The following is a 72,089-nucleotide window of genomic DNA, read 5'->3' on the forward strand; positions in this document are numbered from 1 at the left end:
AACTCTTAGGATCTTGTTAAATATGTCTGATTGTTTTGTTTCCATTTTTCAAATTTAAACAAATAATATTTTGTTGTATTTATAAGTACTTATAGTTTATTCACACTCACCAGTCAATCATGTTGCTTAAAGTGTTGTTAACAAACTTCAAGGAAACAAAAAAAAATTAGTAAGAATTATTGGCCATATAAAATTTCAAAAATCAGAACTTTCACTAGAAAAATTGTTTTAGAGGTCATTCCATTTCTTACTGACTGTATTTATATTGACTATCTTTAAGAAAAGTGACATATATGCTTAGTATTATTAGTATTGTTTCATATCAGTTAGCTCTGCAAAAAATTCCACCAATTAGGAAATGTCATCCTACACATACTCATAGTTGGCTATTCCTCATGTTAGAGAGCTTGTTTTAGATGTCTTTAACACACACTATAAGAAAAATAAAATAAAATATTTCCTTTGAAAACAAAGGGTCGTTGAGAGAAATATTTCTTTTTCAAATACAGAGTTCAGGAGGAACACAGGTAAAATCATTCTAAGGAGATAAAATTATATATTTTATAGTAGATTTATTATTTCATCATCATGGATATTATACTTACTCAAGTAGAACATTGTTATTTAAATTGTTTTGTGAATTATTTTTGTGAGAAAGCATAACTTCCAGAAATATTTGTACAATGCACAATGTTAGACTATAAAACTCTAAATTTAATTCCTACATTTATAATTTATATCTTTCACAGCAGCACTAGCATTTAAGTGAATTTCCATAAGCATCTATTTCTATAAAAGTAAAGTGTGAAATTATATATGGAGCCTCTTTCCTGACCAAGTCACTGAAGTAAGACAGATCTGTATAGAAGCAGTGTTCATAAAAGATTGTAAGTGTAATGAAATAATGTAGGCAACATAAGATTTATTTAGTTATTAAAACATTAATTTAGTTATTAAAACTACTTAGTTATTAAAACATTTTTATTACTAAAAGAAATCAGAATAGTTTGCAAAATTCAGATGTGCCATACATTATGTATAATTTATGGTAGCCTTCTACAGTGAAGGACAATTTCCAAATGCAGTTTAAAAATGTTATTTGGCTAATTGGTGGGAGGATTTCCTTCTTGGATTTTTATTAAAATAAAATATCATAATTCACATCTACATGTCCTCATGTATTCTTAAATATTAGTTGTGTAACTGTATACTAAATGGACTGGAAAAATGAGAAAGCTGATTGCAAAATACACCATGTTTGTTTGTGGGCATAAAAGACCATTTAGTTTACGCTAATTTAATTAATGCTCAACTAAAGAATACACAGTGATCTGATACTTAATGTACTGGAAAAAATATAAACAATATTGTACCCCTGTGAAAGAACATTGTACTTTGACATTGTATTAATAAGTCACTTAGACAGCTTCCAACAGGGATAAAAAATCAGTATTTCTAGCTCCATTTGAAAATGATAATTATTTCCCAGAGTAGATGAACTCTTTATGATTTTAATTTTCCATTATGGTATTCTATGATACCACTTATGGATGATAATTTGTATTTTAAGTATTTAGTATAATAATGAGGAGAATCAGAAATACTTATTAGAAATAAAATATTGAAATTACAGTGAGTAGTTTGCTGTCAATTTCACTTGTGCTTTGTAATTATATAATTTCTTCAGTTATATTTTTATGAATTTGATAGATTTCAAATTGTTTCCCTTTGCTCAGAAGACAGAAAAACTAATTGCTTTGCATTCATGATCTTTACTGAAAGGTGAAAACCTAAAACCAAATTACCCAATAATTGCTTCATTTGTGAAAAACTGCATCAATTATCAATGTGTTTTACAGTATGTGGTCTCTGGGGCAGGCTTATGTCTGATTTTTAGGTTGAGATGGTTTATAATGCAGTCCTCTGACTCTTCTATTTTGTCTTGCAATTACAAGGTCCTTTATTCCATTGTGAACATTCCTCTGAAGTAAGATTAGTTTAACAGAGCTTCCTTTGAAAACCTGCCTACCCATCAAATAATGTCAGGCTAATGCATTCAGCAGCCACAGAAAATCAATGAACAGCACACTTCTCTGCATCTTGCAATGATCAATAGGTTTCACATAATGAGTGGAAAAAATTTTAATCACGACAACTCAGATTCTTCTTGGCTCCAGTCCCCTGTGCATTATAACCTCTCCACTTCCCATTTCTCAAGTTTACAGACACTCAGTAGGATCTGTGCAGAGGCTATAGAATGAAAAGTAATGCAGTCAGAAGTTCACACTTTTATCATAATGACTTTAGAACCCAGAGGACTATTTTCTGGACAATGTGATGTTTTCTAAATTTTGTATTTAAGATCCACAAATTGTGATATTGTGTGAGAATATGAGAGCCTATTTAAATGTAAGTTAATGCAAATATGCATTGAGTGGGAAGCAAAGGTTGACATATTATTTTACCTCTTCTTCATACTTGTTAACTTTTAGATCTTCTTCATACTCACTAAATTTAAATTTTAAAGGTTTTTAATAGTATACATATTAGACATGAAAATCTAAAGAACATTCTAGTTGTAAAGCTCAGCAGTGAGGTTGCAAACACAAAGCTCCACAAATGAGCAAAGGGAAACATTTGGTCAGAATTTAGCTTTTCTCACTTTCATATTTACTTTTTTTATGTTGTAAATGATTTGGGAACTTCATGTATACTAAAAAGTCTGTGCTCTCCCATAGAGATATAGCATCCACTCTTCAGTGTTGGCCATTTTTTAGTAAATGTGGTCATCCCTAATCAGCAGTCCAATTCTTTATGCATGGCATATCCTTAGTGAGGGATGAGTGGCTAGACACTTAGAGGAGGATTAGAATCTTTGACCAAATAATGGTTCAGGGACAGACTGGGATTTTCACTTTAGTGAGTCATCCTAAGTGTTTGTGATGTGTGTGTGTGTGTGTGTGTGTGTGTGTGTGTGTGTAGTCTCACTAAAATGTGAGTTCAAATATATTTGATATTATATTTTAAGAGAATTAAAATACAAGATTAAATAGTACAGAGAAATTATGCTTTTACAAAAAACAATAACAACAAACAACAAAAAATTAATATATGGGCTCTTTTAGAAAACCAAAGCATTCTGAGCTATTTCCTTGTATTTTATAAGAAACCACTCTTCTCCAGGTTCATAACAAATATTTTGTAATAAGTTATTATAAAGATATATTATACAAGTTGGACGTGGTGATATATGCCTTTAATACCAGCACTCTAGCACTCTGGAGGCAGAGGAGGAGGATGGTGAGTTTGAGGCCACCCTAAGACTACATAGTGAATCCCAGGTCTGCCCGAGTTAGAGTGAAACCCTACCTTGAAAGACAAAGGGGGAAATAAAGAAAAGATATATTATACTTATGTAAATATATCATAAGTAATACAAGAACAATAGTTAACATGTATAATACCCAGTAGAAGATATTTGAACTTGGTATTTAGGTGTTGGAGATATGGCTTAGCATTTAAGGCACTTGCCTATGACTAAGGGCCCAGGTTTAATTCCTCAGTAACCACGTAAGCCAGATGCACAAAGTGATGCATGTGTTGGGAATTCATATGCAGAGGCTGAAGGCCCTGTTGTGCCCATTCTCACCACCCCTCTCTATCATTGTTTGCCCCCCACCTCTAATAAATAAATTAAATTTAGTATTTAATATTTTTATGAAAATAAGTGATATGTTTTAGTACATATTTGATATTAATGTCTATATTGATACTATATAAACATATATATATATATATAGTCTTTGTATTATTCCATATATGGGATGTGAGTGTGAGTGTGTATGCATGTCTGTCTCTGTGTGAGCAGGAGTCCAAGCATGGTGACATTAGACCTTAATTCTGGTGTTTCCATGTGTTACTCTCCACATTTCTCCTTAAGACAGGCTCTCTCATTGAACCTAGAGGTCACTGATACAGCTACACTAGACAGTCATGAGCTTCAGGGATTTCCTCTCTGTTCCTCCCCAGATCTGGGATTACAGGTGAGCATCACTTATCCAGCACTTTATGTCAGTGATGAAGCCAAACTCGAGCCCTCCAGCTTGAGCAGCATGCATTTGAGCCACTGACCCATCTCTTTAGCCTTTGTTTCTTTGTACCTATTATATGTGACATATGAAAATCCCCTTTTCCTTTCCATTGCTAGAAAGATAGCTACAGTAGCAGACACTACATGTTAGATTGCTGGTATCTTGAATGTATTGAATTATTTTTTCATTTTTTTCAAAGGTCATTTATTTATTTGAGAGAAGGGGGTGAAATGAGTGTTCCCTGCCCTCTTGCTAGTGCAAATGAAATTAAGATGCTTGTGCCACTTTATGCATTTGGCTTGACATGGACACTGGGATTGGAATTGGGCCAGCAGGTTCTGCAAGCAACACCTTGGACCTCTGAGTTGTTTCCCCAGCCCTTCACTGAATTACTATTGTATAAATTTATACTTGCCTCAATGTAAAACTATGTGTGGTATGTATATTTATGCATGTTCATATGTGTGGGTGCATACAGATGTAGTTTGTATGTTTATACATGTTTAAATATGTGTACGTGAACATATGGGCACATGATATGAAGGCCAAAGGTCAATGTCAATTTGCTTTCAACCTTACTTTTTGCTATTAATTATTTAATCTGGAGTTAACCCATTTGGCTCAACTAGCTAGCCAGTAAGCACCAGTGACCTCCCAGCTCTGCCTCCTGAATCCTGAGATTATATCTGGCTTTTATTTGGTTGTTCTCAGCACTTAAAATGTATAAAAATGTCAGCCAGGAATGATGGGACATGCCTTTAATCCTAGAACTTGGGGGAGGCAGAGACAGGAGGAACACCCTTGAGTTCAAGATCACCCTGAGATGACATAGTGAGTTCCAAGTCAGCCTATGCTAGAGTGAGACTCTACCTCTAAAAACCAAACCAAAACAACAACAAAAAAGTCACAGAAACTCTGTCAATTTCATCAGTTTAACACACTATTGATATTTCTTTTCTTTCTTTTTTACTATTGTGAAGATGTTAGATCAAAAGTTGACAAATATGCCATAAAAGATTTTTTTTAAATTTTATTAAGTACATAATTTTTATGGATATATTGTGTGTTGATATCATCATTTCCTTCCTCCATGCTCCTATTCTAAGGGACCTCCTCAGTAGGACTGCCAATATTCCACATGGGGTTGTGGGTTATGAGTTTTGAGAGCAACATCAATCATGCATTGTGGAGGGAAGGGCAATGCCTCTGGGGATGCTGCCCCTACCTCTAGCTCTTACAATCTTTCTACCCCTTCTTCCCCAAAATTCTCTGAGCTGTGGATGTTGGAGTTGATAAGCAAATGAGATCGAAAGACAGTCAGTAATCAAGTTTCCAGAGGTAAGAAGAGGAGTGTCTTTCTGTCCAATTACCAACAAGGCACCCTCACTCCTGTTTTCCTTGGAGCTGCTTTCACTTAGATGTCACTTACAGAACTGCCTTCATTTTACCACACCCTCTGCTCTAACCTGTGAAGCCAAACAGGGAGGCTTATACTATGAAGCCCTGTGTAATTATTATTAAAATATTTGTACCACATTTACTGTGAAAATGGAAAGACATATTTTATATATTTACTAATAAAATGTGCACTAAAAATCCCTTATCACTGTTCAACATAGTCCATACCTGTCATTAAGACATTGCATATTTTGCACTTTCAATGAGTCATAAAACCATTTTAATTCACTTTGGCCTTTTATTCTATTGCATCTAGTTCTCCAGTTATTCAGTTCCCTACTCATTTTATGGTCTGTCTAACCTGTGGGAATAGAATGAATTGACAACAAATCCAAATTTGGAAAACTAAAAGGTCAAAGATGTAAAATCAACAACAACAAAACACTCCTCCATTTTAAAGAATACTCTAGGTATTAAATTCTGTTACTACTGACTATTGAAATATTAAATATAATAAAAGTAGCTTATGCTAATAATTCAAGTGGTAAGTAATCAATGGGTATCTTACTCTCTAAATTTTCAAATTTTAACTAAATTATAAAAATTAATTATCTGTAGAAATACCTATTTCTATTCTAACATATTTCTATTATCATATAATTGAATGAATAACAATTCTGAAAATGTTTTTTATCTATACTTTTTAATTTGAGAAGATTATAACATTTCTTAGAAGTATTTAACCTTGGCCACATTCCTCAATTTCTGATAACCTCAGTATATTATTCTACAAAATTAACAAGTTAAAGCAAATTATCTCTAATGCTCTTTCCACTATGAAATTTTTAAAGTCTTATTTTCTTACACAACATCTACAGTGTCCCTGAAACAAATCACTGAGATGACAGATTGGAAGTTTATACAGCCTCCACTTTTGGTGCCTTTCCATTTATCCATTACCCATTCCATTTCAAAGTTTCACAAATTCTGCATGCAATCTTTTAATCTGATAATTTTGACTTGCCCTCACCATCACTAGATGATAAGTTCTGTTATTGTCCATGTCCCAATCCTGTGGAACTATAATATTTTAACATTTTTCTTAGGAGTATATTTCTTGATTTTTTAAAAAGATATATCTCAAATGATAACAACAGAATAGAAGATAGACTGGCTGAAAAGAAGAAGGGATCCAGTGGGGGGAGGATTTGGGAGAGCAAAAAGAGGGCAGAGGCAGGGAATAATGATCATGGTTTATGGTCTATATTTATGGAGGCTGTCTATAAAAAGTTAAAAAGAATAAAAAGTTATATCTCTAATCTCATAAATTATATATTATATTAATGAACATAAGGTAGATTACTGGTGAGATTCATCTATATAATGACTTATTAGGCAAAATAATTTTACTTTTTATTTTTCATTGGCAATTAGCTATAGTATTGATTAGGTATAAGGACATATATTTGTTAGATATGAGGAATTTAATAAATGCCACCACATTGTTGCTATTCTCTCCAATCAATTGGGTTTTATGCCTGTTCTTAATATGTGTCATTTTCATTTTCATTATTAAATGTACCCTTGCTTAAAAGATATATATATATATATCCACACATGCACACACACACATATATATCTTCCATCCTGTCAGGCAGACTAAATTATAAAATTAATTTCTCAATGAGGTAAATAAAAATGTTACATTTGCTTTTGCATTTCATCAAAATAATCATAAAATTTTGTGAAGTAATTCAACTTTCTTGTATTTCATATTTATCAACTAATATATAGTGTTGTGTTACTTGTCTTGGTGAAAAAAATAATTTAGCTGTAATGACTGACATGCAAATATAACTATTTTACTTTATGCATGATAGAAAAATAATGGATGACAGAATCTTTCTTATTGGGGTCCTGTGTGAAGAACAGCACATGGTTTTCACTGGATACTCTGTTAAAAGCTTATATTTGGGGCTGGAGAGATGGCTTAGCAGTTAAGCACTTGCCTGTGAAGCCTAAGGACCCCAGTTCGAGGCTCGGTTCCCCAGGTCCCACCTTACCCAGATGCACAAGGGGACGCACGCGTCTGGAGTTCGTTTGCAGAGGCTGGAAGCCCTGGCGCACCCATTCTCTCTCTCCCTCTATCTGTCTTTCTCTCTGTGTCTGTCACTCTCAAATAAATAAATAATTTTTTTAAATAGCTTATATTTGTTCCAAATTATCTAGTATGTCCATTCTAGTCAGGTTCTGTGTGCTATCATACCATAGTTCAACTGCCTGAAAGCCACTGATATTTTCTGCCTCCACACAATATTCTGATAAATATATACAAATACCAGTGCTTACAATGAAATATATTATGTATGTATTCTTGAGTACTTTGTGTAAACAATGGTCAATGAAATATAATAATCAGTTTTCTCTGTGAATGTAATTTCAACAGTTTTGATTCCTTCTGTTGAGGGAGTTGTTATTTGAGTTGAATGAAACATATCTTCCCACACACTTTTACCACATTTAGTTTCATAGTAATAGAGGATGTGTATGCTTCATGTTGGTTCATCTGAAAGATGCTAATCCAATGAGGAACACAATTTCCTTACTTACATATTTGTTTCTTAATGGACAATCATCTGTACAGTGACATGGTAGCCAGTCACTTAAACCATTCCATAAAGATTCAGAATTTTGTCAAGGCAGACTTTGAAAAAGATTATAATGTTCTCACTATGTTAAATTATCTTCCCAGTTTTGTTAGACATATGTTAATTGGTGTTTTCAAGGCTAGTATTTCTAGAGTAGCTTTCTACATTTCCCTCCTGGGAACTGACACTTATTATAAAATAAATACATCCTGGGAAACACTAGAAGGCAGAAACACAAAACAGTACTTTGCAAACTACTGTACCTGTTTTGTTTTTATGTAATTTCAGATGCTAGGCTAAATGAAATAATTATGATGTTACATAGCTGGGAAAGGAATGAAAATAAAAATGCTGCCTTTCAAAACTCCTCACATGCAGCTCCTAGCTGAATATGGAACTGTGAACAAGGACACAGCACGAATCATCTGAGGACTCTTCTCTCACAGAACAGCACAGACTCAGCAGCAGCACAAATAACCTGGTAGCAGTGCAGTGAACGTTTCACTCTCACACATTTTACCTCTTGACTTTCTTCTGTGTTGACATCCTATTCCAAATTATGTGTACCAGAGTTAGTGTAAAGGGGAAGCATTTGTGAAAGTGCTAGAAGAAGGAAAATAGAAATGTCTAGTCTATACTTCTTATTACAAGCTACTAAACCTATGTCCACATTTGTTGTTTTATTGAAAACTTGATTTTTTTTTCCAGAATACTCTATGACACTTATATAGCATAGACTTGGATTGTCCTTTCTCTTATTTGTCAACACGAAGCCACATAGTTTCAAGTTACTCAGTCCTTGGGCATGGCAGATGGGGCTTAAGTCCATTCTCCCTGCAACAGAGAAAGAAGTACTTCAACTTGTGCCAACCTTCTAACCCTGCTTGTGTAGTCATTCCAGGCTCAGACGTAAACATGCTCATTCTAGAAGTCTGACTAAATAATAATTTATTTTGAAACAATTGATTATATAATTATCAATTATACACTTTATATGAATTAGTTCTTTTGGAATTCCTAAGAAAATGAGCTGGTTATATATATATATATATATATATATATATATATATATATTTTTTTTTGTCTTCTGGTCTTTATCCCCAGGTATCTCTCTGAAACATTGCTATGAACTGTACCTGTGCTCTGCTAATACTTCCAGGACTTGCTTGAGTATTTACCATCTCTGTGTCTTGACAGACAGCCCACTGCTTAGTTGTGTTGCCCCTCACTACTCCCCTTCCAAGGACCCTCGTTTACGTTGTCTGATGCCTTTGATGTTTTTGCTTCACTTGTGCCCAAGTTATTCTATCCAAGGCAGTCACTCTCTGCAGAGATCTGATCAGGGAATTCGTAGATCATTGGCTATAGCAGTCCAAAGATTCAGAAAGAGATAGTTTTCCTTTCGTTCATATCATTTAGTACAACCATTTCTACATGCAGCAGGCAATGGAGTCAGAAAACTCCAAATAGGTAAACTGACTCATTTTATACAATAGACTCCTGGAAAAACAAGAGGGCTGTCACTGAGGTCACAATTCTGTATTATTGACAAACATTAGTACCCAAAATATACTTTGTGAGTTAAAAGTATAATTGGAATGTCACAAAATGCCATAAGTCCTTTATATCTTACTTTCCTAACAGTATTCTTAAAAAGATTCACAAAAAATTTTAAAGTTATGATTATAGTATACCACTCCACACATGTAAAAATTATCAGCACAAAACATGGTGTTTCAAGTGAATTGTTTTTGTCTTGAACACATGTAGAGTCTCCTGTGTAGTTTTGGAATTTTTTTTTAAATGAACACATGTTTTTCTAATATCTATTTGTCAGGAAACCCAGTCTAGCAGGATGCAGGATTTCTTAAACAAATTCACTGTGGACTTAAAGATGGAATCAACTCCTACCTGGAAGTTTCCAATCTATTTTCCTGACAACTGACACAGAAATTTCTAGTTTTTCTACCCAGCCCTAGTCATGCAAAGTAATTCTCTGCAGTGTCTGTCTCAGCTTCCTCAGCCCCATGTTTAATATTGCATATAGCTGGGCGTGGTGGTGCACGCTTTTAATCCCAACACTCGGGAGGCAGAGGTAGGAGGATTGCTGTGAGTTTGAGGCCACCCTGAGACTCCATAGTGAATTCCAAGTCAGCCTGGGCAAGAGTGAGATGTGAGACTCTACCTCAAAAAGCCAAAAAAAAAAAAAAAAAAAAAAAGATACTGCATATAATTTGACACATACTTATGTCCTTTACATCATCTATACATACACATTTTTATATAGGACACATTTTTATGATACATATGTATTATAGACATGTATGTTTCTTTTTTGCTTCCATAAGACTACTTGAAATATTATATTTATAATGATATATCTATCTATCTATATACATATATATATACACACATATATATATACAAATATATAAAGTAGGAAATGAGAAAGTATTCAAACATATGTGTTCATCAAACTTAATAGTAAAAACTTGAAATTTATAAATACTCTTTACAATAATATTTTTAAGGAAATTTTTCATCATTCAAATGATGTTAACATTATCCTATTAAAAGTTATAAAATTATGTTGATTTTTCTTTAAATTTAGACTTAGCATTTTTTAAATGAAATGGATTTTCAGGGGAAATTTTTCAAACAATTGCAGCTAATGGTCAATATTACATAAAATGATTAAAAATGTACCAGATACATGTCATTTATAAATGTGCATTGCCAGTAACAATTGTAATTGGACAACATTATATATATATATATATATATATATATATATATATATATATATATATATATATATATATATATATATAATCTTTTTATAAGTTAAATCATTTCTGTGTGGAAGAGCACAGATAGTTGGCTAATTTAGAGTAATTGCCACAAATAATCATTAGACCAAGTAGGTGGTGCTGAAAGTCAAGTCAGTCAGTAAGCCTGACAACATGAAAGGATTAGGTCATCAGTGCACTTTGTTACTGGTGCCAGAGGACACACAGTCTTCCCATCAAAGGACACATAAAAATTCTCATTAGCAACTATCTTTCCAAGTTGCAAAGTAAGATATAAAATACAGTGCTGTGATTATTTTCCTGGTTATGAATGGTTTTCTGGTAATAAATTAAAAATACAAATATTTCCTGTAAAAATTTGCAACCATCAATACTATTTAGAAAAAATGAAAAAGCAGAGGGGAATAAACCAGGGTATATGGCCTTCTTTAGATGACTACCTTCTCTCTCTCATGTTACCACAGCTAAGCCTTCACTCTGGCATTGCTCTGTCTGTATTGTAGTGTTAAGCTCAGCAAAATACAAGCTACCATCTCATGAATTTATGGAGCAAAGAAACTATATTTTCCAATAGAGTTGAGTTACTCTGACCCAGCAGCAATCACCTGATAGTCTCAGTGAAACGTCCTTTGTGAAACACTTTCTTCCAGAAACTGATGAGCATGGAACACATATTTAGTAGATTCTTTTTCAGCCTGCGGAATAACTAATTCTTCCTAAAGTGTAAAATGCTACTGAAAATTCATTAATTTATATTAATTAAAATTTATGAATTTATTATTCATATTCACTTACTTTTTATATTTATAAATTCTATATTTTGATTAGAAAACCTGAAGATATTCAAGACCTAATGTTATGAAGCAATAAATGTGAACATTTGAATAAGGAGAAACTAGAAGTTAATATAAATAAAAGTAAGGCCAAAGGATGATGATTGGGCTAGAGAGATGGACTACTAGTTAAAGCACTTGCCTGCAAAACCAAAGGTCCCAGGTTCAATTCTCCAGGACCCATGTAAGCCAGTTGAACAAGGTGACATATGTTTCTGGAGTTCCTTTGCAGTGGCTGGAGGTCATGGCATGCATATACTTTCTCTCTCTCTCTCTCTCTCTCTCTCTCTCTCTCTCTCTCTCTCTCTCTCTGCTTCTCTCTGTCTCTCAAATAAATTAGTAAAATAATTTTTCAAATAATGATGATTTCCTCTCTTCTTCCTTATCTCATCCACTTAATAAAACCTGAATCTTCAGTCTTTTGATGCAGCTAAGGAATTGTGAACCATAACCACAAGCTTGATGATCCATTTTAAAAAGACTGGATGAATATCTCATAGGAAATAGCAATAAGGTATCATTATCTCCATGCTTCTATTTTGGGACACTCTTCATAAGTTTTGCTTTTTGTCCCTGTGCCAACTGTGACTCATAGTTTCTTCTCCTTCTTCCTAGCTAGTGGTTTTAGAGGTTGACTGATATTTCTTTCTTCCTATGTTCATTCTGATCTTTGTGGTCATGCTGAAAGTGGGTGCTTGGGAGGAGGGCACATTTAAATGTGAGCTTCCAGGTTCCATATAATAACAAATAGTGATATACCTTACCTATTATTTGTGTGAACTTCTTTTAAGCATCTTCCATGCATTATCTCATTTTTACTATTGATCATCAGAGTCTTACACTTGTAATAAAATAGATGAAAACTAAATGACAGACCTAACAGTATATTCCTGGCTAAATAGACAGACAGTGAAAGTTTTATTAAAATAAGAGGAGTTTAAGACAGAAACTACTGTACTTCCCCCCTGAAATCTATACCATGGAGGCAAAGGACTGGCTATAGTCACTGGCAGGTGATGCACTCACAGAAGAGCTGCCTTGGCTTGGCTTTCCTTAGTGCATTGTAGAGACAAAGCTGGCTCCCTGGTGACTATTGGGGACATAAATAAACACGAAAAGACAAAACCCTGGAGAATGTGATAATGTGCTGAGCTTGCAGCAGGAGCTTATCTTTGCTAACAGGCAGGTGCACTGTGCATGTTGTTACTCCTGACCCCTTTGTTTAGACATAGCACACTCTCTTTTAGTCTAATGCAAGTATGACTTATTTTTGTATAGAGAATAATCAACCTGCATGGATGAGACTATAAAAGGAGGAAAGACTAGGGAAGCAATATTATAATTGGAACTAAAACTACTAGTGGGAAGGTGTAAGCAGATCAGGTTGCTATAGGGGAAATATGTACATAGTTTGTCACAGGAAATATCAATTTCTGTGCCATTTATATGACATAATCAAGGTCCATGTGAACAGTCAACTTTGAGTATGGATAAACTGTCATGAAGCACAAGGGAGGAATTAGAGAAATTCATTAGTAAACAACGAGTATTTAAAAGAGGGGAGAATTTAAGCTATTGGAAGGTGGAAAAACTACTACTAAACATGAATTAATTAAAAATATGGGACTGATTTAAATACGAACTTAAAGAATGTCTCTAGGTGAGGGAGGTACTCTACTGAAAAGATAATAACACATAAAATTCACTTTAAGTACAATTTTAGCTCAGTGAGCCCTATTCATGAAAAACTAAAAACTAAATATGATCATCCCCTAAAGAAATAAGTATGAATGTTCATAAATACATGTAAAATATTATTTTTATGGTATTAAATCAAAATGACATCTCAAATCCTCATTGACTAATATATTCAGTAAAAACACATAAAACATACAAAAACAAATGGTGGTGGTAAAGATACCTTAGGGATTTGTGACCCTCACATTAAAGAACAAAATCCAGTGTTATGTTGGTGTATATATGATGAAATGAAAATAATTAATGGAATTTTCAAAAGAATTTACCACATTTAATTCATTATTAAAATAATCATGCTAAGGTTTCTATTATTTCACCCAGAAAGGATATAATGAATTCACTACCACCTCAACTTATTAATATGAGCAAGTTTTGAAAAAGAAACTAAGTATATTTGATTAGTTAAGATGAGATTGTTCATACTGGAGTAGGTTTGGCTTAGCTTTCATCCAAGATGATTACTGTACTTACAAGAGTGAAACACGGGCTGGAGAGATAGCTTAGTAGTTATGGTGCTTGCCTGGGAAGCCTAAGAATGCATATTTGAATCTCCAGGTCCCATGTGGCTAGATGCAAAAATGACACAAGTGTGCAATGTTACACATGTGCACAAGGGGGCTCACACATCTGGAGTTTGTTTACAGTGGCTGAAAGTCCTGGTGTGCCTGTTTCTGCTCTCTCTTTCTCTCTCTCTTCCTCTTTCTCTCTCTGTCTCTCTTACACAAAGTTAAAAAAAAAAAAAATGAGACAGGCAGAGAGCACCCAGTGACAAAAGAGGCAGAGACCACACTAAAGTTTCTATATATCAGGGAATGTGAAAAAATGAAATGACTCTCAACAGCTCCCCTCTGATAGAAAAGTGAAGGAAAGTTTCCTCCCTACAGGACAGAGAGCAGCAGGGCCCTGCTTGCCAGATCAACAATTTCCTAAGTTGTTAAAACTTCCACTCTTGGACTATACTTTTAATCAATTTTTCTGACACCTGACAACTACATTCTCTTTCTTACAGCTCAACTGGAATCCTTATAATAGTTACATAAGTACAGAGCTTGACAAATTATTTACATATTGTTTACAATTGCTAAAGAGGTTCATCAGAGATGATTTTGTATGGTTTTAGTAGCTGGTGGGCTTTAGGATATGTAACTTATATTACACAGAGGTCCCTGACAGCTATAGGGTAAAGACTTATTTCTAGTTTCCTGTGAAGTAGTTGAGCTACTCTGGGGAAGTTTCTTTCCTCTTCCATGTATGGTAAGTCTTCTAGTTCATACAGTGAGGCCAGGTATAGGAAATGAATGTGAGAGACTTCAGATACATGGGTATTGGCACAAAGATAAGGCACAGAAAAAATACCGACTAAAGTCAGCAATCTTGAAGAAGTCTATAATGAGTGTATAAAAACTTTCCTGAATTCAAAGAACTAGCTAGTTGTTGCTTGTTACTCTAAAATATATGATTATGTGCAAACAAGTTCAACTTAAAGTTTTAGAAAGTTTTTGATTGACTGAAGGCCTCTAAGCTACTAGCTGAAAATATCTTCCTACACCTATTATACTTAAGCACTTCCTAGACTGTGGTTTGGTTAGGAACAGACAGTGTGTATGGCCTTGAATCAATCACTTACAGCAAAAGCCAAGAACATATTTGTTAGATTATTTCTAAAACAATACTTAATTTTCATAGTAAAAGGCAGTAATCACGGCTTGGACTTCCCTTCTCTTGATGTAAAGGTGAGTCTCCATCTCTTTAATGCCACACCTCCTCAACCCTATCATTGGGAAATTTATCTATATATAAATCATATATATATGATGGCTGGAGAGATGGGTTAGCAGTTATTATATATATAATATATGTTATATTATATATATGATCATATATTACATATATACTGATATGATTATTATATATTATATATAATAATATAATTATTATATATAATATATAATTATATTATTAAAATATATTATATATGTATATAAATAAATGAAGGCTGAAGAGATGGCTTAGCAGTTAAATGCTTGCCTGTGAAGCCTAAGGAACCTGGTTCAAGGCTTGATTCCTCAGGACCCACGTTAGCCAGATGCACAAGGAAAGGGGTGTATGTGTCTGGAGTTCATTTGCAGTCCCTGGTGCACCCATTCTCTCTCTCTCTCTCTTTGCCTCTTTCTCTGTCTGCGTCTCTTAAATAAATAAAAACAAATAAAAAATTTAAAAAAAGAAAAGAAAAAGAAATAATGTGCTTTTTGGTTTATTTTTAACATTTCATTGTTAAGATTTTCATTATGAAAATTCATCATTAGATTTTTTTCAAATTATTTATTTATTTATTTGAGAGCAACAGACACAGAGAGAAAGACAGATAGAGGGAGAGAGAGAGAATGGGCGCGCCAGGGCTTCCAGCCTCTGGAAATGAACTCCAGACGCCTGCGCCCCCTTGTGTATCTGGCTAACGTGGGACCTGGGGAACCGAGCCTCAAACCGGGGTCCTTAGGCTTCACAGGCAAGCACTTAACCGCTAAGCCATCTCTCCAGCCCCATCATTAGATATTTTACAAAGAGTCACACTTAATGATATGTTCTCTCATTAGACAAGTCCATCACTCCTTAGTATGTCTTCTTTTCTCTGAGTCATGTTCTTCAGCTATATTTTCAAGCCATGAACACAAATGCCTTTTATTACTATATTACATGCAGCAAAGCAGTGCATTGTTAAATTCCCTTCTTTCAAAGTAATTCAAATCCCTCCTTGAGGTCAGCCACTCCTAACTTCAGAGTGCTTTTTGCGATAGTAGGTTTTGAATTACTACCTGCCAGTAACACAGGCATTGGATGAAATGGTTACTCAGCTATTTTCAAAAATGGCATATTGGTTTAGTTGACTGTTCACTGTCAGGTTTAAATTGTAACAATTGCCCCTTCACAACATCTTCAGGACTCATTCCTGGATTGGCACCCACAGAGTAAGCCCTGCTAGTGAGTTTTCCCCTCCTAGCCATTTTATACCATCAGGGCCAATCACGATTAAGGAAGGTCTTCTTCACATGTTAGTTAATCCTCTCTGGAAATACCTTGACAGATATATCCAGAGTCTGCCTTTACTGAATGTCCATGCTCTCTAAATCCAGTCAAGTTCTGATGAGGAATAGAAAACTCAAAGATGGGCAACATCATCAAAATATTATTTCAGTGGGGGAAGCTATATTTGTCACTAGTTGTGAAACCACCACATGATTTCTCTATTTACCAGTTGAGAATTTTAAATTTATTTCATATTTCTGGTGCTTATAAAAACTTAGTTCATTATTTGTGTATGGGGGTGTGACTCTACAGGAAAGAAAACTGAGCAACAGTATATGTGAAATATATACAAGAAATAATATTAAATAGAATAAATATTTAGAGTACAGATGGTGTAATGAAGCCAACACAATGTGTTTAATGTCCAAAATAGCCACAGAGACCTTCTTCCAAGTGCTATGTGTTCTGTATCACAGACTCTCATCCTTCAGGCATAATGCTTCTTTCTCTTTTATAAGCATTCTATAACCATTTTCTAAGCACTTTGTAACCATAGCCAGTGATATGAAGGAATTTCGGCAAAGGTTATCCAATTATAATGTAGTCTTACCTTTTTGCCTGGTAAATTACAAGGTATTATGCTCTTTAAAAAAAAAAATCTCTTCAGAGAAGATGTCTCTCAAAGACAATGACATGCCCATTTTCTTAATATGCCATTAGTTTCCCATCTTTCCTGAGCATCTGTCATTTTGACTTTGGTTTTACATAGACTCAAAGACAGAAATATATATTTTTCTCCCCATTCAAACAAAGGTCAGATAATAGACTACATATGACATGTTTTTGTCTCTGTAATACCAGGTACCAGCACAAGGGTGAAGGAGATCAACACAGAGAAAAATCAACTCCTACGAAAACAGAGAGCTAGAGACCCAGAGGCCCCCAACACCTCATCACTGAAAGCTCAGGGAAATTTTGCGGAAGAGGGGGCAGAAAGCATGTCAGAGCCACATGTTGGGTCATGATATGCAGAGACATTTATCCTACCCATAACTGTGGGCTAACTCCACAATGCATGACCTATATACCTCAACAAGAGGGGCCAAGGGGAGGAGGTAAGTCACAGATGAGCCTAATAATGGTACCAAACTGACTGTATTTGCTGAATACAAAACTAATTAATAAAAAAGGAAAAAAAAAGTAATAATGTGTCTTCATGTTCTATAAACTGTACATATTTCAAACATTTTTGTTTGTTTCTTTTGTTTTGTTTGACAAGCTCTCACTTTGTAGCTGAAACTCATAACAATCCTCATGCCCTAGCTTTTCAAGTGATTGGACTGCAAATATATGCCATCTTACTCTTCTTTCTGAAACATGTATTCTGACTTGAAAATAACAGAACATTGCCAAAAGTTTATCAATTATGGAATTCATAATCTTTGAATAGTAGGCCTTTTGTAACTAGCTATTACATTCAAAATATAATTGAGGCTGTGGAGATGGCTCATTGGCTAAGGCATTTGCCTGCAAAATATAATGACTAAGGTTTGATTCCTCAGTACCCATGTAAAGCCAGATGTACAAAGTGGTATATGCAACTGGAATTCATTTGCAGTGACTGTAGATTCTGGCACATCCATTCCCTCCGTTTATCTCTCCTCTCCTCTGTTTATCTCTCCTCTCTCTATCTCAATCTACTTGAAAACAAAATATATCCATATCCATTAAAAATAAAATAAATAGAAATTTATTCTATGTTGAATAATTAAAGATGTGCTATAAAACACAAACATTGTATTTGAAGGATGGAAGAAAATTTGTACAAATAAAATATCATAATTTGTATTCATTTAAAATATGTTATAATTATAAATTGCATTATTATTTACAATTTTTCCCAAAACTTTCAGAGTCACAACCTCAGAGTTTGATTTCAGTTTATTATATTGGGATTCTGTGACGCTTTACATCAATTAAACATTAAATTAAATGAAAATCCATACAAAAATGTTGAAATGGTGGGGGAATTGGCTCAGTGGATCAAGCACTTACTGCACAAGCAGGAGTACCTGATTTTGGACCTAGAATCTTAGGAAATGGCAGGTGGGTATGGTAGACCATCTATAAATGCAGCACTTATACCAGAGACAGGGGATCCCCAAGGTGAACTGGCTGGCAACAAAAGCTGAATTGCTGAGCTCTGAGATCAACTGTCAGATCTGGCTTCAGGAAATCAAGTGGAGATCAGATGAGGAAGATATCAAAAATTAACCTCAAAACTGGGCGTGGTGGCACATGCCTTTAATCCCAGCACTCAGAAGGTAGAGGTAGGGAGGACTGCCATGATTTCAAGGCCACCCTAAGAGTACATAGCATATTTCAGGTCAGTCTGGACTAGAACAAGAACCTGCCTTGAAAAATAAACAGACAAAAAAAAAAAAAATCAACCTCAGGCCTTTACAATCACTCAGACATATGTGGGGAGCATACTCTCACACTATACACAAATGCACAAAACAAAAATGAAGAAGTGTTGTTATATTGGTGATGAAAAGTTGCTCAAAAAATGTTAGGCACACAGAGTAAGTTGATTCAAAGCAACTACAATAAGCAGGAGAGATCAAATTTAGTTCCATTGTCGCAAAAGATAGGAGAGATTTTAAGTGTTGGGATCTTTAAGTACTAGTGGAAAAATACTGGAAGATGCAAAGGGTGAGAATCTTCAAGGTGAATAGTCCATCCATATTTTCTAGTTGCTGTTTATTGAAGTGAGGCACAGACTGTTAAATAGAAATTGAGAAAAGTCAGAAAATTTAAAATAGAACTACCACTATCATGGGATCACATTATACCTTTTCTGGAAATACTCCCAAAGGTAATCTAAGTCAGTGTACCATAAAGATATCTGCATCTGCAAGTTTGCTGCTGCTCTGTCCACAACAGAAAAGTGATAGAACCAGCCCAAGTATCTATCAACAAAATAATGAATAGAGAATGTGGTATAGACATACAACGGAGTTTTATTAAGCCACAGTGAGAAACCAAATTATGTTGTTTGCTGGATAAGGGCTATTAATATTAACAAAAAATGCTAGGTTCAGATTGAAAATGTTGCATATTTTCCTTCCTATACTAGTTTAATAATTTCCTTCTTGTTTCTGAGGCAAAACATGTGACCACAAGTAGGTGATGGAAGGAAGGCTTTCTTTTGGTTTATATTTTCAAAGGGAGGTCTTCTCATGGCCAGAAAAGCATGGCAGAGCAAGCAACTGGGGTGGCACATCTCCATCTGAAGTGGGAAATAAGTATTCTATATGTTGGGCTTGGACTGGTTTATGCTATTCCAAAGCCCAGCCAGCCCCATAAATACACCCTCCCCAGCAATCACTTTCACAAATTATCATGAGCAGGTGACCAATTATTCAAAACATAGAAGCTACTAGAGACATATTACTGAAACCACCAGAAGGAGCTATATATCTTAATGCTAATTCAAATAGGGGGCTCAAAATGCCTCTGGAAAGATTTTGTAAAAAAAATATAGAGACAGATTTTAAAATGATAAAGACAAGATTTATAGCTGGAAGATGTCTAGTATAAATGGTGTAAGAAAGTAGGCACCAGAGGCCAGACGGTTATTGTCATGAAGGAACTTGCCTAAAGTTAGTCATTTGAAGGGAACATTTAGGTTATCTTGGTTAGTCAAAATGAATATAAACTTGCAATGCCTATAAATTCACATTAATGACTATTGGGGATTTTTGACCTTAAGCAATATATTTATCATTAGATATATTATTATTTATTTGTTTGCAAGCAGAGAGAGGACGAGAACACCAGAGCCTCTGCAAATGAACTCCAGATGCATGTGCCACTTTGTGCTTCTGACTTTACCTGGGTACTAGGGGATTGAACTCGAATCATTAAGCTCTATAGGAAAGCACCTTAACCACTAAGCCATATTTCCCCAGCCCCTCAAAAATGTATCTGACAGTACATTCATCAAATCAGGAATTTAAATCTTTGCATTTTATTAGATTGGTAGGGGCTGGAGGGATGGCTTAGCAGTTAAGGTACTTGCCTGTGAAGCCAAAGGACTCAGGTTCGATTTCCCAGGACTCACGTAAGCTAGATGCATAAGGTGGCACATGCATTTGGAGTTCCTTTGCAGTAGTTGAAGGTCCTGACACACCCACACTCTCTCTTTCTCTCCCTCTCTCTCTCTCCCTGTCTGTCTTTCTATCTGCCTTTCTCTCTCTCTCTCTCAAACAAATAAACTTTTTAAGAAATATTGGTAGCATTATTTTACTAAAATGTCATGTATTTAAAAAAATAGCCAGAGATTTCCAACTCATTGTCCAGTGTAGAGCATGCCTGAAGATAAATCTTTTTTATTCATTCCAGACTAATTCCATTGTGATGCAAGATGACCTATAACTAGTGCTTTACCAGGGTTACCGTCACCTTTATATTTTGTAAGTGGCAGAATGACAATAGCCACATTCAAACACTCTGACAGCAAATTTTGAAGGTATTATTAGAGAGTTTTGGCAGATCTGTTAGCTCATTATGCCTCAATAAGATGTTTTGTAGGCAAATGAAAGTAATTCAATTTAAAAGCTCTTGAGCAAAATATGTTCCTTTGGCTCAATTGGCTAATTATCTATGAGCATGCAGAGATCTGGACAATCTTCTAAATAAGACAAGATTTCACATCATTTCAACATCAGTTCATTATGGAGTAAGACAGGAATACTGACTCTCAATGGATCTGAGAATTCATTATCTCTAAATGATTTCACACAAGTATATGCATCACTTTTGTTGTCATATTAACACCCATTTGGAAATCTATTTTCCTGATGAAAAAATTCTAAAGCACATTTTAAAATTGTGTCAATGGCATAATAAATACACTTAAAATGATAGCTAGCACCTCTTGCAATTTCTATATTCAATATAATAAATGCATTATAGACAAATGATAAAAAGATAGATTAATATGTATTACTTATTATAGATATATATTATAAATGTTTAAGCTATAACAGAAATTGGATCTCATACATTAATCAACTTCCCCAAGATCACATGACAAGCATTTAGGCCATGATATACTGAGTCTAGGTCAAGCTGTACTCTGTGTATTTTAAAATTCAGAATTGCTGCTGTGATGGCATATAACTTTAATCAGCACTCATGAAGCAGTGGTAGGAGGATGGGAGCATGGTAAATTCTAGGCTAGCCTGGAAATAGGGTAAACTTCAGCTCAGAGTGAATTCAGGCCTGAGCTATGGCAAGACTCTACCTCAAAAAAAAAAAAAAAGTAAAAAATACAGATTTATTCAAGTTTAAAGCCAGAATCTGTTTAATATTATGATATAATGTTACAATATTTAGGAAGCTTTGTAGGTTAAAACCTAGCATAATAAAAATAATTCATAAGAGAAATGGAAGAGATGCATATATTTTTTCTCACTTTATCTCTCCTTCTTTGAATTTTATTCATGGACAGTAAGCATATTGATTGTATTTGGGGAAATTTCAAAAGAGAATACCTTTTAAATATCATTTTCACCTCAGTTTTATTCTAAAAGGTTAATAAACTTCAAAAACAATCCATAAAAACTATACATAATGTTTTGAGGTCCACATCTTTTAAGCTTACCATTTAAGCAAATAGCTTATTGGCCACTTTATTCAAAACTGTTTTAACAATTTCTATAAATATTCATGGGATAAGCATTGCATATATTCTAACATATAATTTCTGTAACAATTTAGGTTATTATAGTTCCCACTCTATGTGAAATGTTTTCAGGCTATTATTGCAGTCAAATGTGCACACATGTGCACACAAATGCTGTATGTTACACTTCTTTTTTTGTTTTTCTTGAACACAGCCTTCCTATATACCATAGACTGGTTGTGGTCACTTGAGCTTAAATTATCTTCCCACTTTAGCTTCTCAAGTTCCGGAATAACAAGTTTACAATCTCAGACTCCAGCTCTTCACAACATTCTTCCACTTGGGGCCACCAATCTCCTATACTCTTACAGCTGGATGATGGCTGATCATTTTTAGATAGACATATATAGTCAGAAGTGTACATGAACTGATATGTTTGGTTTGAGATGCTTCTAAAAGTTCTTAAAAGTTATTTATTGTTTCACATTTATGTATTATTTTCAGAGGGAATAAGTTGCAATAAATTAAAAATTAAAGATAAATTTATGGGCTACTCAAGACTTAAACACATCACATTAGTAAAATCACAGTGTGTATTTTCTAATCCATAGATTAGACTGCATAGCCTAACCTAGAAGTAGTCATTAGAAAGCACCTTTCAGATTTTTTCACAGCAATAAAATACACTTTATCCATTTTTCCATTTTTTCTCTTATTGAGAGCTTAGTACTGAATCCACTAAATACATAATTAATTTTACATGTTCTTCATTAAAGTTTAAGTACATTCAAGGACTAAGACATATTGTTCTATTTTTCAGATGACCAAATCAAAAATTAACTACATTAATTTTTTTTCAGTAGACTTTCTTAGTTCAGATCTGTACACTTTATACTATGGATCTTATATATATTTTTCAACAAATTTAAGGTATTAACTAGAAAAAATAATGTTAAATTTTTCTTTTTTGTTTTGATTTGTTTTGGAGGTAGGGTCTCACTCTTGCACAGACTGGAATTCACTATGTAGTCTCAGGGTGGCCTCCTACTCACTGGGATCCTCCTACCTCTGCCTCCCTAATGCTGGGATTAAAGGTATATGCCACCACACACAGCTCCATGTTCAATTATTCTATCAATAAGTGATAATAGCTAAATAATAAGTGATTGCCATTTCATTTAGAATAGCATATGGTATTTATACCTGATTTTGTATTAAATGTGTGTGTGTGTATATATATATGTATATATATATATATATATATATATATATATGTGTGTGTGTGTGTGTGTATATATATATATATAAAATAAATGTATATATATGATGAAGATTAATCTATTTAAGAGTATATAAAATAATTTATTGCCTATTGATAATCTTTGCAGAACTATTAGAATAAATATTCATATTCTTCTTAAAGTAAATGTTTAAGGTCAATGCTATGACTAGTCAAGCATAGCATATGAATATGGATATACAAAGTAAGAAAGCTTACTTTCATACTTAATCGATTGCTTATATTTGTTCATAATTGCTCCAAAGTTTCAAAAGGCTTGAAAGTATTTGAGAAAATCTAAGCAAAAGTAATCCAAAAGCTATTTTATGCCATTTCCATGGATCTTTCTCTATTATTTGAAATATAGTTATTTTTCTCAAATTCAGACCTGAAATTTCTTACAATATAAATGAAACATCTTTATTTCAGTGACAGACTAAAGTATCATTGAGTAGCTGATAATATAAAGTGTCTTTTTTTCTCCCAAGCTTTTTGCCTCTTAAAACTTCTTTGAAAAGCATCTTTAAAAGCAGACCTTTGAAATAGCTTAAAATATAGTAGGCAAAATTTTATTGTGTGTGACTGTAGACTGTGTAAGAACTATTAAGTGAAAAGATGCTGTTTCTATGATGAAAACCAGGGTTTTCTTAAGTGTTTGTTTATGGGAAGAGAGCATCTTAGGATGAAGAGTCCATTTAAAACATATATATATATATATATGCTCCTCAAGCAGAATAGAAAACTTGATTTGTTTTAGAAGTGAGTGGAAGGAGGGACATACTTAGTGCTTAGTAGTGATTATTCTTGAGCCCATAGATGATTATGGATGGAAATGGATAGGAAACTGCATTTTTTTATAAGGACATCATAAAATTATATTTAACTAAAAAGGATGAATCTTGTCATTTATGTGTTGTTTTTATACTGTTGTAACCTTTGATTTAGAAAACAGTTTTGTATACTTGTCTTTCAAGTTAAAGCATTCCTTTCTGCAGACCTAAGGTCAGCTCATAAGAATCAGAAAGTTAATGAAACTTTCATGGCTCAGGATGCTCAAGAAGTTATGAGATTCACTTGGCCAAGTCTGTAAAGGGGTAAACAAGTGAGGAAAGGCAACTTGCCTGTGCAGCAGATGGGAAGATGGATAGGGAGCTCCAGGGGTGCAGCTTTTCTATGATGTCACCCATGCTGGGGAGGGATTTATGTTGAAGCAGCTGCCTGGAGGCACAGTGCTCCTGTAAGTAAACCTTTACCCATGCTCCTATAAGAAACCCCAGTGAACTCATTGTACTCGTCAATCTTGGATTGAGTAGAATGATTTGTTTGGTCTGTCACTGGTGCCTTATCTGGAATGAGTAAACATTTGTTAACCTTCCTAGGAAAAGTCACACAACAAGGAGGAACAACAAAATTGGAGGAAAGTAAGCTATTTTGTTTTTCTAAATAAAGAACAATGATAGATTAGATGGGGGTGGTGGAATGGTATATGAGAATAGGAGAAAATACTGATTCTGCTGTTCCTCCAAGAGAAAGTTAGAAGTGAGGATCTGAGTACCAAACACAAGCAAAGCAGCATGCGTGACTCCATCTTTCTTAGTATGAGCTCATAGGTGAGAATCTAGGTGACTGACATGAGAAAAAGTGGAGAAGTAATCAATTTAAAGATGAAATGGAGTTTCTAACACTGTTCAATAAATATAATGAGTTACTCATACTAAACAATATTTATTAAAAATTAAAATGAGTATAATTACAACCTTAAATATGTGTTTTTAAAAGTCATGCCCAACTAGAGAGTTGGCTTAGTAGTTAATACGCTTTCCTGTGAAGCCTAAGAACTTATGTTCAGCTGTCCAGATCCCATGTAATCATACACAGAAGGTGACACAGGCATACAAGTTCACACATAAACTCAAAATGACATATGCATCTGGAGTTCTAGTGCAATTACAAGAGGCCCTAGTTTGCTAATTCTCTATCTTTGTCATTAAAAATAAAAAAAAAAAGATGCCTTCATACTGAATTAGTAAGACATCCTTTTGTTGGGAAAAAGATGATGACAATTTTCTATCACTCTAAGAGAGTCAAACGTAGAAAGTATGAACAATGTTTTTGTTTTCCACACTGAGAATTTCCAACTTATTACATGAGGAGAATAAAGATTATACAATAGTGGTGTTCAATATTTGTTGATTGCTGATTAAAATCTATATCTACCTTCTATAATCTGTTTCAATAACCTATAATAGTAAATATTCCCAAGAAACTCAGCTCACCATATGCTTTCCTGGACTAAATAATGTGAATATAAACATCCCAGTTGTCTTGGCATTTTGTTTTTATCTCTTACCTCCTGAGCTCACTAGGAGAATGAAGAAAAGTGAATAAAAAGATGATTGGGGTGATGAAGGGATTGCTAAGTGGCTAAGGTCTGCAAAGCCAAATGACCTGGGTTCAACTTCCCAGTACTCATGTAAAGCCAGATGCACAAAGTGGTACCTGTATATGAGGTTTGTTTGTAGTTGCTAGAAGCCCTAGTGTGCCTATTCACTCTCTTTCATTGTCTGTCTGTCTGTCTGTCTCTCTCTGTCTGTATATGCTTAAAAATAAGTAAAGAAAAATATTTTTAAAAGATTATGGGAGGGCTGGAGAGATATCTCAGTAGTTAAGGTACTTGCCTACAAAGCCTAATGACCCAGGATCAATGCCCAGTTCCCAATTAAAGCCAGATACATACAGAGGCATATGTATTGGAGTTTGTTTGGAAAGGCTGAAGGCCCTGGCACACACATTTTCTCCTCCCCATCTCTCTCTCTCTTTCCAAATAAAAAATAAAAATATATTTTAAAAAAAGATGGGGATAATGGTTATCAATAGCATGAAGAATAAGGGTCATCTTCAAGCTACAAAATTAACCAGCCTGCCACAATGTACATACCTGTGCCATAATAGCACCCAGGATATAGGGATAATCAACTGCTGTCTGATTAGATAGATATGAGGCCTGCTCAATGGGAGACAATTCATGACTAGTACTGAGAACGAAGAGAGAAGCCCCTGTCTTGGAAAGTACTGACTCTATAGGGAAATTCCTACTTTTTTTTTTTTTTTTTTTTTTGGTTGAGAGGGTATGCCTATCAAAAAGTATTCTAAATTTCCATGATTATTATTTTTGGCCTGTGCTGCTTACACGCTTTTATTTTTCTTTTTTCGTTTACATACATGATATTCACTCATATTAGTTCATTAATACTAAGCACAGTATTTGAAGAGGTGGATTTTTGTTTCTTTCTGTTTTTTTGTGTGTGTCTTTTTTCTTTTTTTATTAACAACTTCCATGATTGTAAACAATATCCCATAGCAATGCCTTCCCTTCTCCCACTTTCCCATTTGAATTCTATTATCCATCATATACCCTCCCCCTCTCAATCAGTCTCTTTCATTTTAATGTCATGATTTTTTCCTTCTATTATGATGGTCTTGTGTAGGTGTGTCAGGCACTGTGAGGTCATGGATATCCAGGCCATTTTGTGTCTGGGGAGAGCACATTGTAAGGAGTCCTACCCTTCCTTTGGTTCTTATATTCTTTCTGCCACCTCTACAGCAATAGACACTGAGCCTTGGAAGGTGTGATAGAGATATTGCAGTGCTGAGCACTCCTGTCACTTCTTTCCAGCACTACAATGCCTTCTGAGTTATCCCAAGGTCACTGCCATCTGAAAATAGAATGTTCTCTAACCAAAAGTGAGAGTAGAATTAATATATGGGTATGGACATTAAGAGAAGTGCTTACTGGGCAGTTTGATAAGCATAGTATATACATTCAGCCAGACAGCAGCAGACATTACACTCTTAGGGCTCATGACTACCTATGATTTAACTTTTCAGTATCAGAGAGGCCCCCATGGAGTGGGCCTCCAGTCCAATCAGAGGGCAGTTGGTTTCCATCATGGCAGACATTCCACTTTTGCATCCATTGGCTCATATGGCCTGGCTAGCAAAATTTAAGACTTGCTGTGTCCACTATGGAGTATATTCACTGGTGGTTTCTCTCTCTCCCCCATTGAACTGCATGTAGAATGGCTTGTTCCAGCTTTCTGTCAGCTGGTCTACATGGAGTAGGTTATCAGCTCTGTTCCAGCAGGGTTTCTCAGTGGCCTTGCAGCCCAAGTATGTGGAGTCTTCAGCAATAGGGTCTTACCATCTATTCCTGATGGGAAACCAAGGGCCTCATCAATGACCTATACTGTTTTGGGAGCATCAGGGACCTCCCTGGCCAACAACTCACTGGAAGGTATCCTGTCCCTGGCACTGAAAATTTTCTAGAACTAATCTATGGCTCCTGAGTGTTCCATTGTCCAAAAAAGTAGGTTTCATTATGATTTATTTATATCCTCTTAGGTATTGATTAGCCCTCCCTCCACCTTTCCTTTACTTAATCTCTTCCCTTGAACTCACTTGGGCCTTTTCACCCCCATTGAAATATTCTCCTGCTTACACATATACAATACCATCCTATTAAGTACCTACTCCCTTCCTTTCTCTTCCCTTTATATCTCTGTTCTAGCTTACTGGCCTTTGCTACTGAGTTTTTTCCTACTCACACAAAAGTCCAGTCATCTGTAGCTAGGATCCACATGTGAGAGAGAACATGTGACTCTTGACTTTCTGGGCTTGGGCTACCTCACTTAGTATAATCCCTTCCCAATCCACCCATTTTCCTGCAAATTTTATAACTTCATTTTTCATTACCATTGAGTAGAACTCCATTGTATAGATGTCCCATATCTTCATTATCTACTCATCAGTTGAAGGATATCTAGGCTGGTTCCATTTCCCAGATATCATGAACTGAGTAGCAATAAACATGGCAGATCAAGTATCTCTAAGGTAACGAGATGAGTCCTTAGGATATGTTCTTAGGAGTGTTATACCTGGGTATTATGGCAGATCTACTTTTAGCTGTCTTAGGAACCTACACATTGATTTCCACAATGGCTGGATCAGATTGCATTCCCACCAACAGTGTAGAAGGGTTCCTCTTTTTCCACATCCTTGCCAGCATTTATGACCATTTGTTTTTTTTTTGATGGCAGCCAATCTGACAGGAGTGAGATAGAATCTCAATATAGTTTTAGTCTGCATTTCCCTGATGTCTAGGGATGTAGATCATTTTTAGATGCTTATATGTCATGTGTACTTCTTTTGCAAACTCTCAATTTAGTTCCATAGCCCATTTAAAAATTTTTTTTTATTTATTTGAGAGTGACAGAGAGAGAGAGAAATGGAGAGAGAAAGAGAATGGGCACACCAGGGCCTCCATCCACTGCAGATGAACTCCAGATGCATGCAGCCCCTTGTGCATCTGGCTAACGTGGGTACTGGGAAATCAAGCCTCAAACCAGGGTCCTTAGGCTTCACAGGCAAGCACTTAACTGCTAAGCCATCTCTCCTGACCCCATAGCCCATTATTAATTGGCTTGTTTGATTTCCTATTATTTAATTTTTGAGTTCTTTGTATATCCTGGATATTAATCCTCTATCAGATATATAGCTGGCAAAGATTTTTTTTTTTTCCCATTCTGTAGGTTGCCTCTTAGCTTTATTCACAAGATCCTTTGCAGTACAAAATTGTTTTAATTTCATTAGGTTCCAGTGGTTATTCTGTGGTTTTATTGCCTGAGCAATTAGGTCTGTATTCAGAAAGTCTTTGCTAAGACCAATATGTTGAAGGGTTTCCCCTACTTTTTGCTCTATCAGTTTCAGAGTTTCAGGTCTGATGTTAAGGTCTTTAGTACATTTGAACTTAATTCTTGTGCATGGAGAATGAGAACAATCTTTTCATCCTCCTACAGATACATACCCAGTTTTTCCAGCACCATTGGCTTAAGGAGCTATCTTTTCTCACTCTTGGTTAGAGAATCTGCTTCTTTTTTTTAAATTGTTTATTAATTTTTTAAATTGTTTTTTAATAGATGGCAGTGAATACTGCAGAGCCTCAAGATTCATCTGTACAACATGAAAAGAAAGCCAACCTCATAGTATGAGAATAGTCATCTCTATCACATCTGCCAGGGCCCAGAAGCAATTACAGTGGGAGTGGTGGATTAACTATTAGTGTTGCTCTCACTGCTAGCCTGGGAAACTCCACCAGGGAGATGCAGTGGACACTGAGTAGACTCAAAATATATAATCAGGAAATCAGAGGCTGCTGAGAGTTCAACACTAAATTTAGGTGACTTCTAACATGACCCTCAGGGCTCAAGGAATATTGCAGAATAGGGACTATAAAGACTATAAGAGCTATAGAGTGAGAAGGAGTTTGCTCAAGCATTGTCCCTCCAACAGAGACTAACTGTTGCATTCATGACTCAACAGTAGCTACCAATAACCACACTGGAGAGGACCCTCATTGGAATTTGCCTGGGAAAAGAGAATATAACAAAATTTGCAATGGAACCAATATGCAATATGTTTAAAATTAATTAATTGAAGTGAATGAACAAAGAAATAAGATGATTTCCCAAATACATTTGAATTTAGGTTTAAAAAATTCACAGACCAACTGTATTTTTTATAATATTTTATTTATGTCAGAAAGAGAGAAGCAGATAGGGTGTGCCAAACTTTCTTAAGGGTAAGTTAGTTTAATTACAATGTAAGAGGATTCTGTCTATAAATTATAAAGACTTTCATGGGAAAACAGATGATATCTGAACATAGGCCAGAGTCAATACTATTATGTTACTTATTCATTATATAATTCATCTCATAATACACTGGTTACTCTGGAGCATGAAAATATGTAAGTAGACCTTTCCTAACACTCTTGCAATATGCCTTAAAATGTATCTATTTTTACATTTTTTTTTAATGTAGAGTCTCGCTTTAGCTCAGGCTGACATGGAATTCATTATGTACTCTCAGACTGGCCTCAAACTCACAGCAATCCTCCTGCTTCAGCCTCCTGAGTGCTGGGATTAAATGCATATACTACTACACCCAGCTTCAATGCATTTTAAATTAAAGGAAATCCCAATGGACATGAACCTAATTTAAAAAAAAAAGAAAATTAAAAATGAGCTTGCAATGTTGTACCAACGTACAAATAGCCTACATATATGTTGAAATACATAGTGGTAAGTAAAGGAAGCCCAAATAAAAGCCTTATAATACATAGGGCAGAAAAATGATGAAAATGATAAAGGGAGTCCAGTGATCCCATTATACACAACATTGTATTAGAAAATGTGTCATTCTATTTATGTGCCTCAATGTATGCATATTATGATAGTTGACTATTAAATATTTGTTAATATTGCTCATTAATGATAATAAATTCATGATATCAAGTAAGGATATTAATAACAATGGCATCCAGAGTAAAGAAATAATATAAAATTATTTTTCCATGTATTCATTCTATAAATGTAACATTGACCAATAAATAATAGTAGTAAATAAATGTAAAATGTCTGCCAAACCCTGCATTTTACAATAGCACTGTATTCTACATATTTATGGAATTAATTCATAAAGTGTAGTCTTAGAAAATAGAGCATTCTAGTCTTAGTTCACATTTTCAATGCAACAGTATGAAAATTTCTCCTCATCAGTGGGTTTTTCTGGTGTGGTGAACTTCCCTCTTCCCTCATTTTGAACTAGTGGAGCTATTTCTAGAGCATAGCTGAGACTATGTGCTCTTTAGACTGTAGCAAAAACAAGTATTACTGGACAAACACTTTAATCGGATTAATTAAGATGATTATTCCCTGAGTTGTTTGTTTTCCTTTCCTTTGACTTTGATATCTGATAATGTTAAATATATAATCTGAAATTATTGAGTGCCAGAGGAAGTTTTTAATAAAGATTATTTAATTTCCTATTTTCATGATTATCAGAAATAAAATAAAGCTCAGTTGACAGACACATTTTCAATTTTAGTATAAAGAAGAAACCTTTAAAACTTTACTTTTAAATTATTCTTAATAGTGGAATATATATACATTTCATATTCTAAAAATTAATCCCAGGCATTATTTTATAAATATTTTCCACAATTATAGAAGATGAGTTTCAGAAATAAAAAACTAAACCCCTTTGTGTTGTGACGAAATTATTTAAATGGTGGCTTATATGTTTACTATAGCTCCAAATAATTAACATGTTCTAGTAACTTTTTCTGAGAAGATGAAAATATGCTTCATGCACTAGTCAGGACAGTATTTACTTGATATGCTACTGTTGTGCACATTAATGGTGACAAGAATGACTGACTTAGAAACAAAATTTTTAATTGAATTAAAACAGCTAACATTTAAGTGGGCAGAATAGGTAAAAACATTAAGACATCGATAATTTTGTGTTTCTATGAACCATGTCATTATATAAGCATCACACACACACACACATACACACACACACACATTCCCTGGGTAAATTATGTTCTTTAGTATTGTAAGAAGTATAGGATCAAGGTGTCACCATGTTTAAATTCCTCCAGGTTTTGCTGGTGTCTGTTGCCCTGTTGCTGTATCATTGCAAGATAATCTTACATATCACCTGGTATCGCTAATCTTCTTTTCTAAAAATGGACTAGGTCCCACTATAAGTGTGCTATTTCAACTTACTTATAAAATCCCTATCTTCAAAAACATTAAAGTACTTCGGGTTAGGATAGAAGTTTTGTGTGGCTACTATTCAGCCCAGAGCATTCAAATAAAATTAACTCTAGTATTGTTTTCAATATATATTAAAACACTAGTATAATTTTCATTATAAAATTTTAAATAGTCTTTAACATTATGAAATATTTCAATGACATAATGGAAACAACATTCAGAGTAATGTCAATGTAAGTATTACTTTAAATTAATATAATATCATGTTTGCCTGAATTGATCAAATGAATAAATCTTAGAATTGCTGACTTGAGATCATTTGATAACAAAATTCTTTAAAGAAATAAAACATGTTTGAAAAACATGAAATAAGCTTCTCCTTGTTAAGATGCTACATGACCTATTTAATAGAATATTTAGAATAAGGAATTTCCCTTTTTAATCATACTTTTCATATTTCACTAAATACAAGTTAAAAGCCACAGACTTGAAGCCAGGCATAGTGGCACATACCTTTAATCCCTGCACTTGTAAGGCATAGGTAGGAGGATTGCCACAAGTTCGAGGCCACCCTGAGACTACATATTGAATTCCAAGTCGACCTGAACTAGAGTGAGAACCTACCTCGAAAAAAAAAAAAAAAAAAAAAAAAAAGAAAAAAGAAAGAAAAGGAAAGAAAAAAATAATCCACAAACTTGATTCTGCAACACCTGACTGTGACCAATTCTCTGATCTCCCTGAGTAAGCTTGCTCCCCAAGCAGTGACAGCAACTTGGCTTCAAAGATCTTCTTGGGTACTTGGGTTCAGCATGGTTTCCATGTGTACTTGTTGATAAGCATATTTCCTCTGACCTTGATCTACTCCATAAACTCTAGGTATGTGGAGTAGGTGGTCAAAGCTCCCAAGAATGTTGCACTTTCACTGCCTTGGTGGCATTTCCACGTGGGGGTCCACACCATTAGTTTCACGAACAGGATTCATAAAGTGAGTGCCATAAATACCTCCTATCAAAGTTGTCTGAATCATATTTCCTAGACACCCAAAATGCTTCAAAGCAATTTTATCCATTAGATACTTGAAAAAAATGATAACTAACCTTAATATATAAGAAAAGCAGCTTTGAAGAGAGTTTGGAGTAGCTGAATGTTACAGACTCTGAAGTCAGTGCAAAAAAATTAATATGACCTCATGGGACCTAACACAAATGAGCAGTTCATAAGAACAGAAAGAATATGTGGGAAGCACTAATTGAACACCAAGAATCACCAGTGAGTGTTGGTGCCCTGACACTGTGAAGAACTGGAGTCACTCTGGAAGGTGAGGCTTGGAAGGTGACATGAGGCTGGGCTGGTACCTTTAAGAAAATTCACAGGTCTGGACACAGGAAGAAAATGGGAAGTAACTCAATTTATTTTCTTAAAGCATGAGCTATGCTATTCATTACTGACAATATTATTTCCGGGAAAATCAAGTTTAAAGAATATTTTTAAAATATTTTTGTTTGTATGTGAGAAAGAGGCAGACAGAGATAAAGAGAATTGTGCACCAGGGTCTCTAGACCCTGCAAACGAACTCCAGACATACATGCACCACCTTGTGCATCTGGCATACATGGGTACTGAGGAATCACACCTAGGTCCTTAGGCATCAGAGGCAGGTGCCTCAACTGCTAAACCATATTTCCAGCCATAGAGATTATTTTTATTTATCACTGAGAGCTTCAAAAATATAACACAAAATTTATTCAAGAGCATGAAACACATTTGTATGCATCTATTTTTACGTAAGACCTGAAAACATAAAAGATACATAACATTTACTCCTTAAAATTGTTCAGTTATAAATAAGAACAGGAAGTCAATGTTTTATTTGATACTTAAATAAGAATCATGTAATAATGTTTATAACATAATATGTTGATTAAAGTGTATGGATTTTTTTTTTCTGCTAAAGCAAATAGATAGTACTACTTTTTTCTAGAACTATTTATATCTAGCATTAGACAAAGCAGCACAATTCAATCAGAACCAAACAAATGATTTAGGCTCAGGTTGGCAAATAAAATTTAGGACTATATAAAGGAAATTCTATGATAAATTAAGATTTAATCACATAAAATTATTTTGTTTTTTTTGTATTAAGAAAAACTGATAAAATTTTCTCATTTGTATTTCAAATTAACTCTTAGAATTTTTCATTAAAATTATTCACAAAATATTGCAGGAAATGCTTTGTCAAAATTATGATTTCTAGGTCAATACCTTCATATTGTTTTTGATGTTTCACTTGTTTGAGCTACATATGGCAAGTGTGAAATATGCATAATTATCAAATCTTTTGTTCACTTACTATCAGACTTGGAACATGCACATTAATTTTTAATGAAACCTGTTTAGCATTTACCCCACTCCAGGATTTTCAATAAATAAGACTTAATTTTTTCTATCTGGATCTATGACAGAAGGTGGTAGATAAAATAATGATGTAAATCATGTTTGGTAAAGATGAGAGGAAAGGGGAACGATTCCATATTCATTCAATTTCTTGGGAAATAAGAAATCTTGTGCATCAAATCTGGCACTTCTCTTGGCATAGAAAGTTCATTTCAGTCAAGGAGAACAAGAAGTGCATGGACTGGTAAATAATGAGGAGGTACATGAGTATCTAAAAGCAAACAAAACCTTTCAAGTTTCAAATTTTGGTTGGGTGAAGGTATTAAAAGAATAAGATAAAATGAGTAAGATAGATGATGATATAGGGAAAAGACACTGAATTCGTTTATGATACTTCTGAGTTAAATAATATGTTTTCAGCTTTTTCTTAATTCACAAATTTTGAATTTATGAACTTTGAAAGTAAATTTGTATTGGGTACTCTTCAGCTGACAAGAGCTACTTAAGGAAGGAAGGAAGGAAAGGTTTGTTTGGGGTTACAGATAAGGTTATAATGGATTAGTACAAGGAAGGACGTTATTAATTAGGTATATAGTGGCTGGCAAGATGGCTTAGTGGATAAAACACCTGCCTAGCAAGTACTAATTTCTGTAACCTCAGCACACCTATGGTAGAAAGAAGGTTGAGTCAAGAATAATATGGCAGAAGCTCACAAATGCAGGAGTGAACAAGATGAATTTTTTTCCTTAAAAGCAGAGTAAGACGAGGAGATTGCCCTATCACCTCCACAACACACCGCAGCACATGTGCACACATGCATGAACACACCAAAAAGAAGAAAGAGACACAGTAGAACTGACAGAAGTATTTCTTGTCATGAGAGTTTTCTGTGTTGTTTTGGCACACTGTCACCACAAAGGACATCGCTAGTTGTTCCTAACGGTTTAACAAGAAACATGTTCTAAAATAAACTTCTTTTTAACATTAATTATCCAGCTGTAAAAAGATAAATGTAATTGTACAGAGCTTGATTAAATATGGGAACTGTATTGAAGAAATAATATTAAGCAAGTCATACACATCAATACAGGCCCATGTACTCCCTTTTTCGTTTGTGATATTTATTAGTGTTTTCACTTTTACCTACTTAAGCTTTGCAGCAAGACCTATTTTCCAAATTCAAGATCTGCACATGCTAAGGACGAAAGGTCAGAATAGCTAACATTACAGCCAAAGGCCTCTTTGTTGCCCATTCCAGATACACCTGTTATCATCACTCTCTTTACACTCCAGGTTCTTGCAGTGATGTACTCACACCTCCGTTTTGGAAGAGGATTCTCTCTGCCTAAATAAACATTCTCATTCCTCTGTCAAGCAAATACAATTTTGCTACTAACTCTGATATACCCATTCTACTCATGGTAGAAGGGTATTTAAAGGAAAATCCTCCTCCTTACATAAGATGATACAGTAAAAAGAATCTTCCTTGGTTTCCTTCTGCCATCCAAGTGCGCTCTTATTCAACTTATTTTAACATAATTAATACTTGTAAGACTCTGATTCTCATAACACTGTGAACTTTCAAAACCAACTGCCATGATTTATCCATCTCTGTCACCAGAGTCATGGTGAGTAAATTACATGTACTGGGTGCCCATTATTTGTTTCTGAAAGTAAGTTATAGATGTGAACACTTAAATGTACATTATCTGTTAGCAAATTTGCTGAGGTAAATGTGTTGTTCCTGAGGTTAATATTTTTCCTTGTTAGTGAATTCTGAGTATACAATCAATGATTCTTCTTGTTTCATATTCTAATTCTTCAGTTCTTTCTCCACATGATTAAATTATCAAGTCCTATTTAAAAAATTAAACACACCACACACACACACATAACATTTGTAACTTGTACATGTAGGTATGGGAGAGAGAGATGATGGCTTTATTAAAAAGTTATTATTTTGTAAGTAAAGACTAATTTTTGTTACATTAAAATATTTTTAAAATAATAATTTAAAATTACAAATAATGAACAACAAATAATGAAAGTTTTATGTTCAATTAAAGATTTAAGCTTTCTTCCTATGCTGCATTAGTGTTTTATTTGTTTAGACTAGATTCATAATTTCTTTTATCTTTATTAAATAATGATATGTTTATAAAATTTGACTGTAACTCCTCATGAAACATCTTCAGTTGTTGCTTTTGAGAAGAAAACTAACGATGCATTAAGCACCTGCCCAGGATGGACTGAATTAGAACGATAAAAAAGTTGGTAATCAACAGCATGACAATGAAGTATTGTTCCATTTATTCAATATTTAAGGTGTTTAGTGGTTTTCATAAAATAAAAAAGAAAGAAAATTGAATTTTGACATGGAATGTATTTCACTTCTCTTTTCTATATATACAATGGCAGGTGTTATTATCCCTGAGTCGCATTCTAATATTATTTTTAGCAAGAGAAGTACAATTCTGACCTCTAAAATGCCATGTTTTAAGGTTAGAATACCATTCACAATATGGTTTAATAAAAATGATTCACCTTGGAAAAGGCAAGCATATGTCAAATGTCTGATCATGTGAAAACTGATCAGAGTCTTGGAAATGTGTGACAATGCAATTGAAGAGACTGAAGGAGAATCTGATGAAAATAAAGTTTCCTTCATATTACCCTTACCATTCATGAATCAAGTGGAAGTCAAGTTACCTTCACGTTGATTCTCCAAATATCTTGTGCCTACATACCACTGTTCAACTTTATATTAAATTGTCCTTGATTTCCCAGTGGCATATAAACCAGGAGACATTAGTAATTTTTATCAAATATTTATCTTATAACTATAGAGGTAATGCATTTCTCCTTCTATATAAAGCTTACCCTAATTCTAATAACCAGGGAGGGTTTTGAGTGCTTTTTTTTTCTTTTTTCCTATGGAAACTATACTAACCACTTCATATGTAATAGAAAACTCAATGAATACCTCATACAACTTTATTTCTCTCTTACCTACTCAGAGTAGAAAAAAGCATGCCTACTTTATTAGGATTGTTGTGAAGTTATACAAAGAGATTTAGAAAAGTGAAAATCTATAGTTCTGAGTGTAAAATTTTATTTATAAAGTTCCACTAATCTCGCAATGTATGCAATGCTACAGTTCTTAACTAGCAAGAAATTCCATAAGTATTTAATCATTCTCATGAAATTCTTTCCAGATATTATAAGTAGATTTTCAAGTAAGATATGATAAAATTCACAATCCCAGTAGCTTCAATTATTCTCATTTAATCACATGCTTTATTTGTAATAAGGCAAGGAGAATATGAAAATCAAAATACAATTTCTAGGATCATGATACCAAAGTCATTGTTATCTCCTGGAAATTCAGTATCAAATATTCCTCTCTGTTCTCTATGTATTGGATTAACTGAATTGGCATGGAATATTTTTGCTTTCATTTATTTTTTCCTTTCTACTAGCATCCTCACCTACAATAATGCATTGAACATAGATTTATTACTTTTATAATAAGTTGGGGACACATAATTAACTGATAAGCACAATGGAAAGCTAAACCATTATTCCAACACAAAGTACGGGATGGAAACAGGTAAATAATCTCATATATATATATATATATATATATATATATATATATATATATATATATATGGAGAGAGAGAGCATATATATATATTATATATATATTAAGAGCATATATATATATATATTAATAGCAGATATTTTACAATGTCCATTGTCAATGGTTATGGTAAAACCCAGGCACAAAACATAATAAATTCTATGTGAAAAACAAAATGAAGATAAGTACTGTTTAGCTTTCCCACTTTTCAATGTTACCAAAGTCATTTTTATCTCCTGGAAATTCTGTATCAAAAATTTCTCTCTGTTTCTTTCTGTCTCTTTTTCTCCCTCCTTTGCTGTTTTCCACTCCTTCATTTCCCTTGTAATCTTTGTTTTTCCTTCTCTCTGTTGAGCTTCAGAGGTAAGATCTTTTTTTTTTTTTTTTTTTGGTTTTTCAAGGTAGGGTCTCACTCTGGCTCAGGCTGACCTGGAATTCACTATGTAGTCTCAGGGTGGCCTCGAACTCTCGGCGATCCTCCTACCTCTGCCTCCCGAGTGCTGGGATTAAAGGCATGCACCACCACGCCCGGCCAGAGATAAGATCTTGATATACTTCACACTAGCCTCAAATTTATGACCGTTTTATCTTCAGCATCCAAGCACTAGGATTACAGGTGTCTGCCACCATGTCCAGCTACTTCCTCTTGAATGACCAGATGCTGCCATTTGATAAAGTTCACAAAATTGAGACTACTTGACTAGCTTATTTGTATATAGATTCACATATTTTCTGTATAGGGAAAAGTAAAAGAAAGAAAAACAAACAAAAAACCAATTCAATAACCTCCCACAAATGACTGTACAAGCAATCCTAAATAAATCAGTGGATTAAAAAAAAAAAAGCAAGAGATGGAAGTAGTATTGTGATATAATGAGACAAAGGGTTTTAGTGTGAAGGGAAAGGGCAAGAACAGAATAAGCACAGGAATCAAAATACATTGTATGCATGCATATAATTTTCAAAAATAAAAATATAAAAATTAAGGGGATAAAGAATTCATAAAATATATATCCAAAAGAAATCAAATGAAATAATGAATTATACAGAGGTGTCAAGTGTCTAGAGTTTAATTATTGAGGTCAATTATGTACTTGTGAATTGCTGGGTATGTCCAAATATTTTACACTTATGAACACCTTAATGTGATGTTTTTTTTTTTTCATTTTTTTGTTATGCTTTTGAAATAGTTGATGACTTTAGTTAACTTTATGGTGTTGAACTGATTTTTATTTCTGTGGTAAAACTGACTTGAACATAACAGAATATTTATTATCATACCCAGCCAAAAGCTAGTGCAAATATCATGCTTAAACTAACTAAACTGTCAAAATCAAAATATACTTTAACATGTATTTAACATTTTTTGCATTCCTAATCAATTGTTTAATCAAGGTTTGCATATGTTATCAGTTTCTTTTTGCCCACAGAAATTTGTCAACTTTTTTTAAACTTTGGAACTGTTGATGAGATAGTTTCTCCCTTTTTAAACATAATATAATATTCATCTCACCTTTATTTTTAAGGGAACTATGGAGATATATTCATTTCCCTTTAATTTTAAATGATAGTCTGTAGGCACGGCATTATATGTTGAGTGTTTCTAAAATTATGAAAAAATTCTACTTCAACTGGGCATTAGGGCTTGACACATAATATAGTTATTTTTATTCCTTGTGACAGTTATGAGTCTTTGCTAACATTCAACTTTTGTCTCTTATATGGGTAATGACAATCTGATCATACATTTTTGTTTTGTTTTGTTTTGTTTTGTTTTTTCGAGGTAGGGGTTCACTCTAGCTAAGGCTGACTTGGAATACACTCTGTAATCTCAGGCTGGCCTTGAACTCACAACAATTCTCCTACCTCTGCCTCCTGAGTGCTAGGATTAAAGGCATTTGCCACCACACCCAGCTTGATTATACTTCTAAATGTATTTTACTTCTACTTCTCTCTCTTTTTTAAAAATTTATGAGCAAGAGATAAAGAGAGAGAGAGAGAGAGAGAGACAGAGAAAAAGTGGGCACACAAGGGCCTCTAGCCAGTGCAGAAAAACTCCAGATTCATGTACCACCATGTGCATCTGGCTTATGTGGGTACTGAGAAATTGAACCTGGGTCCTTAGGCTTCACAGGCAAGTGTGCCTTAACCACTAAGCCACCTACCCAACTCTCTGGTTGGTTTTTAATGAAAGTTGTGATTACAGTGGTTTATGTATTTCATTGAACATGCCTAGAATTTATGCTATTTCTCAAATTTGCTTTTTAAAACTTCTTTTCCTTTTTATTTTACAGATTAAGGATAATCCACATTTTCTTTCTAACTTTTTGAATTTGTATAATTTTGATGGCTGTGTCTTCTATATTACTTATCCACTGTGCATTTTACCCAGTCATCATATTATTGCCCATCCCTTCAAATTTGTCTAAGATCTTATAAACAATTTCTCCCATTTTTTTAAATTCAAGATATTCCATGAACTACTTTAATACTTAGCATTCATATATAATAATGTGTTCTATCGTTTCCTTTAAATGTGAGCATAATCACATTGCTGTTGTACATTTTAATACAGTAATTCAGCCATCCATACAATTCCTGGGTCTATTGGCTTTCAACTTCAATCCAACTATTGAGCTAATATTTCTTCTTCTTCCTATGTCTAGTAAATTTGATTGTCCTTTGCCACTGAAATTTTTTTCAGAAGGAATTTAGGTCAGCTTTACATGAGCTTTGGATTAACCATTAAATATGATTATTTTCCAATTACTCCCCCTCATTGATGCTACTAAATGTCAGACAAGTTCTGCAACACTCTATTCAGCATGGCCAGAAAACAAATAACTCCTACCTGTATGATCTTCAGCTAAAAGCAGCGTTTCTTCCTGCATGGTAGTACAGAGTGCATATATTCTCTTTTTCTTGAGTCTTTAGAACATGAGCATATTGCTTTTAGTTCTCCTTTCCCTTACATCTGTTCCACTGATAGCCACAGGAGTGGGGGGTGGGGCAAATTACTCCACAGCATACCTTCCCACCCTGTGGCTCTTACATTCGTTTACCCCTATTTCTCAGTTTTCTGAACCTCAGAGGACATGTTTTGTGTCTCCTTTTGCACTGAGCTCTAGGCAGCCACAAGTTTTCTATTCTGATGAGTCTCTAGTCTCCTCAATCTCTACTGTCAACTCGCTGGAGGAGGTTCTCTGAATAGTGTATTTAATCTTCCACTTCCTCTCTAATGCCTCCTGGGTGCTTGCAGAAGTGACAGAAATGACTCATCTTAGGGTGGGTAGTCAGCTTTCCATACTAGTCTTTCTGGTGCATCTTTGATCCCTGTGTTACTCTTTGCTGTTTTACAAAACAGATTGTCTATGCAATAGTGGGAGTAGCAAAGGGGATAAACACATATTTAGAAGACTTTATAGTTTTTGATTTTACAGTTTATTTATATATTTATTTTGTTAGTTAGTTTTGTACTCAGTGAATACAGTTAATTTGGTACCATTGTTAGGCTCATCCATGTCCTACCCCCTCCCCCTGGCCGCTCCATGTAGGTATATGGGTCATGCATTGTGGAGTTAGCCCACAATTATGGGTAGAAGAAATGTCTCTGCATATCATGACCCACCATGTGGCTCTGACATTCTTTCCCCACCTCTTCTGCAAAATTTTCCTGAGCCATGTTGGGTTCACTATTGGTTTGCTTCAGTGATGAGGTGTTAAGGGCCTCTGGATCTCTGGATATCTGATGTGGTAGGAGTTGATTTTTCTCTGTGTTGATGTTGATCTCCTTCACCCTTGTACTGATACCCCATTCACCAAGAAAACAGCACCCTTGCTTGTTTGATCAGTTGTTCTTAGTTTCAGCCAGGGCCCTTTTGAGGTATGATTTTTTTTTTTCCCATGGCCATCCACTTTCCTGAACATTTCATAAATTTACTTTTCTATTCATCAGTTGATAGACTCCTAGACTGATTCCATTTACTAGCAATTGTGAATGGAGCAACAGCAAAACCACTCCATGCCATGGCATTCTCCCCATGTCTGGTCAGGGCATGGAATAAGATGGGGGAGATATTTCATTATTCAGGTTATTTTTCTATAAAATGAAAATACTTCATGAAAAAAAAAATGTATATAACTATCTCCCACCACCCTATTCCATTCCGCTCCACTGAACACTCATTTTTCCCTACTAGCCTCCCCCTTCTATATTGATGTATTTATGTATGTATTATTTATTCTTTTTTTGTAGTTTAGAAAGATTTTATTATGATCCGAATAAAAGAACACAGAGCTCCTGTATAGCAGAAGGTTTTGCAATTCCTTCTATCATTTTCCAGCTCTTTTCTTTATATTCAGTTTTAGCTATGGTTCTATCCACATGTTCCCCATTCTATGTGCACATTTATAGATATTACAAGCTAAGTGCTGCATGTCATTGAGAGCATGAGGTCTTTATGAGATTCAGTGACTTCATTTAGTTTGATTCTTTCCAGATCCATCCATTTTCTTGTGAATTTCATATCATTTTCTGTACAGCTGAACAGAATTCCATTGTGTATGGTACTGTATCTTTATCATTCATTTATCAGTTGATAGCCATCTGGACTAATTCCATTCACTAACTATTGTGAATAGAGCAGCAATAATCATCTTGATGTATCTATATTAATATATAGTCTCTAGAGTATACGTGCTGGAATAATATAGCCAGTTCATAAGGTATATCTCTTTCTAGGTGTCTAATAAACCTCCACACTGTTTTTCCACAATGGCTGTACATATTTATATAGCCAACAGCAATGAAGATTTCCTCTTTGTCCATAATCCACCAGTTTTTGTAGTCATAAGAATTCTTGATAATAGCCATTTTAACTGGACTAAAATGCAATCTCAAAGTGATTTTAACTTGAATTGTCCTTGTGGCTCAGGATGTTGTTGTTTTTTTTTTTTTTTTAATGCTTACTAGCCATTTGTCTTTCTCTTTTTGAAAATTCTCTATTTAGGTCTATAGTACATTATTGATTGTGTTGCTTGATTTCTTCTTGTTAGTTTTAAAGAATTTATTTGTATATACTTGATATTAAACTTCGGTAAATTCCATAGCTTATAAAGATTTTCTCCAATTCTGTACGCTGCTTCTTTGCTGTTTAAAAATATTTCAATTTCAAGAGGCCCTACTTGTTTAGTGTTCTAATTTCCTGAGCTACTGGAGTTATACTCAGAACATTCTTGCCTCTGCATATGTTTAAGTATTTCCCCAACTTTTCCCTTTAGCAGTCTCAAAATTTCAGGTCTATTATTAAGGTCTTTGATTCAACTGGAGTTGGTTGTTTTATATGGAGAGATATGAGGATATAGTTTCATGTATGTATGTATGTGTGTGTGTATATATATATATATATATATAGATAGATAGATAGATAGATAGATAGATAGATATATATGTATGTATGTATGTATTCTGTTTTCACAGAACTACTTGTTAAAGAGGATGTCTTTTCCAGTGAATATTTTTGGCATTTTTATCAAAAATCAAATGGCTAGGTGCTGGAGAGATGGCTTAGTGGTTAAGCACTTGCTTGTGAAGACTAAGGTCCCCGGTGTGAGGTTCATTTCCCCAGTACCCATGTAAGTCAGATGCTAGGTGGCCCATGTATCTGAAGTTCATTTGCAGTGGCTGGAGGACATGATTTGCCCATTCCTTCTCTCTCCCTCTCTCTCTCTCCCTCTTTTCTCCCTCTCTCTCTGTTGTTATCAAATAAATAAATAAATAACAAAAAAATATCAAATGGCTGTAGCTGTCTGGATTTGTAGCTGGATCTTCAATTCTATCAATCTACATGTCTGTTTTGTGCCAATATCATGCTGTTTTTTCTTACTATGGATGCGGAATAAACCTTCAAATCAGGTATGGTGAACCTTCAGCCTTATGTTTCTTAACATATCATCAGGCTCACATGTCTCCACATGAGGACTGAGCACATTTTCCATTTACCTCTGAGTTTTCTGAGTACCTGTTGGGTAAATTCAAAATGTTTCATCTCTCCTAGAATTCTATCTTTCCAATTCAGTGAGACATTTGTGATCATTAAAAAAAAATTATTCTATCTATAGTGTAGAAGGTAATAGTCTGAATTTGACCAGAACTTTCTGAGAAAAAGAACATATGGGTTATAGGCTGATTGAATGTTACAAGCTTCTTAGAAGTGCATATTATTATCTCAAGAGATTTTCATTCTTTCCTCAGATGAAACCATCTACTTAGATGCTGCAGATAAAGAACCATGGTGGTGCATGTGAGTGTTATATGGTGATGACAGAAAGCTAGAAACTTTCCCTTCTTTCCACAGAGATCAATTGTTTATGTTTAACAACAAGTTTATTTTTTCTTGCACTATCTCAAATAAACATAGAAAGACAGATATGCCAACATCTTGGGTATGTACACAAGGCTTTATGATGTCTGGGATTCTGTTCTGTGAAACAAACACATGAGGTGATGGCTATTTCCTATCATGTCACTTAAGACAGAATTAGAGTATGGAGAGATAGGCAAAATATTCTGTGTATATATAAAATAAACATTAATGTTAAATAGAGCAAATATAAATAATATATGAAACTATATGAATCAAAGGCCTCTATACACAAATAAATTATGTAAAGCTAAAAAGCTTTAAAATAGCATAGGAAATAATTAAGAAGATGAGACAATGTATAGGTGGGAGATAATGTTTAAAAGCTATTAACCAGAAAAGGTAAATATCTAACATAGATAGAGAATGCAATGGTTATAGCAAATCCAATAATCTAGTTAATAGATCACAAAGTAATCTGTATAGACATGATTTTAAAGATTCACTAAAATATTCAATAAATATATAGAAAGGTTGCATACTATTAGGCATTTGAGAAATATGCATATCATCATAGGATAAATGGTTATTAATAAGTCATAGATGAAATAAATGCTGTGGGACTATGAAGATAAGGGACTCTTGGACCATTCTGATGAGAATGTTTATTTATTCATATTTTGTTTTTTTTCTTGATAGAGTGTCACTCTAGCCAAGGTTGACCTGGAATTCACAATGCAGTCTCAGGGTGGCCTCAAACTCAGGGCAATCCTCCTACCACTGTCTCCCAAGTGCTGGGATTAAAGCCGTGCACCACCATGCCTGGCAAAAACATATCTTAGTACAGCTATGACTGAAAAGGATATGATGGTAGAACTAGGGCCATATCCAGGTTCCCGTGGTGCCTGAGCTACTGGGATAAAGAAGACAACGATGGTGCGAGCAAGCAGGGGTCTAAGCTACTCAGAAACAACCAGCCTGACGAAAAGTACACACAAGTGCAATGATGGCAGACAGCATTTGGAGGTAACCAGTGGCTTTCTGATTGGCTAAGATATCTGCTCAGTGAAAAGAAACCCACGTCTGGAACTGAGAACCATGTCAAAATCCTCTGGAAACAAAGATTATGCTCTCCAATGACAAGCTCTAACTAGTCTTTGTCTAAAAGAGGGGCTATATCCATCAAAATCTCCCTAAATTAATAACAGTTATCCAATTTAAGCTATGCTGACTGTACTCTCCACTGGAGAATCTGTTTTTATTTTTTAGAAGATAGTGAGACCCATAAAAATACATCACATCTCAGCCAATGTGAAACCACAGAGCAAGTGGGGAAATGAGCAAGAGTGCTGCTTCTATGGTGCGCATGCTCAATGCAAACCAAAGAAGACATCCAGAGGTTCCTAAGAGCTCATCACTATAGTAGACTTAAAACACATCCACCAAGGCTCAGGGAACTGTACAGAAGAGGGGGAAGAAATCTTATAAGAGCCACAAGCTCAGACATCATGCCCAGAGGCATTGCCTCCCCCAAGTAAGTGACTGCTGCTCCCACAATGCGTAAAACACAACCCTATGGGAAATATCAGGAACTCCAAGGAGAAGGGACTTCAACAGAATAGGGGCAGGGAGGAGGGGAACAGCAGCACCAACAAGTGTTGTATCCATACATAGTATGCTCTAGAAAAAAGAAAAATAATTAAATACGTTCGTCCATCCGTCCATTCATCCATCCATCAATCAACTAAATAAGCAGACCTCGAAGTACAAAGGGAATTAATAGGTATTTGGAAGTGTGTGTGTGGGCAGGGAGAGTGGAAGGCAAAAGGAGAGTCCATACATAAGACAAATTCACACTGTATCTATGGAAACACAACAGTGAATGTTATTAAACTTCTTCCTAAAAATATAACTATGTTCACTCAGAAGAGTATGTGTGTGCATGCGTGTTACAGTGAGATAGATAGAGAGAGAGAGAGAGAGAGAGAGAGAGAGAGAGAGAGAGAGAAACTCACTGAATAGCTTACAAGTAAGGTGAAATTTCAGACATATAAGCGTTTTGACTTAATATACAGAATTCCATAAAGTGACTTATAAAGAAGCCTTGCATCATAAGTCTCCTTTGCTATTTTGAAATATGTGGTTATTTTTAGGACTGTAGAGATTTCTCAGTGGTTAAGATGCTTACCTGTAATAGCTGGTTATTTTTGGAAACATGATCTCCTTAATATAAAATAAAAGTAAAAGAAGCTTCATGTTATTTCTTTGGCTACACGCTGCAAATTAGCCTTCCTTTTCTGTAGGTTCACCCCATTCCTTCTCAGCCCATAATAGCCACAGTGAAATAGAGAAGGACTGAGGTAGGCAACTCAGTATTGGTGGGATTGGAAGCCATCCTAAAAGATAACAAGGCCTATATACATACAGGCAGGTACATAGGGCTGCACTGGTAATACTAAACTCTCTTTCCATGTCAGGGAAGAATATGTGTTACATGTTCTTGCTTGCCATTCTCAAATAAGCTGAATTTTGGTGTTCACTATTATTGTCTTTGATACAGCATGATTTATAGGGCCTCTGTCTTTTTCTTCTGTCATTATTAGAGGCAGGGTCTCACTAGGCTCCCATTGCAGACCAGAAATCTCAACCTTCCAGTTGACAGGATTAAGGGTTTGAACAACATACCCTTAGAGACTTTGTCTTTATTAGATTATCTGATTTTTTAAATCCCACCTATGCATAAATATTCTGTGCTGGTTTTGATGGAATGCATGTTTCTCACTTGAATCTTAGAATTTGCCAGTAAATTGTTCCACACAGTCTACTAGAATACTTGAATTGCAATCTCAACACCTAGGGTTGCTTCTGTTGTCCTTTTTGGAGTATAAGAGATACACCTGGCATCTTAAACTCCTACTCTGAATATATATAATGTTGGATTTAAACATCTAAGAATACTGCAGGTGATTAGAAAACCCAAGCATCAAATTAACCCCAAATGCTAAATTTCTACATTATGTACAAGAAACACAAATAATCAAGACAATAAAATCCTACCAAAAATTATAAATCTGTCAGAAATGATCTCCAGTGAGACTGTTATAGACGAAATGCCTGCAAAGATGAAAAATGATCATATCTATGTTCAAAGCAATCAAGACAATCAAAGAAGAAAACACAGGAATCAAAGCTGATAATAAACTCCTGGAGAACACAGGAAACCAATTTAATGAAATAAGGCGATCAACAAAATACATGAGTAAGGATATAAAATTGTGAAAATCATGAAGAATACCAATCAGACATACCAGAAATGAAAAACAGAGTAAGTCACATATAAAATTCTATAGTAAGTCTCACCAGTAGAATGGATAAAGGAGAGAACAGAATGTCTAAACTAGAAGACAAGGTGAAAGATCTAATACATTTAAAGAAAGAGAAAGACAAACTAATAGGAAGGCATAATTGGAATTTCAAGACATTCAGGACACTATAAAGACATCAAACATAAGAATTCAGGGCATTTCACTTCCAAGGCATAACAGTTATTTTCCATAAAATCATAGAAGTAAACTTCCCCCAATTAGGGAAAGTGATACTAATACAGTTACAGGAAACCTATAGAATTTGAAAGAGACAAATCAGAAAATAACCTCTCACCATCATATTATAATTAAACTGCAAAATATACAAACCTAAGGAAATATACTGAAAGAAGTTAAAGAGAAAAATCAAGTCATATACAAAGTCAAGTCCATCAGGATAACAGATTATGCCACCCAAAATTGAAAAGTCAGATAAGCTTGGGATGATGTATTATATGTCCTGAAAGACAAAAACTATGAACCAAGATTACTTTATCCATCAAAGCTATCCAAATTGACAGAAAATTAAGGATATTCCACAACTAAAACAGGTTAAAGGAATATGTGAATACTAAACCAGCTCTACAGAAAAATACTTCAAAGGATCCTATGTGATGAAGAGAAAGAAAAGCACACACGTAAGGAAACAGGAAAAATAAACCATACTCAAGTAATAGTTAATACGAGAAAGTAATGGAAAAACCAGAAGAACTATAAAACAAGAAGAATGACAAGGATAAATATAGACCTTTCAATAACAATTCAATATCAATGGCCTCAATGCCCTAATCAAATGACTCAGGTTTGCAGATTGGGTTAAAAACCAGGATGCTTCTAATTGTTGCCAACAATAAAATCACCTTTCCATAAAAGACAGGATGGAAAATGATATTTCAAGCAAATGGGCCTATAAAACAAGCAAGCAGGTGTTGCTATTCTAATATATGACAGGGTAGACTTCAAACCAACATTAGTTAGGAAAGATAAAGAAGGTCAGCTTATATTGATTAAAGGAGCACTCCAACAGGAGGGTATTACAATCCTAAACATATATGCAGCTAACATGGGGAATCCCAATTTCATCAAACACTATTATAATTAAGGTCACAGATAACACAAAACATAGTTGTAGTGGGTGACTTCAACACCCACTCTCATCAATTGATTTTAGCAAAAGTAAACACAGAAGAACCTGAATTAAATGAGGTCATAAAACAAATGGACCTGGCAGATATCTACAGAGTATCTCATCCAATTGCTGCAGAATACACATTCTTTTCAGCAGCATATGGAACATTCTCTAAAATAAAGCATATATTAGGACACAAAGCAAACCTTAAGAAATACAGAAAAGATTAAATAATTTTTTTGCACTCTGATCACAATTGGATTGAACTATAAATCAACAGCAAGAAAAATTATATGCATCAAATTCATGGACTAAAAATCATGGAAACTAAGTAATACACTACTAAATGATGAATGGGTCAATGAAGAAATCCAAAAGAAAATAAACAAATATAGAATGAAATGATAATGATAACACAACATGCCAAAACCTTTGGGACAGAATGACAGCACTCCTAAGTGGAAAGTTTATAGCTGTAAGTGTCTATATTAAGAAATTAGAGGGCTGGAGAGATGGCTTAGCGGTTTAGCGCTTGCCTGTGAAGTCTAAGGACCCTGGTTCGAGGCTCGGTTCCCCAGGTCTCACGTTAGCCAGATGCACAAGGGGGCGCACACGTCTGAAGTTTGTTTGCAGAGGCTGGAAGCCCTGGCATGCCCATTCTCTCTCTCTCCCTCTATCTGTCTTTCTTTCTGTGTCTGTCACTCTCAAATAAATAAATAAATAAAAATTAAAAAAAAAAGAAATTAGAAAGGTTGCAAATAAATAATTTAATGCTTCAGCATAAGGCCTTGAAAAAAGAACAAGGCAAATTAAAAATCAGTAGGTGGGAAGAAATAATAATAAATATTATGGCAGAAATTAATGAAATTGAAAGCAAGAAAGATACAAAGAATCAATAAAATAATGAGGAGGTTCTGTGAAAGGATTAAAAAGATTGGCAAACCCTTAGCAAATATGAACAAAAGGAACAGAGAAGAGACAGAAATTAATAAAATTAGACATGAAAAAGGAACAACTACAACAGATAACAAACAAATTCAGAAAATCATAAGGACATAAATCAAGAAAATATACTCCACTAAATCTGAAAATCTGAAAGAACTGGAGGGTTTCCATGACCTACCAAAATTAAATCACTTGAAAACTTGAAACTTTTCCAGTAAGATCAGGAACAAGACAAGGGTGTCCACTGTTCCAACTTTTATTTAACATAGTACTGGAATTGTTAGTTATAACAATGAGGCAAGACACACACATATAAAAAGATACAAATTGGAAAGGAAGAGAACAAATTATATTATTACTTGCATATGATATGCTTCTTTACATGAAGACCCTAAAGAATCTACCAGCAAACTGTTAAAGCTGATAATTTTAGTGATGAAGCAAGATACAAAATAAGCACACAAAAATCATTAGCCTTCCTATACACTAAAGACAATCACTTCCATTAACACTTGCCTTAAAATAAATAAATCAAGTACCTTGGAATAAACCTAACCAAGGAAGTGGAGGCTCTCTACAATTAAAACTTTAAAACTCTGAAGACAGAATTGCAAAAGACACTAGAAAATGGATAGAAATACCATATTATTGGATTGGAAGGATCAATATTTTGAAAATATCATTGTTATCAAGAGCAATCTACATATTTTATACAATCCTCATCAAAATTCCAATGGCATTCTTCATAGAAATAAAAGTAAAATGATAAAATTCAATTGGAAGTACAGAAAACCTCAAATATCCAAAACAATTTTGTGCTAAAAAATAAGGCTGGTGGTATCATCATGCCTGTTTTTAACATATATTACAGAGCCATAGTTAAAAAAAAAAAAAAAAAAAAAAACCAGCATGGGACTGGCACAAAGCAGAAACATACATCACTGGAATAGAATAGACGACCCTGATGTAAGTCTGGGCAGCTAGAGCCTCTTGATATCTTTGGGGAAAAAAAAAAAAAAAGGCCATTAATACTCATTGGAGAAAAGGTTAACTTTTCAAGGGAAACTAGATGGATGGACGGATGGATAGATAGATAGATAGATAGATAGATAGATAGATAGATAGATAGATAGATAGATAGATAAATGAATGAGAACATATCCTTATCTCTCTCCATGTACAAGAATTAAGTGAAAATGGATCAAAGACATTCAAATCAGACCTGAAAGTCTTAAACACATAGAAGAAAAATTAGGGTACCCCTTCAACATATTGGCATAGGCAACAACTTTCTGACTATAACTCCAATTGCTCAGGAAATAAAACCACTCGTCAACCATTGGGACCTCATGAAATTGCAAAGCTTTGTGCAAGAAATTACTCTTTGAATAGAGAAAGAAACAACCTACATAATTGGAGAAAACCTTTGTCAGCTACACATATGATGGATGATTAATATCCCGAATATACAGAGAACTCAAAAAATTAAATAATAAGAAATCAAACAAACCAATTATAAAAAGTGGCCATGGAACTAAATAGAGAGTTCTCAAAAGACAAATACAGATAATATATAAACATCTAAAAAATGTTCTACATTATTAGCCACCAGGGAAATGCAAACTAAAATTAGTTTAAGATTCCATCTCACTCCTGTCAAAATGGTTATTATAAAGAAAACAAATGATAATAAATGCTATTGAGGATGCAGACAACAAAGGAAACCTTCTAATCTGTTGGCAGGAATATTATCTGGTGCAGCCATTGTGGAAATCAGTGTGGAGGTTTTTGAGACAGCCCGAAGTAGATTTATCATATGACCCAACTATACCACTCATAGGCATATATCCTAAGAACTTATCGCACCACTTTAGCAACATTTGCACATCCATGTTTATTGCCACTCTAGTTACAATAGGTAGTAAATGTAACCATTTCCCTCAACTGATGAATGGATAATGAAGATGGAGTACAGTTATGTAATGGCATTCTATTCAGCAGTATAGATAAATTAACTTATTAAACTTGTGGAAAATGGATGGACTTGGGAAGGATTACACTTAGTGAGACAACCCTGGCCCAGAAATCCAAGTGTCAGATGATCACTCTCATATTTGGACCCTAGCTACAAATGTGAGGTTATGTATGTATGTGAGTTGGAAGAAAACTTGGTAGCAGAGTCCAGCTAGAAAAGGGGCTATAAGGGAGAGAGGAGAAGGGAGGACTTAAGGGGATGGTATTATATATATATTTAAGGAAAAGAGTGGTTTACTGGGGGCAGAAAGGCCTAAATAAAGTCAAGAGAAGAAATTGCATAAAGGAATGGTGGTGGGAAGGCTATTCAAAATCTAAGAAGGTATGATGAATAACTCATATGGAAACCAAAATTTTTGGACAATGGTGCTCAGAAGCCACAGATTGTTACTAGAAAATTTTACATGCCAGGTATGGGAAACTTTCCATTGAGTTGTTCACCAGGACTTCTCTGAAGCCCCCAAAACATGGAAAATAATTCCCAAGGTTCTCAGTTTCCCACCAGGAGTAGGTGGTAACACCCTATTGCTGAAGACTACATGCTTGGGCTGCAAGGTCATTGACAAATCTTGCTGCAACTGAACTGAAAACCTACTCTCTGTAGACTAGCTGACAGAAACCTGGAAAAAGCTGTGCTACATATAGCTCCATGGGACAGAAAGAAGTCATCAGTGGAGATAAACTGCAGTGCACACTGCATGCTTTAATTTTGGCCAACCAGCTCAAATGAGCTAAGGGATACAATAGTGGCGTGTATATTATGAGGTAAATCAACCACTTTCTAACTGGACTGGAGGCCCTCTCCATGTGAGGGTATACTTGCCTGACACGGAATACCTATGACAGAGGAATGAGCCCTAGGAGTTTAATGCCTGCTGTTATCTAACCTAATGCATATATTATGCTCACCAAAATGGCTGATAAACACTTCTCTTAATGTTCATACCCATATATTAATGTTACTATCACTTTTGGTTAGAGAAGCTTTTCTTGTCAGGTGGTGGTGAGCTCTGGGATGACTCCAAAGTTACCATAGTGCTGAGACAAAATGACAGAGTAGTGCTTATCACTGAAACATCTCTATCACACCTTCCAAGGTTCAGGGTACATTGCAGAAGAAGTGGAGGAAAGAATGTAAGAGCCAATTGAAGGGTGGAACACCTTATAATGCACTTTTCCAGCTACAAAATGTCCTGGATATCCATGACCTTGTAGTTTCTTTATTACTGTTGTGCCATTTTTTGTTTAATTATCTTTGCTTTTATTTTGTTTGATTCATTGTATGAGATTTCTTTAGACACATTCCTTTTTCCCTTTGTCTGATTTTGTTTTCAGAATTAATATGCTGAGTGCAGCAGACAGATTCAGGTTTGCTGAGATGAACTTCCAGACCAAGCACAGTTATGGAGGAAAGAATTTATTGAAGCTTACAGATCTGGGGGAAGTTCCATAAATGGCAGAAGAAGCTGGCCTGCCTTCACAAACCCAAGCAGAGAGAGAGAAGTACAAGCCTAAAGGTCAAAAGCCACAGCACACTTCAGGAACTCCCCCTGGGCACACTTTGCATATCTTTAGATTGAAATCTGAAATCAACCATCACACCTTAAGATCCACCCAGTGACACTGCCTCCATCCAGATGGCTGAAGATGCAAACTACAAACAAATAAACAATTGAATATATTGGGGCTATCTATTCTATTCAAACCACCACATTCCTCCCCAGGCCACCAACATATTTTTAACCATCACACATTGTAAATTGTACTCAGTTAAATTTCAAAGGTCCCCCAGGCTTGACCAATTTAAGATATTAAGACCTGTAAAGTCAAACATGTTAAACAATTCTAACATATAAAGGCACAGAGTAAACGTTTTCAACTGACATAAGGCATAGCAAGGAGAGACTAAAACAGTGCAAACTCAACCACCATGAAATAAACATCAAGCTTCTGCAGTTCAAGTCCAATACAACCAAAGACTGACAGTCCTGATTTTCCAATTCCGCCCCTCCAGATGGACGGAGTAGCCAGGGAACACTTCCATCTCAGGCCAACAGTGCGCTCTATGGTAATGCTGGCATAGTCCTTGTATGTCCAAAACATCTTGGGGTCTTCATGCAAACCACGGTCCATCTTCCAAAGGCTCTTTCAGTCTATCAGCGTCTCATGCCACATCTTTGCAGCAGCCTCGGGAACCATGTGCAATTCATGACCACTCCTCATATCTTCTATGCTTCTGAATCCAATACCAGGTGTACAGGACACATCCATATTCTTAATTCAGGGACAAAATAAATCCTAACTTTGAAAAGGAGTTTCCTTCTCTAGTCAACTCTTTTCAAAAGTGTTTGCATTTCTATGATAGTCTTTTCTTAGTCATCCTTTCCATGGTAAAGCAATTGAACATTCATTCTTTAAGATTGTTTATGTGTTTGACAATAGCAGATTCACTAACCTAAAACCAGTCTCAGTGCCTGTAATTTTAACTTGCTTGAGGTTTTCCAGCCTGAAATCTTGAATCTCTCAGTCCAATATCTCTAGCCAAGCACATCAGTCCATTACAAATTTAACCTTGATCAAACTCTCTGGGCCTCAGAGGCAGAATGGAGCCAGCCCTTATGCTAGTAGCCCAGTTCCAACAAAGTCCTCTGCAGTCTGTCCTTACCCTTATAAAGCTCATAAGCCAAGCCTCGTAGTTCAATGCTATCTGCACTTAGCATTCTGAGACTTTCATCAGAATAGTCCATAAAACTTGGCTGACCACTCCAGAAGACATCTTCAGTTGCAAGAACCAAGTCCATGCCTATTCCTCCAAAACAAAGTTTCCAAAAGATCAACATCCACATAGTCAGGTTCATCTCAGCCCACTCCTCGGTACCAAGTTCTGTACCAGACAGACAGGTTCACTGAGATGAACTTCCAGACCAAGCACAGTTATGAAGGAAGGAATTTATTGATGCTTACAGACCTGGGGGAAGCTCCATAAATGGCAGAAGAAGCTGGCCTTCCTTCACAAACCCAAGCAGAGAGAGAGAAGTACAAGCCTAAAGGTCAAAAGCTATAGCACACTTCAGGAACTCCCCCTAGGCACACTTTGCATATCTTTAGATTGAAATCTGAAACCAACCATCACACCTTAAGATCCACCCAGTGACACTGCCTCCAGCCAGGTGGCTGCAGATGCAAATTATAAACAAATAAACTGAATATATTGGGGCCATCTATTCTATTCAAACCACCACACTAAGCTAAATTTCACCATAACCAAGTAAGCTTTATTTTAGGAATGTAAAATGTTCAATTCTAGATGGGTAATCAATATTAATATGCTTTATATATTTAATTAGCAAAGTGTCTTATTACTCATGTGATACAGATAAAATATCTTCTATAAAAAGCCAACAGTTATTCCTAACTAAAAGACTTTAGAAAATTTAAATTGTGGTTGATTTTCATCATGCTATTATGATGATATTTGTTGGCAAAACAATTAGGCAAGATGAAGAGAGACATCAGAATTGGCCAAGAAGTGATATTTCTATTTACAAGTGATATTATTTTATTTCTGGAACATAGATACCTAGCTAAAATCTCAGACAAATTAGGCTCATGAGTGAAATAAGGAATGCTCATGCTATGAGCCCTGGTAAAGTGTGACGTGGTGATTATTTCCTCACACCCTGCATCCATCTGAAAAAGAGAAGCAGATTCTCCAATGGAGAGAGAAGTCAGCACCAGTTAAATAGGATAACAACTGTTAGTTTAGAGAAAAATTAATAGGTGTAGGACCTCTTATAGCCCAAGATTGGTGGGAACTTGATATTAGGGAGTGAACTTATCTAGATTTGATTCTGACTTATTTCACAGTTCAAGATATGGGTTTCTTTCCACTGAGCAGATCTGTTAGCCAATCCAACAGTAGTTGGATACCCACCATGGCTGTGTACCACTATTGTACTTGAGTGAGAATCACATAAGGTTGTTGGCTGCTAAGTAGCTTAGACCTCATGTTGTTTGGACAGATGTTAGCCACTTTCTCCCTGTAGCTCATGTAACAACTTCTGGCACTAGATGGGCTAACTGTCTGGGGACTGGCTCTCTTCCAGATTCCATCCAGATCTATCCATGTTCCATACTGATAGCATATGGTATATTTGGCAGTAGGGTCTTACCATTAATTAACCTCTGGTGGGTAATCAAGTGCTCTGAAAGAAGTCTGTGTTATTTGGGGAAACCTTGTGTGTTTCTGTGACCAACAGCTCATTGTGAGTGATAACCACATCCTGCTACTGGGAGTTACAGGCCAGTGCCAAGGGAAAAGAAAGAAGAAAAAGAAAATGTAAAAGAGGAAGAAGAATCTAACTCTTGTATATTAGTTATCTTTTTCCTCAATTTCTTAGTGGACACTGACCTGTAACCCCCACTTCCAGCTTGGGCCTACCATCCACAATGAGCTTTTGATCAGAGAAACCTACAAGGTTTCCCAAAACAATGACAGACTTCTGTCAGAGTACTTGATGACCCGCCAAAGGCCAGTGGTAAGACCCTATTGCTGAAGACTCCATACGCAGCTGACGCGAAAATGGAATGACATGGCTGGAAGCCAGGAGAGAGTCAGTCCCCAGACAGTCAGCGTGTCTAGTGCCAGAAGGCGCTACATAGGCAACTGGGGGAAATGACCAAGATCTGTCCAAGCAACACATTGTTTAACCTAATTAGCAACAAATAACCGGATGTGATGCCCACACAAGTGCAATAGTGGTACACAGTCATGGTGAGGAACCAATTGCTCTTGATTTGGCTAACTGATCCACTCAGTGGTACTAGACCCTTAGCTGGCGCTGAGAAACAAGTCAGAACCATACCCAAACACAAGCCCACTCTACAATATCAAGCTACCATCAATCACGGGGTACAAGAGGGCCTACACCTATCAAACTGTCTATCAAAAAAGTAAGTGTTATCTCAATTTTCCGGGTGCTAACATACTTTCCATTGGAGAATCTGCTTCTCTTTTCCAGATAGATGCAGATCCTAAGAAGAGAGCTGCCTCAACATACCTCAAAAGGGGCTCAACTGAAACTAAGGACAACTGGCAAAATAAGTAAGGGTGATGTTTTCATGTGAACCAGATACCAGCACAAAGGGGAAGGAGATCAACGCAGAGAAAAATCAACTCCTACCAAATCAGAGAGCCAAAGCCTCAGAGGCCCCCAACACCTCAACACTGAAGCAGACCAAAAATGAACCCAACATGGCTCAGGGAAATCTTGCGGAAGAGGGGGCGGACAGAATGTCAGAGTTACATGTTGGGTCATGATTTGCAGAGACATTTATCATACTAATAACTGGGGGCTAACTCCACAATGCACGACCCATTTTCATTAACAAGGAGGGTCTAATGGGAGGGGGTAGATCACAGATGAGCCTAAATAATGGTACCAAACTGCCTGTATTCACTGAAAAGAAAACTAATAAATTAAATTTAAAAAAAAAGAGGAAGAAGAAATAAGAGAGAGAGAAACAGGAGAAAATCAAGGTATCTCACCCTTTTCAGGGCCCTTTGATTCAGTTGTTCCCTCTAAGGTCCTATTAAGGGTTCAACCTTTTAGTCTGTATGCCTTCATGTAGGATTTTATGGTGCTATTTCCATTTGGGTCCCATTTCATGCCCCTCCCCAACTTTACCTTCCCCTCTAGCCCTACGCTCCCTATTTTCCAGTCTTTGAGATGCCTATTAAGCATATCAGCATCTTGGGCTGATCCAGGTTGGGAGCCACAAATGAGTGAGACCATGCAATATTTGTCTTCCTGTGATTGGGTGAGTTCACTGAGTATGATCTGTTCCAAGTTTGACCATTTTTCTACAAATTTCATCGTATCATTTTTTGTAACTGGTGGGTAGAATTTCAATGTGTAGATATACCATATCTTCATTATCCACTTGTCCATTGATGGGTATCTTGGTTGATTCCAGTTATTAGCTATTATGAATTCAGCATCTATAAACATGATTAAGCAAATATCTCTGAACTGAAGCATGGAGCTTTTAGGGCAAATTCCCAGTAAGGAAATAACTTAGACAGAATGCCTATATCCTAGAATCCTCCTGAATCTTAGTCTAACTAAATAAGTTGTCTCACCTATTTTCTTTTCTTTATTACACTAAAACTAATTGCACATATACATCTGCATACATGGGAGGGTTTTGATGACTTAGAATACTGGCAAATCCTTAAAAATTAATGAGGGAATAACATAGTTGCCAGATGTTATTCCAATTGGCAAATGTCTGGATCCTGAAGAACATATTTTAATATATTCTTTTGCATTTCCTCACTCTGTAGTTTCATTATTGACTTCTACCCTGGATTTTTTTTTTTCCAAAAAGGAAGCATATGATAAATCTAGAGACATTAAGTCCCAAAGGGAAGAAAACAATTTTAAACTGGATTAAAAGTTAATGAAATATTTTATTGCCACATTTTACCATAGCATTTACAAGTTATATCTGAGTATTGCTATAACTTTAAAACCTCTCCCCTCATCTCAATCAGTGAAAGGCCATGAAAAAGTTCTAATTTTATGATCCAGAAAGTCTCATGCAAAAGAAGAGAAATGAGGTTATAAAAGGAAGGTACTGTATAACTTGCCTAATGGCCTGTAATCTGCTAAAAGTACATCTGCGGTGGGCTGCTGAACAGGTGTTATGATTATGGAGCATAGCAAACATGCTAGGCTTTGTAGCATATTTAGTACCTTATAAACAATAGGGCTAATTTGGATAAGGCTAATGGATTAGTACAAATGACACTCTTGTAAAAATTCTGTGATTATGCTATGCAAATTTGACTGAAATTCTAGCCTTAGTGATGTGTTCATCTTAAAAATAAGCAGAATACTATACTTAATATTCCATTAAGATTCCAAGTTATTCCTACCATAAATAAAATTATAATATTGAATATGAATCTTCAATTTCATGGTATTTCAGACATTTTTACACATATAAAGTAAGATTTAAAGTGTCCCATTAGTTCTACCACAGTAGCCTGTGTAATCTGGAAAGTTAGACTTAGTCTCTGTCATGAAATCCTGGGAGCAAAGACTCTTTTTTCATGCTTTGTTTCACTAACAAACAAACATACATACATTACTAAGCATCTCCATGTAAAATCACAGGATTTAAGTGGAGATTGAGGCTAATTATTTAAGAAAGAAAGGGATCATTTCAGAACTAAGAGTCATATTTCTTCAATACTAGGCATAATATGCCTTTGGTAAAACAGAAAAGAAAGTATATAATAAACATCAACAAAAATATACCCTAGGAGAATTTGATTAGCCATAAGGTAAAGGAAAAAATGTAAGAATTATGTAAGAATAATAAGAATATGTCACTTTATGTGTGCAATGATACAATGATGTTACAATGATGTCTCAAATGACAATTTCAATGGAAAAATTTACTTAATGAATCTCAACACCAAAGAGAGAACTTATTTAAATGATATACATATATATATATATATATATATATATATATATATATATATATATATATTCTTGTCAGATCTATTGTAATTGTCTTAATCAGTGAATAACTAAAAACACATTTTACAAGAAATGCAAGGATGGGACTGGAGAGATGGCTAAATGGTTAAGGAGCTTGTCTGCAAAGCCTAATGATCAGGGTTTGATTCCACAGAACCCATATTAAGCCAGATGCACTAGGTAGCACATTTGTCTGGAGTTTGTTTACAGTGGCTTGAGGTCCTGGTGCACCCATTCTCTCTCTCTACCTTATTCTCATTCTTTCCTTCCCCCTAAATAAATAAGTAAATAAAAAGTAATATATATGTATATATTATATATATTATATATATATATATGTATATATTATATATATATGTATATATTATATATATATTATATTATATATATTATATATATATTATATATATTATATATATATTATATTATATATATGTATATATATATGTATATATTATATATATATATATATATATATAAAATAAAAAAGATCAAAAGAAAAGTTACATTGCAATTAGCCTGTTAGCACCAAATATTATACCAATTACTGTGATTTTTGAAAAAATATAGAATATGTAGATAAAACCAATCAAATAAAGAAATAGCAATAATCCTAACCATATCATCCTTGAGCTGGTGAAATATCTTAGCAGTTAAGGCATTTACCTGTGAAGCATAAGGACCCCAGTTTGATTCCCCAGAACCATCGCGAGCCAGATTCACAAGGGGACAAATGCATGTGGAGTTCATTTAAAGTGGCTAAAGGCCCTCGCACACCCATTCTTTCTTTCTCTCTATCTGCCTCTCTCTCTCTCAAGTAAACAAATAAATAAAATATTTGAAAAAGAGAAAACAGTATCAACCAGAAGAAAGCAAATAAAGTGAAAAACACAGATTCTATGAAATGTAAAATTATCATACAGTTAAAACTAAGAAAAAGTGAACAAAGCAGTATAAATATGCATGTATACTATATCTTTACAATTAAAACAAGAATGTATGACAATAAAATTGAAAATTGAATACTTCCATAGTATAGACATTCAACTTACTAAACTCACATAAATATAATGATATAAAAATGCATGAAAGACACTTTATTTTGATATTATTCAAACTATGTTTTACTCCATCAGAAGAGGTAGGTAATGAGGTCAGACAGATATGTACACACACACACCCACTAGCACATTAATATTTTCTCATAAGACAAAAAAATTTTAGAAAGGAAGAACAATATATTAATAACTGATACTTGAAATAAATTAAAAAATAAGCATTTCTGAACATGAAAGTACTAAGCAAAAATAAGGAATATTTTATGCTACAACATAGACTAAGAGATAATCCTAGAGACATAAATTGTCATTTATGATGACAATGAAAAGATGAAGGAAAGAATTCTAAGAGGAAATGCATATGAATAGACTTGGTTTATTGTATTCTATGGTTTCAGCTTTGTAATTATATTTTTGTAAGTTCTACTTATATGAGTTTAATATCTAAAAATATATAATAGATATTTAAATTAAGTAGAAATATTTGGAGAAAATAAAAAAAAAATTCTCAGTGTTTTAGCATGACATGTGTTGTCACATGTTTTGGTATATCTACTATTAAAGGAAAATTAAAAAAAGAAAGTTCTACCAACAGAACAATATATATGATAGTAGAAACAAACTTTGTACAAGTTGACAAGGAAAAAGAGATATGTATAGGTAGACGCCCACTTGCAGTAAAGAGATATAAGTGGATAGACACTTTGTTTCCAATATCAGATTTTTATTCAGTATTTAGTATTCGAGATTTTTTTCCAATGGCAATATATCTAATATTACATAATTAAATATATTCATAAATTTCACTGGTTATAAATAAAATAGTTTTTAAGTACATTTCAACTTTAGATAACCTGAAAGAAATAATCTACCAAGCAGCCGAGGACAGACCAGTTGGCATATTCAGATGAGACCAAAGCATTGTGTAAGGTCATATTTAGCCAACAATGCAATAATTACATAGTGGTTCATGAATGAATATCAGACACCTAGTAGGAGGATGTTACAATCACTGTAGTGTGTCACCAGACATCCCTGGTGACAGCTAAATTTAGTGGGACAAAATAAGGAGTGGCTCAATATACCATATCATATTTTCCTTAGCACTTATGTCCCAAAATGCTGTAAATGACTTTCTCTAAGAAGCATCTTCCTAGGAGCACAATTCCACACAGAACATCCCTGTGCAGCCTGTCATAATTCTGGTCCAGTTGCTGTTAGTGAATACAGACTCCAGTGATTGGTACTGGGAGCATGATTCTTCTATCGTGATACACAGTAGCCTTCATTCATCAGGCCTACAATTTGTTGTCTTTTTATTCTTTCTATTATGTAAGTCCAAAGAAACCCCATTGGATAGTTCTTTATTTCGATTACCCACATCCTCAGTGATTCATTGCAAAAAAAAAAAAAAAAACATCCTGCTTGTCTGTCGTGCCATCCACACAGTCACACGACTCATCTTATCCAGAATAACAACTTCTTTTTGTTTGCTTGCTTGCTGTTTTTTACACTTGGCATGTACCACTCAAGGATGTTACTTCCACCAATATGCATATTTAAATGCAGCTTATTGTACTCAGGTACTTTCTTTTTTAAGTGCTAAAGTTGTTTTCAATGCTGTTTCCCAGATGCTCCAAATAAAGAAATGGTTGATCATTTTTTTAGTATTCATTTAAATAGTAGATCAAGAGAAGCGCTCTTCATATTATTTTTCTGATCTTCACAAATACTTAGAGTAAATCTTCAATACCAAGCAGGAATTTAGAGTAACTCAACAACATTTGCAGCAGGTAATAGTGAGGTAAAAACAAAATAAACAAATGAACAACAAAAAATAAGCTAACACACTGTGAAGGATGACAGTCACTTAAACTGCTAGAGCACCACATTTCTTGAAAATTCTATTCCATTCATTCACAGCCACATATTTAGTCTAAAATATAATTCTCTGCCCTTATATAATTTATGGAATACATAGTCTCACACACATATCTCAGACTTTGCTATAAAGTGAAATATTTGAAGACTTTTATTATTTTAAATCTTTATTCTTCTATGTCATGTTGTAAAGCAGATGGAAATTTATGTTCTTGAACTGGAAGCAGGAACAATTGGAAAGAATGTAGCTAGACAAATGGCAATATTTCATACAGAATCCTTTAGGAGAGCTTTGCATTTTGAATATTTTTGTTGTTGGTTTGCAGCAGTTTTGTGTTTCCATCTTGCCCTTCACACAGTATCAAATACTTGAGAAAGAATACAGATTGCAGTGCAAATGAACTGGATGTAGGTGATTCAAGTAGATAAGACCATGTTCTACCACATATTCAAAAGTATTTTGAGTTGGTCATGGTGGTACATGCCTCCTTTAATCTGAGTACTCTGGATGAAGAGAGGTATGAGCATCCCTGTGAGTTCAAGGCCAGCCTGACACTACATAGTGAATTATAAGTCTGCCTGAGCTAGACAGAGACACTACCTCTCAAAAACAAAAAATAAGTAAAGAAAGAGAGAGAGAAAGGGAGAAAGGAGAAAGGAAGAAAGGAAGAAAGGAAGAAAGGAAGAAAGGAAGAAAGAAAGAAAGAAAGAAAGAAGGAAGGAAGGAAGGAAGGAAGGAAGGAAGGAAGGAAGGAAGGAAGGAAGGAAGGAGGAAAGAAAGAAAGAAAAGGAGGGAAAGAAAGTAGGAAAAGAAATTATTTAGTAGCTTTCCTTTACAAAACCCTTAATAGAAATGAGCTATAATCTCAGACTTGAAACCCTGAAACTGCTCAAGGAAAAAGTAGGAGAAAACCTTCAACATATTGGTTTGGCAAAGACTTTCTAAATATAACCCCAAATCCTCAGGAAATAAAACCACAGATCATCCACTGGAACCTCGTGAAATTACAAAGCTTTTGTATGGCAAAGGACACTGTGAATAAAACAAAAAGGCAACCTACAGAATGAGAGACAATCTTTGCCAGCTATATATTTGATAGAGGATTAATATCTAGGGTATACAAAGAACTCAAAAACTTAAATAATAAGAAATCAAAAAGCCCAATTAAAAAGGGGTTATGGAACTAAATAGAGAGTTCTCAGAAGAAGAGATAGAGATGGCATATAAACATCTAAAATTGTTCTACATCCCTAGTCATCAGGAAAGTGCATATTAAAACTATGTTGAGATTCCATCTCACTCCTGTCAGATTGGCTACCATCATGAGAACAAATGACCATCAATGCTGGCGAGGATGAGGAAAAAGAGGAACCCCTTCTACGCTGTTGGTGGGAATGCAATCTGGCCCAGCCATTGTGCAAATCAGTGTAGAGGTCCCTAAGACAACTAAAAGTAGATCTACTATATGACCTAACTATACCACTCCGAGGCATATATTCTAAGGACTCATCTCATTACATTAGAGATATTTGCTCAACCATGTTTATTGACACTGTATTCACAATAGCTGGGAAATGGAACCAGCCTAGATGTCCCTCAAATAATGAGTGGATAATAAAGATGTGGCATACTTACACAATGGAGTTCTATTCAGTTGTAAAGAAGAATAAGGTTATAAAATTTATAGGAAAATGGATGGATCTGGAAAGTATAATAGCTAGTGAGGTAACCTAGGGCCATAAAGCCAAATATCACATGTTCTCTCATATGTGGATCCTAGATACAAATGATTGTCTTCTGTGTGAATAGGCACAAAACTCAGTAGAAGAGGCCAGTAAGCTAGAAAGGAGATATAAAGGGAATAAAACAGGAGGGAGCAGGGGACATAATAGGATGATATTTTATATATGTAAGTAGAAGGACAGATTAATGGGGGTGAAAAGGCCTAAGTGAGGTCAGGGGAAGAGATTATGTAAAGGAAAGGTAGAAGGAGGGCTAATTAAGATCTAAGAGGATATAAATAAGTCATATGGAAAACTACTTTTTTGGACAATTAAACACTAAGAATCTAGAGACTGTTATTAGAAAAAATTCAGTGCCAGCAATGGGATACCTTCCAGTGAGTTGTTGGCCAGGGATATCCCTAAAATCTCCAAAGCATTACAGACCACTTCTGAAGCCCTTGGTTTCCCACCAGGAGAATAGATGGTAAGACCCTATTGCTGAAGACTCCACATATTTGGGCTACAAGGTAACTGAGAAATCCTTCTGGAGCTGAACAGAAAACCTCCACCATGTAGACCAGCTGACAGAAAGCTGGAAAAAAAAAAAAAAAAAAAAACACTGCATGCAGTTCAGTGAGAAAGAGAGAAATCACCAGTGGAGATACTCCACAGTGGACACTGCAAGTCTTAAATTTTGTCAGCCAGGCCAAATGAGCCAACAGGTGCAACAGTCGCACATCTTTTATGAGTTAAACCAAGTGCCCTCTAATTTAACTAGAGACCCACTCCATGTGAGGGAATACATCCCTGATACTAAAAACCTACAACAGGGATAGCCATGAGCCCTTAGGGGTGTAACACTCGCTGGTGTCTGACTAAATGTATACACTATGCTCACCAAACTGCCTAGTGCATACTTCTCTTGATGTTCTTACTAATATATTACTGTTACTCTCACTTTTGGTTAGAGAGCCTTCGCTTTTCAGATGGCAGTGACCTTGGGATGACTCAGAAGGCACCATGGTGCTGAGAAGAAATGACAGAGGAGTGCTCTGCACTGAAACATCGCTATCATGCCTTCCAAAGTGGAATAGGGGGTGGAAAGAATATAAGAGCCAAAGGAAGTGTAGGTCTCCTTACAACATGCTCCTCCAAACACAAAATGGCCTGGATATCCATGACGTCACAGTGCCTGAAACTACCTACACAAGTCCATCATAATGGGAAGAAAATATCAGGACATCACAATAAAAGAGAGACTGATGGCCGGAGGTATGATGGAGAGTGTCGTTTCAAAGGGGAATGTTGGGGGAGGGAGGGAATTACCATGGGACATTGTTTACAATTATGACAGAGAGAAAGAGAGAGAGAGAGAGAGAGAGAAAGCCTCTAGCTGCTGCAGACAAACTCTAGATATATGTGCCATTTGGTGCTTCTGGCTTATGTGGGTACTGGGAAATCAAGCCATGGTCCTTTGGCTTTGCAGGTAAGCACCTTATATCCATTAAACCATCTCTCCAGCCCTCATCTCAAGTTTTTATCCACTTTATATACTTATGATTGACATACAAGTACCACATACATTTAGCATATACAAATTGATGATCTGGTTGGTAATTATATATCTGCAAAATCAACATAATCAGTGGCCCCCATGTACTCATATGTTTGAATCTTGGTTGCCAGCTGGTGGTGACACTGGAGGTTTAGCCTGGCTGGAGGAAGTGTATGGTAGGGATTTGGGGATGTTATAGCCCAGCTTCCCCATTACCAGAGACTTCACTCAGGCTGCATGCTCTTGTACATGCTGTGCCAGGAGGTGATGTTCAACCCCTTCTCAGCCATCTTTTTCATCTTTCCACTTGAGACTATAAGTTAGAAATAACCCTTTCCTCCTATCAGTTGCTATGGTCAAGTATTTTTCCCAGAAATGTGAAGGTCACTCAAACATACCCATTCTTGGGCTGGAGAGATGGCTTAGTGGTTAAGAGCTTGTCTGTGAGGCCTAAGGACCCCGATTCAAGGCTCGATTCCCCAAGACCCACGTTAGCCAGATGCATAAGAGGGTGTACGGTCTGGAGTTCGTTTGCAGTGGCTGGAGACCCTGGTGTGCCCATTCTCTCTCTCTATCTGCCTCTTTCTCTCTCTGTCTGTCGCTCTCAGATAAATTAAATTAAACAAAAAATTTTAAAAAAATACCCATTGTCTGTAATTTTTTTGTTCTTTTTTAGTTTGTGAGTGAAGAAAATACTTAATATCTAGTCATCACATTTTATGCTTAGAAATCACTTTTTTAAGGCATAGACACTGTGCCTATATTATGTCTCTAAGGCTTACCCATCTGGCTTAACCAAATAAGTGTTCCTTTTAACCAAAATTCCCCCCTCTTCTCTCCCAGTCCCTGGATGTACCATTTTGCTCGCTGTGTCTGTGAGACCCACTGTAGTAGAATCATTATATAAAAGGGATCATGCAGTATTTGTCCTAAGCTTCTCTGAGCATAATGCTTCCCAGGTTAATTCAAGTTGTTTTATACGGAAGAATTTTCTTTATTTAAAAATTTGAAATTATTAAACTTATTATTAAAATTATGTGTTTTTTTCCAAATATTTCTCCCTAGTTAGATGTCAGCATGTTCTGTAATTTCTTGTGTCTTCTGAAATGCCATATAACTACTGTATTTATAAAAGTTCTCTTTCCTTCTGCACATATTTCCAGGTAATATATAATACAATGTCAAGAGAACATTTGGCACATACAGTTATTTATACAGTTTTTCTCATCTTAGGTAAAACCACAACTTCATGGGTCTCAACCCCATTCAGGTTAGGAGATGCTAGTTCCTCATTTATATTTTGCAGAGGCTGCTTTGTTGTACACCTACCATATTATAATCCCTTCTTGATAGCATATGAAAACAAAGGCTATTTTAAAATGTGTACAAGACAATATGACTCCTTTAGCAAAAACTAGGCAGAAGAAACTTTAAAGGCATGATTGTCGTACCACTGCGAGAATGTGGCCATGAGAACATGGCAATAAAGACCAAAATATGGATGTTTAGCAAAACGAGAAACAAAAGTCACAAACTCTAACCTGTCATCTCATAACACTTTCCCCTTCTGCCTGCTAACCTCATCCATTCAGTGTGTTTGCTAGAACCTTAGCTTCTCAGTAGCTGAAACATGATATGTCTGTCCTAACTTTTCATATCTATGGTAGATCACATTCAACTGGAAAGTGGATGGACTAAAGACTTAAACAGATATTATACATGCCCTCTTTTCTCATATATGGCTATGACTTACAAGCCTTTAAAAATGACTTGAATGCAAATACTCTGTCATTAGGGAAATAAACATGGCAATGAAGCATGATTAATGACCTAACATTGCAGTTTACCTGATAAAGCACTTTTCCCCTCAGTTTGCCTCCAGATAGTAGTTGGTATTCATTTTCCAACACAGCTTGAACTAAATTATACCCACTACAGAAATGTATGTATCTAAAATAGTATTAAAAATGTATTATTATTTCTGAAATACAAGAACAATCTTCAATAGATAAGCTAATTCTGCTATGAATAGTGGAATTCACACAACTATACATTGAGATTTATTTAAAAGATACTTTAAAAGTTTTCTATATCCTAAATACAAAATTAAAAATAATTTTCTATTTATTAATCTCTCAGTGGAAAAATGTGTTAATGAAGACAAATTGGAATTATTTCTTGTAGAAATGATTTTCTGCCAAAAATAAATGATGAACATGCTTGTGAAAGGCCTAAAAATTATTTACCGACTTGTTGGCATTGCCTTGGTATGCTGTCATTGTGCTGATAATAGTTGTTAAAGCAATGCTATTTTCACTAACCCAATTCCAAATATCCAAAACAGAGATAAACCTTGATATGTGAACCCCATACCCGTGAATGTCAGACCAATAGTAGCAATTTACTTCTTGGTGGTGGAACAAAACACCTAAACAGAAAAAGCTCAGGGAAGAAAAGACTTTTCTTCAACAAATAATCTCCATGGGAAGTTTTCATCATGGCAGGGAAAAGCATAGTAAGCAGAGGCTGAGTATCACTGTGCACTCTAGACATTGGGGAAACTTTCAGTGTTCAGGATAGGGTTCAGTTCATTTGGAGTTTCAGCTCAGGGATGAGGGTGGCACTGGCCCTCTCCCTCTTTGACTTATTGTATCCTAGCATGAAAGGGGAAGCTTTGGTACCCGAAACACTTAATTTTGATGTACTACCTGTTCAAGAGCAACATGAGTGAACTGACCATGGGCTGGAACCTCCAATACTATAAACCCAAAGAAATATTTTTTTCTTTATTACTTGGTAAACTCAGATGTGTTTTGTAATTACATAAAACTGGTTAACACAGAAATATATTAATTCTCATGAAAAACTTTAAAGTACTTAACTATATTCTAAGCTTTAAAGAGCTTATATTTTGTTAAAGTTAAACATATATGTGTATACATGTTAAAATATAGTCAAACATGATTTATATTTTTATTACATATAATTCTCTTCATTCTTACCTGTGAAATCTCACTGCAATAATTATTCATTAATTCATATTTGATATTCTGAATCCTTTTTGTTAAGATCGTTCAGGCTATTTTAAAAATATTTTAAATGTTTACAAAGGGGGAGAGAGAGAGAGAGAGAGAGAGAGAGAGAGAGGGAGAGGAGAGGTGAAATGGGATTTTTGCCACTATAAAAAAAAAACAAACTTGAGATACATGTGCTACATTGTGTATCTGGTTTTATATGGGTACTGGGAAGTCTTAAACAGGTTATCAGGCTTTGAAAAGAAAGCACTTTCAACTGCTGAGTCATCTCTCATGTCTGTTCATGATTTTTACACCATATATTAGTATATCTGCATAAAAATTATTTTGTGTTGTTCACCATTCTTTGTTTTCCTTTTATTCTATGTTTTTGCACATGTGTGTTAAAATGAAGAAAAAATAACTATATGCTGTAATACTTTGCTTTGTTAAAATGAGTTCTTATTAAAATAGAACTCTTTCTTTAATTGTTTTAGTGTCACAAATGCAATCATAGAATTTTCCCTCATAATAAACTGCTGTGTCCAGCTGGTTTTGTTTCTGTCATCATGTGATTCCATTCTGATCCAGTATCTCAGAATTATGTGCTATATGCTGAGTGTGTCTGGCCCATCGAATGCAAAAGGTGATAGCCTACATGTAGTGTGTTAGTTTTAGGAGAGAGGTCTTTGGGAAGGGGTTAACTGAAGTTTATGAGCACAGATATGTCTATTTAAAATATCCCACTTGGGGGGTGGGGCTGGAGAGATGGCTTAGTGCTTGCCTGTGAAGCTGGAGGGATGGTTTAGTAGTTACAGCATTTGCCTGTGAAGCCAAAGGACCCAGGTTCAATTCCCCAGAACCCACATTTGCCAGATGTACAGGATAGCTCATGTGTCTGGAGTTAGTTTGCAGTGGCTGCAGGTCCTGGTGTTCCCATCCCATTTCCTCCCTCCCTCTTTCTTTCCCTCCTTTTCTCTCTCTCTCCCCATCAAATAAATAGATAAAAATAAAATTTTAAAACATAACTTCTACACAGAAAGAACAAGTCATGTAAGCATCTAGAGAAGAGACAATAGTCTATCTGAATAAACAATTCTTACTTTCACCTGAACCTTAGAATCACCATACCTGATATCAAGCTGGATCACAGATTACTATAAAAACACCATTTTACTGACACAGAAAAAGTGAGGTTAACTTTAACTCGTAGCATTAACTCGTACAGCTATACTTATCTGATATTTTTAACAAAAATGCAAAAAAAAAAAAAAGTACTCGTTGGAGAAAAGATAGCCTATTTAGAAAATGGCTCTGGGAAAGATAGATATCCACACCTCTCACTCTGTTAAAAAAAAAAAAAAAACTGAAAATGAATCTTAGACCTTAGCATGATACCTAAAACATTGGAATTGGAAGAGCAAACTCAGATCTAGGAATTTGAAAAAAAAAAAAAAACCTGAGAATAACATTTTTGCTGCCCAAAGGTCAACAATAGATGAATGGGACCTTACAACATAAAAAATGTGTTTGTACAACATAGTTAACAGAACAGGAGAAAATCTTTTCCAGCTACACATCTTACAGAGAGATTAATATGTGGAATAATTGAAGAACTCAAAGAATAAACAATACCAAAGCAGCCCAATCAAAGATGGGCTAAAAAACTGAACAGATATTTCTCAAAAGGAAAAAGAGAATTGGCCAATATATTTTTTAATGTTCCAATATCCTCAGCCACCAGGAAAATAAAACCTAAAATTACATTGAGATTCCATCTTACCATTGTCTGTATGAATTTCATTAAGAAAAAAATATATAACAGCAAATTCTGGTCAGGCTGTCTGAAAAGAGGAACCCTTATTCATTATTGGTGAAACTGTAACTAGTTCAGTCACTATGAAAAGCAGTATTGAGAATTCTCAATTTTTAAAAAAAAATGTTTATTTTTATTTATTTCTTTGAGAGTGACAGACAGAGAGAGGAAGAGGCAGATAGAGAAAGAGAGAGAATGGGCGCACCAGGGCCTCCAGCCACTGCAAACAAACTCCAGATGCATGTGTTCCCTTGTGCATCTGGCTAACATGGATCCTGGGGAATCGATCCTGGAACCAGGGTCCTCAGGCTTCACAGGAAGCTCTTAACCACCAAGCCATCTCTCCAAAAATAGCACATGACCTACCTTTACCACTCTAGAGTATATTCCCAAATGAGTGTACAGTCTACTAGAGAAATACTTGCTGATCATTGTTTAGTGCTGTGGTCTTCACAATGGAAAGGAAATGGAATTGGTTTAGATTATCCATCCACTGAGAAATAATGAGAAGGTACTACATATGTATGATGAAAATCTATATGCAATAGAAATGAAATTATGAATGTTGCTTGAAATGGAAAAAAACATATAAGCAAGTTAACTCAGCTACAGGAAGACAAATACTGAGTATGAAGATTATAGTTTAGAACCTTTACAGATGTGTTTTATTGTGAGACAGTATGGATATAGAGGACACAGAAAGGCCTCATGAGAGGGGAAAATGAGGCTTTAAAAAGAAGGGTAGGCTTACAGGAAACATCTGAACCACAAGACACTGGAGAGGGTAGGATCAAGACTGACCTAAATCTCCTACATCTTCCTTCCCTCCCTCTCCCCCTCTCCCCTCTATCTCTCTCCTCTCAAACTCTTGTATATTAGTTATCTTTTTCCTCAATTTCTTAGTGGACACTGACCTGTAACCCCCACTTCCAGCTTGGGCCTACCATCCACAATGAGCTTTTGATCAGAGAAACCTACAAGGTTTCCCAAAACAATGACAGACTTCTGTCAGAGTACTTGATGACCCACCAAAGGCCAGTGGTAAGACCCTATTGCTGAAGACTCCATACGCAGCTGACAAGTAAAATGGAATGACATGGCTGGAAGCCAGGAGAGAGTCAGTCCCCAGACAGTCAGCGTGTCTAGTGCCAGAAGGCGCTACATAGGCGACTGGGGGAAGTGACCAAGATCTGTCCAAGCAACACATTGTTTAACCTAAGTAGCAACAATTAACCGGATGTGATACCCACACAAGTGCAATAGTGGTACACAGCCATGGTGAGGAATCAATTGCTCTTGATTTGGCTAACTGATCCACTCAGTGGTACTAGACCCTTAGCTGGAGCTGGGAAACAAGTCAGAACCATACCCAAACACAAGCCCACTCTACTATATCAAGCTACCATCAATCACGGGGTATAAGAGGGCCTACACCTATCAAACTGTCTATCAAAAAAGTAA

Source organism: Jaculus jaculus, chromosome 4 (genome assembly GCF_020740685.1).
Source record: "Jaculus jaculus isolate mJacJac1 chromosome 4, mJacJac1.mat.Y.cur, whole genome shotgun sequence".
Classification (NCBI taxonomy): domain Eukaryota; kingdom Metazoa; phylum Chordata; class Mammalia; order Rodentia; family Dipodidae; genus Jaculus; species Jaculus jaculus.